Source organism: Rhinolophus sinicus, chromosome 14 (assembly GCF_057876585.1).
Source record: "Rhinolophus sinicus isolate RSI-liver-muscle chromosome 14, RSI-T2T, whole genome shotgun sequence".
Taxonomy (NCBI): Eukaryota; Metazoa; Chordata; class Mammalia; order Chiroptera; family Rhinolophidae; genus Rhinolophus; species Rhinolophus sinicus.
In genome coordinates this window covers 142755103-142827191 of record NC_142514.1, presented here as the reverse complement: position 1 = coordinate 142827191, position 72089 = coordinate 142755103, and the positions used below count along the sequence as shown (strand labels likewise).

The 72089-nt window shown below is 37.1% G+C and overlaps 4 protein-coding genes and 1 pseudogene across 4 annotated transcripts; 3 read left to right on the top strand and 2 right to left on the bottom strand.

Moving 5' to 3' along the window:
* Positions 1-13298: 13298 nt before the first annotated feature.
* Positions 13299-14252, bottom strand: LOC109436975 (olfactory receptor 51B6-like). Its single transcript, XM_019715855.3, has one exon. It carries the CDS (start codon positions 14250-14252, stop codon positions 13299-13301), a length of 954 nt encoding a protein of 317 aa, XP_019571414.3.
* A 14716-nt stretch (positions 14253-28968) lies between these two features.
* LOC109436944 (olfactory receptor 51B6) lies at positions 28969-29907 on the bottom strand. The gene has a single exon (XM_019715824.3). It carries the CDS (start codon positions 29905-29907, stop codon positions 28969-28971), a length of 939 nt encoding a protein of 312 aa, XP_019571383.1.
* Positions 29908-41899: 11992 nt separating this feature from the next.
* On the top strand, positions 41900-42826 carry LOC109436923 (olfactory receptor 51B5-like; annotated as a pseudogene).
* A 9365-nt stretch (positions 42827-52191) lies between these two features.
* Positions 52192-53124, top strand: LOC109436949 (olfactory receptor 51B2-like). Its single transcript, XM_019715829.2, has one exon. The coding sequence runs from the start codon at positions 52192-52194 to the stop codon at positions 53122-53124; it is 933 nt and encodes a 310-aa protein (XP_019571388.1).
* Positions 53125-67866: 14742 nt separating this feature from the next.
* Positions 67867-68805, top strand: LOC109436947 (olfactory receptor 51B2). Its single transcript, XM_019715827.3, has one exon. It carries the CDS (start codon positions 67867-67869, stop codon positions 68803-68805), a length of 939 nt encoding a protein of 312 aa, XP_019571386.3.
* Positions 68806-72089: the final 3284 nt, after the last annotated feature.

Genomic DNA, 72089 nt, shown 5'->3' with positions numbered 1-72089 from the left:
TGGTCATCAACTATAATTTTTATAAAAATACATTTAACAAGTAATGAGAAGGGTGCAAAATTGTTGGTATCCAGAGAACATCGAGGGTGTTGAATATCAGGAGATAGCAGAGTCCAAGGAATTAAGCAATTGTGAGAAAATGTTCCGGATTGGGTTGGGGACAGGGGAGGAGGAGATTGATCGGAAAGCTATGACTAATAGAGCTCCCAGCACAAGGTGACGAGAGAGAGTTAGCAGAAAGTAAGCATATCCAGAACCTGTGCTAAAGAAGATTTGAAATTGCTGAATTGATGAGTTAGGATTATTTGTAGATGGCTGATTTGTTGGCTAATTTTCTGACCGACAAGAGAAAAAAAATGATATGGCTTGAAAATTCACTATGACCTCTTTATAGGACTTTTTAAAATTGTTCTGAAAATACACTTTTTGTGCTGCTGGTTTAACAAGAGAGAATAAAGCTCTGTGTAACTGGTTGAGGAAATTCTTTAAATGCTAGGTTCTGTGGAGAGATCAGATCTAGATATATATAAAGTCAGGAGTGAGCTGACAGACTTGGAGTAACGGATTAAGGCATGGTTATAATTAAGTCAATTGAATTTAGTGTGAATAAAAAAATGAGGGAAATTAGGAGATAAATATCTGTGATCAGAAAATGAGCTACTAGGGGTTAACAACAGAACAGAAGTACTTCTGGCTCATGACTAGGTCTAGGATATGGCCATGTGGTGAGAGAGGCAAAGTAGAATTGAATTAAACTTCATTGGAATTGAAGATCAGAAAATATGATGTAATATCATCGACTGGATGACATATATGCTAACTGTGCTGAATTTGGAAGCTTACATATTTTTCCCAGATATCAGTGCCCATTTCAAATATTTAGCAAAATACACGCATAAAGGAGATTGTTATTTTTGATTTTAAAATGGATTGTGTTCTGAGATATCTTTAGTCAAATTTTCCTTTATAAATTTTCAGCATTCTTTTTTTAATTAAAGTTTATTGGGGTGACAATTGCTAGTAAAGTTACATAGACTTCAGGTGTACAATTTTGTATTACATCATCTATAAATCCCATTGCGTATTTACCACCCAGCGTCAGTTCTCTTTCCATCACCAAAAAATTGATCCCCTTTACCCTCATCTACCATCCTCCTCCCCTCTTACCCGCTGGTAACCACTAAACTATTGTCTGTGTCTATGAGTTTTTGTTTCTCATTTGTTCGTCTTATTCTTTTGTTGTTTTTGGTTTATATACCACATATCAGTGAAATCATATGGTTCTCTGCTTTTTCTATCTGACTTATTTTGCTTAGCATTATAATCTCAAGATCCATCCATGTTGTCACAAATGCTCCTATTTCATCTTTTCTTACTGCCAAATAGTATTCCATTGTGTATATATACCACAACTTCTTTATCCATTCATCTATCGAAGGACATTTTGATGTTTCCATGTCTTGGCCACCGTAAACAAAGCCGCAATGAACATTGGAGCACACGTGTCTTTATCTCTAAATGTTCTCAGATTTTTGGGGTAGATACCCAGGAGAGGGATTGCTGGGTCATATGGCAATTCTATTCATAATTTTTTGAGGAGCATCCACACTGCCTTCCATAGTGGCTGCACCAGTCTGCATTCCCACCAACAGTGTATGAGGGCTCCTTTTTCTCCACAGCCTCTCCAACACTTGTTACTATTTGTCTTGTTGATGATAGCCATTCTGACTGGGGTGAGGTGATATCTCATTGTGGTTTTGATTTGCATTTCTCTGATGATTAGTGATGTTGAGCATTTTTTCATATGTCCATTGGCCATTTGTATGTCCTCTTTGGAGAAATGTCTCTCCAGGTCCTCTGCCCAGTTTTCAATTGGGTTGTTTTTTTTTGTTGTTGTTGAGTTGCATGTTGTTCCTTGTATATTTTGGCTATTAGCCCCTTGGAGGCACTGTTTGCAAAAATCTTCTCCCATTCAATTGGCTGCCTCTTTATTTGTCGATGGTTCCTTTTGCTGTGGATTTTCAGCATTCTTAACACTCATTATAGATCATCTATTTCTCTCTCTCGACAAATATATGAAAATTAGAATTTGTGTTTACTATAATTTATTTTTAATTTATTATAATTGCACTTATTATAATTGCATTTATTGTAACTGTTTTTCTTTTTTTAAATTAAAGTTTATTGGGGTGACTATAAATTGGGGTTAGTAAAGTTACAAAAGTTTCAAGTGTACAATTCTGTACTACATCATCTTTATATCACATTGTGTGTTCACCACCCAGAGTCATTTCTGCTTCCATCACCATATATTTGATCCCATCTACCCTCATCTACCACCCCTTTCCCCCTTACCCTCTGGTAATAACTAAACTATTATCTATGTCTACGAGTTTTTATTTCTTTATTTGTTTGTGTTGTTCCTTTTTTGCTTTCAGTTTTATATCCCACAATCAGTGAAATCATATGGTTTTCGATTTTTTCTGTATGACTTATTTTGCTTAGTGTAATAATTTCCACATCCATCCATGTTGTCATAAATGACACTATTTCATCTTTTCTTGTGGCAGAATAGTATTCCATTGTGTATATATACCACATCCTCTTTATCCAATCATCTATCAAAGGACACTTCGATTGTTTCCATGTCTTGGCCACCGTAAAAAAAGCTGCAATAAACATTGGAGCACATATATCTTTACGGATAAATGTTTTCAGAGTTTTTGGGCAGATACCCAGGAGAGGGATTGCTGAGTCATATGGTAATTCTATTTTTAGTTTTTTGAGGAACCTCCATACTGCCTTCCATAGCAGCTGCACCAGTCTGCATTCCCACCAACAGTGTATGAGGGTTCCCTTTTCTCCACAGCCTCTCCAACACTTGTTATTATTTGTCTTGTTGATGATAGCCATTGTAATTGGTGTGAGGTGATAACTCATTGTGGTTTTTATTTGCATTTTTCTAATGATTAGTGATGTTGAACATTTTTGCATATGTCTATTGGCCATTTGTACGTCATCTTTGGAGAAATGTCTATTCAGTTCCTCTGCCCATTTTTAATTATTTTTATTTTTATTTATTTATTTTTTTATTGGGGAAAGGGAACAGGACTTTATTGGGGAACAGTGTGGGCTTCCAGGACTTTTTTCCAAGTCAAGTTGTCCTTTCAGTCTTAGTTGTGGAGGGTGCAGCTCAGCTTCCGGTCCACTTGCCGTTGCTTGTTGCAGGGAGCACAGCCCACCATTCCTTGTGGGACTTGAGGAATTGAACTGGCAACCTTGTGGTTGAGAGCCCACTGGCCCATGTGGGAATCGAACCAGCAGCCTTCGGAGTTAGGAGCATGGAGCTCCAACCGCCTGAACCACCGGGCCGGCCTCCTCTGCCCATTTTTTAATTGGGTTGTTTGTTTTACGTTGTTGAGTTGTATAGCTCCTTATATATTTTGTTGAGTACCCAGAAATAAGCCAATATAAATATGGACAAAGAATTTTTGACAAAAGGAGCCAAAAACATACAATGAAGAAAAGAAAGCCTCTTTAATAAATGGTGCTGGGAGAATTGGAAAGGCACGCGCAAAAGAATGAAACTGGACTGCTATCTGTCACCGTGTACCAAAGTTAACTCAAAATGGATCAAAGACTTAAACATAAGACCTGAAACAATAAACTGCACAGAAGAAAACATAGGTACTAAATTTATGAACCTTGGGTTCAAAGAGGATCTTATGATTTTGACCTCAAAGTCAAGGGAAGTAAAAGCTAAAATAAATGAATGGGTTTATATGAAACTTAAAAGCTTCTGCATGGCAAAAGAAACCATTGACAAAATAAAGAGGCCACCAACTGGATGGAAGAAGATATTTGCAAACACCACCTTTGATAAGGGGCTAATATCTACCTTTGATAAGGGGCTAATATCCAGTAACAATTGTGCTTATTAACATTGCAGCGTGGGTAATCAATGCTTACTGTGTGTATGGCCACAATAGGCAAGAGTGCTAGAATATGGTCCCTCGACCATGTTTCTGAAACTGCAGAAATAATGACAACAATTTTTATCCAGAATGCCCCACCTCAATAGTGCTGATGCCTTCTGGAACCCTGCCTGAGAAGGCAACCTGAATCTTTACATTATCCAGGAGAAATACATCTGTTAAGGAGAGAAGCATACCCAGAGGATGTATCTAAGAGGAAACCTCCACTCCTCAGGATGGAAGACCAAGCAAAATCTCTGTCTTAGAAAAAAATATGAGAGAGGGAAAAAAAATCTCTCTCATTAGGCAAAGAAAGCAGATCTGATTCACCACTAGAAACAAACAAAAAAATTATGACCTAGGGGAAAATGCATTGGAGGTACTGGAAAGTGGGATTACCGCTAAATCTCTGTGGACATGATTTTAAACCCTTGATTGATACTTTCTAATGAGCTATTTTTTGAGCTTGACTTTTTAAATCTGTAAAATGGAAATAATCATGTATACAATAAATATAATATTATATTAATAACATAATTGTATAAAAGAGCCTTATAAACTCTGCAATAATCACCAGCTATAAGAAGTTTAGATCTTCAGTGACGATCCACTTCTCACTAAGGGACAAACTTTAGTAATGACATAAGGGTCCCTCGATTAGGACCCATTTATGCTGCTGATACTCTGAGCTTGATCTCTTTTCTAATTAATATTTGGAGTACACTGTCCCTTTCAACTCAACCCTTCCATGCCTCAATTTATGAGACATGGAATTGAAGTCATTTGCTTTCTGTTTTTAGTGCTTAATATTTTGATATATTTTCAGCAATTTCCTTGAATTACTTAGAGAGTGTTATTCATTTATAATTGTGTACCTTGTTTATTGTTCCCAGATTTTAGGTTATGAAATGGAATCTCAGAGCACTGTGCATGAAAGGTAGAACTGCAGACTCTGGGTTTAGATGGTCACAGTTGGAATCTTGGCTCAATCATTCTCTGCCTGGTTCTCATGTCCCCGTCTGTAAAGCAGAGATAATTATAATATGTAGCCCCATAAGCTTGTTTTGAGGCTTAAACAAGTTAATGTATATAGAGCAGTTGACATACAATATACTTTCAATAAACATTACTAACATTGGTGAAATAATAATAATGATAGTAATAATAATCATCAATACAAATCAGGCACTTAATTTTTATAAAATCATTTTTCATTTAGACTTTTCTCTCCCCATCCTTACGGATAATATTTGTTTTCATCAATGAAACAATTTCTTAATTACTTAAAATTTTCTAGCTTGAAGATATCAACTTTGAATCTTTGTTCCAGCCTTATTATACTGTCATTACAAGTGTCTGAAATGTCTCTAAGAAATCATTTGACCCTGCTTTCTGATCCATGAGGGACACTGCATCTTACGCATATTTTAAAAATCTGCTATTTTCCACAAGTTCCTCTGAGCATTAAAAAAAGAAAGTTTGCATAGGAAATGAGTCACTGTGTAGAACTGCCAGTACTGAGTATCACCTGCCAGGTAGACAAAAGGAGATAAGGTTTGAGAGAGAATATGCCTATCCATGATACATGTTGTAGGGAGGGAAAAGTGGTCTGGGATCCAGCCCAGACTTTGCGTTTGTCATCTTCATTGTCTATCAGTAAGTTAAATTTGGAGACACCATATAAAAAAGTGAAAAAAACAAAAACAAAAAGCCCCCACAAAACTGATTGTAAAATGCATAATATCCCCTGGCTTTGAAAAATGGTCTAGTGGAAAAGAAGTTGGTGACATCTAAACATCACCCGTCAATTTGAATTAGTAAGGGGAACAGTGATTTTGTTCCTTGTGCTACTGTTTAAGATGAAAGGAAAATTCTTTATAACACATACACGCACCCTCTTTGAATGGCATACTTCTTTTTTTTAAAATTAAATTTATTGGGGTGACAATTTTTAGTAAAATTACATAGATTTCAGGTGTACAATTCTGTATTACATCATCTATAAATCCCATTGTGTGTTCATCACCCAGAGTCAGTTCTCCTTCCATCACCATATATTTGATTCCCCTTACCTTCATCTCCCACCCACCACCCACCACCACCCTTACCCTCTGGTAACCACTAAACTATTGTCTGTGTCTATGAGTTTCTGTTTCTCATTTGTTTGTCTTGTTCTTTTGTTGTTTTTGGTTTATATACCACATATCAGTGAAATCACATGGTTCTCTGCTTTTTCTGTCTGACTTATTTCGCTCAGCATTACACTCTCAAGATCCATCCATGTTGTCACAAATGTTCCTATATCATCTTTTCTTACCGCTGAATAGTATTCCATTGTGTATATATACCACAACTTCTTTATCCATTTATCTATCGAAGGACATTTTGGTTGTTTCCATGTCTTGGCCACCGTAAACAAAGCTGCAATGAACATTGGAGCACATGAGTCTTTATCTCTAAATGTTTTCAGATTTTTTGGGTAGATATCCAGGAGAGGGATTGCTGGGTCATATGGTAATTCTATTCGTAATTTTTTGAGGAACCTCCACACTGCCTTCCATAGCGGCTGCACCAGTCTGCATTCCCACCAACAGTGTATGAGGGTTCCTTTTTCTCCACAGCCTCTCCAACACTTGTTACTATTTGTCTTGTTGATGATAGCCTGAATGGCATATTTCTTAATGCCTTCAAGACTCCAATGTGATTTATCTTCTTAACTTGACTCCTCTATAAATCCTGACACACCTAACTTGTCTTTTCCCTCCTGGTAATTCTTGTGATTTGTTTTGTTTTGTTTTGTTTTAGTTATTGTTGTTTGCTTTGCTATTTTCCCCTTTCCTTTCATAAGCACTTTGGCATTCAATTCAATTAAAATTTATACTTTAAAACAAACACAACTTTCACCATTGTTTTATAACATCTGATTCAGATGTCAATTCTGTGATGTCTTTCCTCTTTCCTCATGCATGTGTGTAGTTAATCACTTTCCATGGCAGCCTCCCACAGCACTTCCCGTTAATCTAGTTGTTTATGTGACCTCTCCTAGTTGTCGGTAAGTTCTTCTAAAGAAGACCTACAGCCTATGTTTTGAGCACACCACCAGGACTTAATAAATGGGAAGGGAGAAAGGGGACGGGGTGGCAGGAAGAGGGTACACACTAAATATATATATAGTGTTATTATTCTAGGCTGGGAGTTCAGGGAGAAAAGCACTTTGTCTTCTTTTATCAAATGAGAGTTTCTTTGAGGACAGAAAAAAATAATGTAATATCCTTTTAATTCATCGTATATGAGCAGCTATTATTGCAGGAAGTCAGAGATTGGTGCTAATGAATACGATGTGAGGGATAAGTGGGCCATATAAGGAGAAGTTAAAGTCTGATGCTTGGTAGGGAAGAAGACAAGTAAGAATTATGAGAAAAGAAAAGAAAGTGCATTGATTTAGTACCACGGATCAGGCACTCTGGAAGGGAGCACTGTGCATGTTACCTTTGTACACGTCACCTTATTGGTCCTCAAAGTACTCAAAATGACGTAACCATACCCATTTTACAACTTGGGAGACTGAGAAGTTGGTACTTCAAATGATTGCCAAAGTCCAGTAGCAAAACTCAAGTAAAGTTGAGAGAGAAAGGAAGCATGAACACAAGCCATACAAGAAAGTCAGTGAGAACAAATGAGATGAATTAGACGAGGCTGGGCCAGCCAGAGGGAGAAATGAGAGCTGAACGAAAAGTGCAGATCATTGAGGATTTGGGTTTACGAGTGACCAGGCCCTAAGTGTTATGTAGCTCCCAGCACGGGATGGAGGGGACAAGACCTATTGGTATGGAAGGTGAAGGAGAGGAGGGTAAATAGGCCTAAGAAATGAAGATAGATTTAAAAACAGAATTAAATATCTAGTTTGAAAAGAACTAGATTTGGGGACAAAATGGAGGCTTCTCTGACTCAGATTTCCTTAATAAACAGAGGAGATGGGCAAAATAGATGCCAAGTGTTCCTCAGCCACAGTAAGCTTTCTGGACAAAAGTCTGTGTCCTCCAGGGAGAAGGAGTCTTTCATAACAAGAGAAAAGGGCAAATAAAATGTGTGCTGGAAATGAGCTGAACAAAAACCCCTGGTTCAGCTTCCCTAAACAGATTGTCCCATGCTCTTGATCCCTCTTGACTTCTGGGCTAACTGTACTCCTCTAGAAAGGCCCACCTGCCCTTCAATGCATTTGGTCTCAGGCCTGGTCTCTAGCTCACTCCGTGGAGGCAGGAGCAACCTGGTCTTATTTATTATGACTTCAGAACTAGCCCTTTCCTTCCTCCAATGTTGCCCGGGGAGACAGGCAAATCAGTCTTAGAAGAACATGCTGCCCTTGGGCCTGCAGGAATAATTGGGACCAGAGCAGAGTTTGCCAGGAGATTCTCTCTGGGGAACCATAAGTCAAATTCTGAGAAAATATAGAACAAGATGATACGTGTGTGTGTATGTATATGTCTGTGTATGTCTGTGTATATATATATATATATATATATATATATATATATATATATATGTATATGTGTATGCTTTTATGTGCACATATATGCACAGACATATGCAAGTGTGTATATTTATGTAAATGTACACATGAACACATGCATATGTATGCATGTGTGCAGGTATTTGCATAACCATGCTTCTTCATGTAGAATTTTGTTTGCAAGTTTGCACTGATCTATGAGCATGCATATCTTCCCACAAATATATTTACCATTGAATGTATATTCATGTAGGTGGTGATAATCCAAGTAATGTCCTTGAGTTGTTAGCCTAAGGAAAGAGTCCTCAAATATGAGTAAAAGATCCAACTGAGTGCACATTCACATCTGTGTATGTGCATGCATGTATTATATTTCTCTATAAGCATATGTACTTATATAACATTATATATCTGTTTGAAAATCCTTCTAAAATACTCTGATAATTGTTTTGGATCCTAAACTTTTATAGTCAGGGACATTTCTGCGTCTTATGGGCATAAGCAGAAACTGCCTTGTGCTGAAACTGGTAAAGTATGATCTAAAGGACACTTTGAATTTGTACCTTTTACTCAGATAGCAGTGTTCTTTCCTGAGGTTAGTGACTCAAGGACACACCGCTGTCATATCACCATCCACAGATTTGACACAGTTTCAATCTCAATCTAGGCTTTTATGTTTCTCCTAGCTAGCTTTTCCCTGTTGTTTGGGCTCTGAGAAAGCAGGAACCTCATTCACTGTGTCACCTTTGTTCAGAGTCCAGGTCATGTTGCCCCTTGCATTGACCTTTCCTGAATCACCCACAGAACTTAATGTCAAAGCACCTGATTTTACTAATTGTTTTCTCTCTTTAGTTTTACTTTTTAATTGTGAATGGTCTTTCAACCTGGTTTCCTCTCCTTAAAAATTGGAATGATTGTATTTGCTTCAAAAGACAAAAAAGAAAATTTAATGAGAAAATTTAGTTGGACATAAAAAAAAGTAGACATTCAAAATAATATTTGATTGTACTTCTCCATCACAAGCAGAATCCCACTGCCAAAGAAATCATTCCTAATTTCCTTTAAAATTAACCCTTGACCTTCTCAACTCTCGTTTTCCTCTTGCCCTTGTTCCTGGACCACCTCTGATACCTTGTTTTGGACCAGGCACTGACTGGGTTAATGGCCCCCTCAGCCATCAGTCTGAGATCGAGTCCTAACCCCATTCTCCATAGATGATCATCTAGCCCAGCCTCCTCTGAGCTAGAATCCCCATACCCAGACCAGGCAGGTCTTTGCAGTCAGAGTTGCCAGGGTGATTCCCTCATTTTAAGCCGCTCAGTTGCTCCTGTGTCCTGAATTATCATTAAAGCATTGAAAGCCTAGGTGTGTAAGACCCTCATGGCATTGCCCTTGATCATGTTGTGGTCTAAAGGCGCTTGAGTAGGATCCCTGACCTAGTCTGGTTGCCAGGGGAAATGCCTGTGGATTTCTCCAACTTCAACAATCTAGATTCATTTAGGTGATAGAAGTATTATACTTCTCATTACCTTTATAAACTTTGTGTCATTTGTGATTCCTTGTGTCCACATATAGAGGTGATGGGTAAGCAACTACTTCGGGATGAGGAAGTCTTTTGGCAAAATTGAATACGTGCTCAGCACTCAGGTTTTCCAACAAGCTGTTTAGAGGTAAGGTTTCCTGTTCCTCCTCCATAGCTAATTCAACTTGCACCCTGAAAAGAATTTCATTCTATTTGCCTAAAATTAAACAGAGATTAAGTGATCTCTGTTTAATAACAGCTTAGATGTGTAGAGCACTTATGTTCCAGCTGCAGCTTAAAGTCCTATTCTGAGTCTATCCTCCTACGTTATGTAAACACAATCTGTTAAACAAGAATTAGAATGTACGTTTTGTAAAGAGGAGTCAAGAGAGGGTAAATATGTCATGGACGGACAACAAGGTTAAGAGTTGAAGCAAACACATTTCATAACAGCAAGTTATTTTAACTTATTTTTTTCTCTGGCTGCTCTCCAATCACCCTATTTCAGGAGGCTGGCTGGAGGAAGCCATTGTTATTTCTATATTCTTTACAATGCTTGTTTAAGTGACAGCTCTTAGAGATATTTGCCAACTGCTATTAACTTGTTATGTGCTTTATGGACATTCTGATTTTGTGGATGAAGAACCTGGGTTTTAGGATGAGCAAATCTAAATGCATGCTAATGCATTCTTACAATGATAATCGGAATCACAATTAAACTATTGATTTATTGTTATTTCACTAATTACACTTTGAAATAAAACATTGTAGCAACTCACAGCTTTAGAGTATGTTATTCTTATTCCAAGGGTCTCTGCTTTGATAAACTGGGACTCCTTGTAGTAGCCTGTCTATCTCTCCAATCTTGGGGACAGCATTTGGCCCTCACTTATGGATACAGAAAGAAGAGTTTTTCATTTTTCAGTGTGTTTAGCTTTTCACTTGTTGTTAGGATGGAGTGACAACTTTCAAGCTCCTTACATGTAGAACAAAAGCCAGAAATCCTCTCCTCTATTTTTAAAATACTTTCCTCTCGTGGGTTTGATGACCTTGTATTGTTATGCCATTCTTATTATCTCATTAAACTTCCCTCTAGTCTCCTTTGCTAAATTGCACTCTTCTAATTGAACTATAAATTTTAGTACTCTTTTCAGGAATATCTCACTTTTCTATACTTACTTTGCCTAAATGCTATTTCCATTTTCACAAACTTAAATACTACCTATATGCTGATAACTCACAAAATTATATTTCTAAGCTCCAAACTCAAACATCCAAATAAAAATGGACCTTACCCTTTGATGTCTTACAGACATTTCAGATCTAACATGTTGATAACAATGTTCTTAATCTTATTCCCTAGTTCTTTTTTCTCCACAATGTCAAATTTTCCCAGCCCATTAAATTGTATCACCATTTGCTTACGTAAGCTGAAAGTCTGTGCATCATCTTTGATTTGTCTCTTTCCTCTCTGCTCATATTTATATCAAGTTCTATTTTTAATATTGATTTTTATTAAAGTATAGTTGATATATAATATTATGAGCTTCAGGTGTACGACATATTATTCAACATTTTTGTAACTTACAAAGTGATCACAATAAATCTCCTAACCATATGCCACCAATCAAATTTATTACAATACTATTGACTATATTGCCTATGCTGTACACTAATATCTATGTGACGTGTAACTTGTAACTTATAATGAAATTTCTACCTCTTATTCCCCTTCACCTTTTCACCTACCCTCACTCCCCTCCCCTCTGGCAACCTTCAGTTTATTCTCCATACTTATGAGTCTGTTTCTGTCTGTTCATTTGTTTTAATTTTTAGATTCCACATATAAGTGAAATCAAAGTATTTGTTCTCTTCTGTCTGACTTATTTCACATAGCATAATATCTATAGGTCCATCCATGTTGTCACAAATGACAAGATTTCACTCTTTTTTATGAACTCTGACTGAAACAGATGAACAGGGAGTAATTGTAAAAAGAAAGCAGTGGAAACGGAAGGTTTTACCAAGAAGAAGAAATAATTTAGTCAAAGGAGTAAAAATCCAGTATTTGGGTGCATAGGTGAACCTAAACAAAAGGTCACTAGGAAAGTTTTGAAGTTACAAAAATGTAATTCACCACTGCCTCACAACTTGCAATAAAAATATTTCAGTCTGTCACTGTGAAAGTCAAGGCCATCAAATGAGAACTTCATTTTCCTCCTCTGCTACCAACACATTTATATCTGAATAGCTTTTCTTCCAGGAGACATGACACCATTTCTCCTATCCAAAAATTAATCTACCATGTATTTTTATGGGAGTCGACACTCTGGCTACTTCTGTGGATATATATATATATATCCATATATATGTATATGTCTATATATATATATATATATATATGTATATATATATGTATATATATGTGTATATATATGTATATATATGTGTGTATATATATATATATATATATATATATATATACACACACACACACACATAGTGGTATTTTTTTGGTGTGTGTGTATATCTTTAAAAAAAATTAAATTAAATTTATTGGGGTGACATTGGTTAGTAAAATTATATAGGTTCAAGTGTACATTTCTATAATACATCATCTATATATTGCATTGTGTTGTCTGTGGATCTTGACTCACCAATTTCTCCTACTTTTTCCTCTTTCTCCTCTTCTTCTCTATTTGTTTTTCATTATTAGCATGTAAACACTATTAGATTAATCTCATTAATTTTTTTGCCATCATATTATTCACCATTTATCATTGTATACATTTTTCTTCTTGTTTTAAATCTAAGTTTCTTAAATGGATATTTCATATTTGTAATTATCATTTTTAAAGATAAATTAAGGTCAGTGAACATAGGAAGGGATAAATGTATATAGCAGAAATTAAGTATATTTGTACAATTGGACAGTTAAAGGAAAATGAGGAAAAATATGGTAGGGTCTCAGGACCTGTTTTTGTCCCAGACTATGATATGGACAATGGGGGTAAAAAAAAAAAAAAAGCAATTTTGGGAAGTTCCTCTTAGATCTACAGTAAAGTTAACCTTGATGGATATAATAGAAATATTATATTGTGAGGAATGGTGGTAAACTCATTATTTAACCTAATGAATATTAAGTGATGATTGAACTTTCCACATCATCAGAGTAATTAACCCTAATTAAATTGCTATAGAATTAGTGTCAAAGGTCAGTAAAGGAGAAAATACAAAAAAGGAAGCTTTCACTTATTCCTTATTTTGAGTAACATGGTCCATCCACACTATCTCATTGCATCTTCCCCAGTGAAACCACCTTGAAGATGGCCCTTCGGATTTGCTGGGTCTTGATGTTATAGATAACAGGGCTCATCAGCGGCGGGAAGAGCACAGAGACAGTGCCCATGAGGATGTGCACCAGGGATGAGGTATGGCGCCCAAATCTGTGCACAATGGACAGTCCTAGCACAGGCACACAGAAGCAGAGCACAGCCAGGATGTGGGAGATGCAGGTGTTGAGGGCCTTGAGCCTCTCCCCCGCAGAGGTGATAGCCAACATGGTATGGAGAAGGACAGTATAGGAGAGCAGGATGAAAAGGACGTCAGAGCCCATGGCCAGCATGATGATGCACAGGCCACAGAGTCTGTTGAAATGTGTGTCAGAGCAGGCTAGACGGATCGTGTCCTGGTGAAGGCAGTAAGCATGGGACAATGCCCCAGGGCAACAGTAGTCAAATTTCAACAGATGCAATGAGGGTGCAGCAGTGATGACGGCACTCTGCATGCCCAGCACAACCCCAGCCAATGCCACATGAGGACCTGTGAGCACAGATGCATAGCACAGTGGGAATTGGATGGTCACCAGGTGGTCCAGAGCCATTGCAAAGAGCACAGCTGACTCCATGAAGGAGGAGGAGGGTAGGAAGTGCTGCTGCAGAACACAGTGTACCAGGCCCACCATCCGGGCATCAAACCACAGCATACCCAGCACTGAGGGCAACATGGACATGCATAGGCCCAAGTCTGTCACAGCCAGCATGGCCAGGAAGTAGTACATGGGTTGGTAGAGAGAAGGGTCAGTTCGTACCAGATACAAGATGGTGGCATTACCCAGGAGGGCCATGAGGTACCCTACAAAAACGGGCAGTGAGACCCAGTGGTGAGCCCATTCCAGGCCAGGGAAGCCTGTCAGCAGGAAAGTAGAGAAGCTCAAGTTGGCACTTGGTAGGGTGGATATCCTCATTTTCAAGAGGCCTATTCACTCTGAGAAAGGTGGCAGTATGATTGAAGATTACTAAGCCTGTAAGCATGAGTTGTCCCACTATCACTGGGCACCAATCCCCTGCTAGATGGTCTGGCCTCTCTGCAGGCTCTGGAACTCAGTGACCTCTCAATGAACCACTGCCCTCACAAGCAGTCTGTCCTTTTCCTGCTTCCCCTCGCCCTTTCTCTATTCTCATCTAATGCTTTACTTACATCAGTGACATTAACCCACAACAAAGGTTATCTCTATTATTGTTCTTCACCAGCTAGTGAAAGGTAAGTTTTTTTTCTCTTAGAAAAACCTATATAGATCAACTTAAACAGAATGTGCAGATTCTTGAATTTCTTCCTTCCAAATTGTCTTCTTTGTATGACCTCTTCAAGCATTTTCTATAGGAAAATGCAAATCAAAATCACACTGAGATACCACCTCACATCTGTTACCCTGATAAATTTAATAAAAAATTAATTTAAAAAAAGAGGAAAAGAAAGATGAAATAGTGCCATTTGCAACAACATGGATGGTTCTTGAGATTATCATGTTAAGCAAGATAAGTCAGACAGAAAAAGTTGAGAACCATATGACTTCACTCATATGTGGGATATAAAACTGAAAGCAGCAAACAAACAAGACGAACAAAAACTCATAGACACAAGAGTTTAGTGAGTACCAGAGAGTAAGGGAGGTGGTAGAAGAGGGCAAAGGGGGTCAAATATATGATGATGGAAGGAGAACTGACTCTGGGTAGTGAACACACAATGCAATATATAGATTATGTATTATAGAAATGTACACTTGAAACCTATGTAATTTAATCGTCACCCTGATAAAAATTAAAAAGGAGAGATAAGCAATGGATAGAAACAAAACGGAATAAAAATAATAGAAATGTTGAGGAAAACCTTGTAAGGATGGTGCTATCAAAGAATATGTTTATTGGGGTGACAATGATTAGTAAAGTTACATAGGTTTCAAGTGTACAATTCTGTAATATATCATCTATATATCACATTGTGTGTTCACTACCCAGGGTCAGTTCTTCCATCACCATATATTTGACTCCGTTTACCCTCATCTACCTTACCCTCCCCCCTTACCCTCTGGTAATCACTAAACTACTGCCTGTGTCTATGAGTTTTTGTTTCTTTGTTTGTTTGTCTTGTTCCTTTGTTGCTTTTCAGTTTTACATCCTATATACCAGTGAAATCATATGGTTCTCAATTTTTTCTGTCTGACTTGTTTTGCTTAGCATCATAATCCTCAAGATCCATCTCTGTTGTCACAAATGGCAGTATTTCATCTTTTCTTATGGCAGACTGGTATTCCATTGTGTATATGTACCACATCTTCTTTATCTAGTCATCTATTGAAGGACATTTTTGTTGTTTCCATGTCTTGGCCACTATGAATAATGCTGCAATGAACATAGGGGTACATATATTTTTTCAGATAAATGTTTTCATTTTTTTTGGTAGCTATCCAGAAGAGGGATTGCTGTGTGATATGGTAATTGTATTCTTAAGCATTTGAGGAAACTTCATACTGTTTTCCATAAGGGCTGTACCAATTTACATTCCCACCAGCAGTATATGAGGGTTCCTTTTTCTCCACTCCTCTCCAACACTTCTTATTCCTTGTCTTGTTGATAATAGCCATTGTTATGAAAAAACTAATCCCAGTCACCTGCCAACTCATCTGTCTCCTCCTTTTGTTCATTATAATAGACCCATAGTTGGCCAGAGGCTGGATGTGGTATATGGAGATTATCCATGCTATCCCACATCTGCTCTAAACTGCTCACCTTCCTGGAAGCATCACAGCTCCCACTGCCCCAACGTCCTCTGACTCTTGCACTCATTTTCACACTTACTTTTGTATTTCCTTTTACAAGATTATTCATTTGCCTTTTGTCTCTGCCAGTCACGGTATCTTTAAGCCCAGAGCAAAGGTCAGCCAGATGAAAACCTTTCCTATGCCCTCCCACCCCAAATATATATCCAGGCCAGTGTCTCAGCTTTTTCAGTGTTCTCCATTCAACTTTATTTTAAAAAATTAGTTTCAGGTGTACAAAACTCTTTCAATGAGCCCTACTACAAGCCGTTCTTCCCCAACATTTCCTCTCTTCTTACCGCCTTCACTCTTCTCGTAGCAAATATTATCATCTTTTAGAAAAATCAATTTGTATTTCTTCTTCTTGTGTTACAGCCTAAGTGTGGTTAAGTTATATGCATACTTCTCTTCCCTTTCAACACACACACACACACACACACACACACACACACACAAAGTGGCATGAACAAAGCGTTATATTATATCCTTCAAATGGGATGGTTGATCAGAGTTATGTAAGGATGAACATCTCCCAAACGGGGCACATAGATCCAAAGTAAGGATAGAGGCCCATGAAACTTATGACATGCTGGTGTGATCAGAATACACACAGATAGGAAGTGGCACCATCTTAGACCACGTAAATAACTAGTGGTTATAGCCAGAGTGTACGCAGGCTGAGTGAGAGTCACAGGACAGGATGCAGACAGCAAGACATCTTATCAAATTATAGTTCATAAAGAGGTTCTGGCTCTGGTACAAAAGAAGAGAGCTGAACGTTTTCATTTTGGCCTCTAGGAGAGGAAACTCCTACCAGAAAAATTTGAGAAAATTCTCCCTTTATTTTGAGAACCTAATTTTGGCGGAGTCCTAAGGGAAACCCTGTGAGGACTAGGATAAGGATAGGATAGCAGCAACAATGCTGCTGTTATTATGATGAACAACTATTGCTATCACTTGGGAGCATCTATCATATGAGAGGATACGATAAGTATCATAAGTGCCACCAAAGAGATGGACATGAGATGTGTGGGTGATAACCACCCTGTCACGCGGGGCGGCCTGCACAGTCTCTGCTCCCACTCCCCACATAAGAACGCAGGATGTGAGTAGGCCAAAAAGGAACACCCACGGAGCCATAGGTAGGGGAGTCATACCACTATAGTCTCACTGAAGACTGGATTCACATGACGTGCGACCTGCTGTACGCTTTTCTGCCAACTGACGGACTCTCCTCGACTCCCCTAGACTCTCCTCCCGACTCCCCTCCCCAATGCAGCCATGGCAGTTATATTAGTGGCTAATGGCTAACTGGCTACAGCTGACGGCCAACTAGCCACAGCTGATGGCCATCTACTACCCGAGTCAGCATCCCCCCACGTGAGGCCGAGAGCCTGGAAACTGTTCTCTGGGGCTCTGTTCCCACACACCCTATCTGGGAGGCCCAGGGAAGGTACTCAAAACTGAGCTATGAAGACTAAGAATTAACCATAAGGTGGGGTTTTATAGAAAGTATTTCCAGGAAGAAGGAATAGTATAAGCTGGGGCATTGAGGTGAGGACAACTTTATGTGTTCTGAGAACTATATTCATAAAATTCAAAGAGAGGTAATGCTTTGGAATGAGACAGTAGAAGTACGTAGGGATAAGACTCTGTAAGGATTTATATGACATGTCAAAGATTGTATACATATTGATGATTGAGCTTAAGAAGGCAGGGAATAACTGTGTGTATGTGTGTGAGATATATATATATATATATATATATATATATATATATATACTTGTAGCGTACATTGTTAGCAATATGTAGGGAGGATTTAAAGTCTGCACTGGACACACATGTTATTTGGTATATATAGTTATGTGAGGATATTTAACTGATAGTGTTCCATAGAGTTAAACAATACTATGTAATGGATAACTTGCCATTTATATAGAGACTTGTAATCTTTGCCTTATTATATTTTTTACTAACATTTATATAACAGCTTTCTACTCTGCTTCTCTGAATTATATAATAATTGAAGGACTAGTGCTCAAGAAGTAGCCATTTATAAACAATACACTTAGCTCTTTTTGCTTTTTTATTCCCCTAATGATCTTTAGATTTATTATATCACAAAACAATCCTATTTGAAAGTGAAATTATATTAAATGTCTTTATCAATTTTCATTCATTGTGCATCTTTAAGTGTTTATTCTGAAAATCCCTGAGCAAAGCCTTACAGATATACAGGTAAACATGACATGATCTTGTCTTTATGAAGCTCACTTTTAGTAAAGAAAATAAACAGTGTGACTAGCCCAGGCTAGGAAGGCAGAATTGATTTCAGAAGGCTGGCAGAAAGGAACAATGAGGGAATGGTCTTTGACTCCATCTCTGTCCCCAAGAGTAATGTTGAAATTTTGTTGATATGAAGTGAATTGAACATGGGTATATGATAGTTAGAGAAGTTGAGTATCAATATATTGGTGTAAGTCATTCAGGCCTTAACTTTGAATGTATTACTAAATATCAAATTCATTATTAAAAGTATTTAATATCGATCCATTACTAAATATTTAAATCCATTACCAAAAGTAGTAATGCAAGAGTGTACCTATTTGTATATGTGCTACTGGTTTTTAGTGCATGTGATATTATTTGAACATGTGCCTGTGTGTATGTGTGTGTGTGTGTGTGTGTGTGTGTGAGAGAGAGAGAGAGAGAGAGAGAGAGAGACCTTGTCTCTGTCTCTGTGTGTATAAGAACATGACTGTCTTGGTTCATTCTCTCTGTCCACAAAAAGCACAATTGAGCCTATTCTGTATCAGAGATTGAAAATGCTTGTGGAACAGAGAGAGGCAGGGATACATGTGGGCCTGGAAAGCCTGGCGTGCTTTGCAGGGTTCCAGTATAAGTTATATTTAAGGGGTCCTTTACCCAGAATTGATACCTGGCCCACTTAGCCAGGCTTGGTGGGGTATGAGATTACTGTAGGAGAAGTGAAACAGCCAGGTAAATATACAAACTGTGGTTTTCCAGTGTTACCACAAGGGGGAGACTTCAGCCCAAAAGTGGGCTTAAATTCAAACCCTTCAGTCAACACTTCAAGAAAGTGGGAATATTTTTCAATTGGATTGTTTGCTTTTGTTGTTGAGTTGTATAATTAAAAAATGGGCAGAACACACATATCACTTGCTACTCTGACCAAATGATTGGAGCAGCCTCTGTTGTTACTTTCTGACCTCCAAGGACCTGTTCAGTGTCTGGATATGGACCACTACTGAAGTGTTATGTTTGGTCAAATAGCATCAAAACTTTTCCACATGGAATCAGCTTAGTAACTGCACTTCAAAATTCTCAGAATCACTATTTAAATAAGTCAAGCTCAACAATATATTGCAAAGTCCAAATGCTAAAATAACAAGTTCACGTCTCTGAATATTCTACTCTGCTGCACCTAAGTGTTGTTTCTTTTTCAACCAGAACACTATCTCACCATAAAATAAATACACAATGATTTGTGTTCAATAATCAGTCTAAGTCCAGATTATTGTATCATGTCAGCACCTTACAGATGTTACAGTGAGCAAAGGAATATAAAATACTCATGTAGTGTTCCTCTTGTATCATAAGCTATATGAGGTAGCAATTACAGCTGCTTAGGACCTAACTCTATTAAATGAATTCCTCATTTGCTTTTAAAACTGCTACAAATACCTTATGGAGAAAAGTTCAGATATAACTTTCACATACTTAATTCTCTCAGGTGGATGAGTAATTTTATACAATCACCATTTACTGCTAGTTTGAGTTTATTATTAAGGGTTTCTAATATTTATTCTTCCTAAAAGTTTGATTGTTAAGGTAAATTGCTGCAAATCTCTTGAGTTTTCTTGATGGTTCCATAGGATACCACTGAGTTTTGTGTTTTGTTTTCCTTCCATCTCATGATCAGTGGCTAACAGAAACTGATTATACCTACATAAGAAACTGCCACACTCTTTTCCAGAATGGCTATACCATTTTATATTTCCATAGCAATGCATGGACAACCTAGTTTCTCCACATCCTCACCTGCATTTGATGTTATCACTTTTTTTTTCATTGTAGCCATTCTGATAAGTGTGTGCTGATATACATTATAGTTTCAATTTGCATTTCTCTAATGGCTAATAATGCTGAACATCTTTTCATGCATTACTGTATTTACATACACAAATTCCTAAAAATGCCCCTTTAAGAGGAATTTAAATCATGCCCAGGGCCTTTCAAATTGACACTTAACTTGCATTGTCTTAAAGAAATGTTGTTAGACATGATCAAAGAATTCTGACCTGTTACATTATTGCCAAGATAGGATTTGGGTTCTTGCCAATCAATCACTGTATATAACATGAAACTATGAGAAATTCTGAGTTCCAAACAACTGTTTTGCAAATAAATACTTAGGTGGAAAAGAAAAAAAAAGAAAAAAATAACATTATAATGACTATGTACAGTGTCAGATCAGTAATAGACTATTGGGGTTATCACTTTGTGAGGTATATAAATATCTAATCACTATGTTGTTTTTGTACACCTGAAACTAATAAAATAAATTACTTTAAAAAAGAAAAAAAGAAAATAAAATAAAAAATGGGCAGAGGACCTGAATAGACATTTCTCCAAAGATGACATACAAATGGCCAATAGACATATGAAAAGATGCTCAACATCACTAATCATCAGAGAAATGCAAATAAAAAGCACAATGAGATATCACCTCACATCAGTTAGAATGGCTATCATCAACAAGACAAATAATAGTAAGAGTTGGCGAGATTGTGGAAAAAAGGGAACCCTCATACACTGTTGGTGGGAATGAAGATTGGTGCAGCCGCTATGGAAAGCAGTGTGGAGGTTCCTCAAAAAATTAAGAGCAGAATTACCACATGACTCAGCAATCCTCTCTTGGGTATCTACCCAAAAAATCTGAAACATTTATGTGAAAAGATATATGTCCTCCGATGTTCACTGCAGCATTATTTACAGTGGCAAAGACATGGAAACGACCGAAATGTCCTTTGATATTGGATAAAAATGTTGTGGTATATATACACAATGGCATACTATTCTGCCATAAGAAAAGATGAAATTGTGCCGTTTGTGACAACATGGATGGATCTTGAGATTACAATGCTAAGCGAAATAAGTCAGAAAAAGTCAAGAACCATATGACTAACTTCACTGATACGTGGTATATAAAACTGAAAGCAACAAAGAAACGAGACAAAGAAACAAAAACTCATCCATATAGACTATAGTTTAGTGGTTACAGGAGGATAAGGGAGGAGGGGGGGTGGTAGAAGAGGGTAAAGGGGGTCAAATATATGGTGATGGAGGAGAACTGATTCTGGGTGGTGAGAACACAATGTGATATATAGATGATGCATTACAGAAATGTATACTTGAAACCTATGTAATTTTACTAACCATTGTCACCCCAATACATTTTAATTAAAAAAAAAAATGCCTAGTAGCAGACAAAGAAAGAAAGACAGAAAGACACAAAGAAAGGAAGGAAGGAAGGAAGGAAGGAAGGAAGGAAGGAAGGAAGGAAGGAAGGAAGGAAGGAAGGAAGGTCTTTGCTTCCAGCACTATCTTCCCATGTCCTCTCTATCTGCCACATAGTCATAGCTCTGACAACTGCCAGCCTGTTCATTCCTCCTCTGAAGATGATCCTGTCTCATGCATACACACAACAGACATATCCACACCTACATAAACCCACATAAAACCCTGAAATTGCTGGAGGCAGATACTATTTTTTTCTCTACCTGCTCAGATTTTAAAAACAATAACCTTACAGGATGCAGATCTCCATGTGTACCTTTAGTCCTAGTCATATTGACCAAACTTTGGATCCCCAGTGTTACCAGACTCACAGACTCAACTTGGGGGTCTCTGACACAGAAAATGGCTAGAGGTTGAGCTCACTCTTCCCTTGATCCGAGGTCGAGGACTGTTGAAAAGGATTATCTCTAAAACAGATAGGAAGGTAGGGGTGAGGGACCTTTTCACTTTATATTTAAAATATAAAATATATGTAATATTTTATGTTTATATCATAAACATATATAACCTATTTCATAAAAAATTAAACTCAGTTATTTATGCGGTACGTGATCTTGAAAATTTTCTCAAATTATCAGATTATATATTTGTCAATAAAAATAAGATATAAAAAATCTGTTTCAGAGGCATTGCTGTTTGTCAGGCTATCATTCTGTGCCTACCACTTCCCACACATGTACATATATCATCTTTTGCCATGTTGGTCTCATGTAATACTAGATAATAAGTAAGTACTCAGATTATATTTGTAAATCAATGAATACCTACTTTTAAAGACTCCATCCTCCCCATATGTTTAATCTTAGATCCTAGCCATATACTCATATATTTTGATAGCCCAAGCACTCTACCACAGATTCGGCTTCAAAGGCACTTAATAAATGTTGATGAATGAATATCTAATCTCAAAAGTAGTCTAAAAAGCATGTAGTTAACATGACTGACCCACAAATTAGGTTTGTTGGAGGTCTGTGAGTTTGTTGGAATTTGTGAGTCACAGGGAAGGGAAAATGTTCTGAGTAGAGGCTTCCAGCATTCTCAGAAGAAAGTTCCTCTGAATCCTCATGAGAATGTGTAAATTCAATGTTTTACTCCCAAGAACACTGGCCTACAGAAAAAAGCCACCACTACCTCTATACATTTGGTTCCTCCAATTTCTAAGCACAGTAACTTAAGTCACTTGGTCTCTGGGAATCTCAAAATCTTCTTTTGACAAGTAGAACTAAAATCTCCATCATGTCCTGCTTTTTTGCAGGGTCCTTCTGAGAATACAATGCAAGTCTTTCCATTAGAACATATTGTATATTACCAAACATTGCACTTGTGAGGAAGTTTTCACTGAGTCCTTACTTTCTTTGACAGGCCAGACCCTTCCCACATTGAATGTCAAATAATCCCATTTTCACAAAATATCTGATAGTTATAACAACAATAAACAGTAGCAACAACTAAACATTCTGTAGTATTTGCTATGGGCTGGAAACTACCGTGTTTTCCCCCAAATAAGACCTAGCCAGACAATCAGCTCTAATGTGTCTTTTGGAGCAAAAATTAATATAAAACCTGGTTTTAATTTACTATAACATAAGACCGGGTCTTATATAATATAAGACGCGGTCTTATATTAATTTTGCTCCAAAAGACGCATTAGAGCTGATTGTCCAGCTAGGTCTTATTTTTTGGGAAACAGGGTATTAAGTGTATTATTAATATATATTAATACATTTCATCATTAAAGCAATCCAATAATGTGGATACTATTAGTATCCCCATTTAAAGTTGAACAGATTGAAGCACAGAAAGATGAAATGATTTGTTAAAAAGTACACAGACAGTAAGTGTGTACTGGTTGATCCCAAAACCACTGCACTAGATTGTGTATTGAGAAGCATGTGATGAAGGGTTTTTAGAAAGCTAAAGAGGTCATAGCTGGATTACCCACTCTGGGTCAGTTAAGTAATTGACTGAAGATGCAACAAATCTGAGTGAGCTGGGGGCTCCATAAGCGCAAAGAGCCAAGTGAAGCTTGGGTTACTGGTGAGGTATAATTGGGTAAGGAAGGGGTAGCTTTGCCTTGGTAGAAGTAAAACTTTGAGGAATGTCTGACTACTTATTAACGACTGAAAAGGCTTAAGAAATGTTTAGTCTCAGTTCCAACTTGGATATGGGACACTAGATCATAAAAATAGATATAGGCAGAATGCAAAGAATACATTTGAATACATATATGGAGCCAGTGTGTCTCCTAATATACCAGCACATCAGAAACATCATTTTTCTTTTTATTTCAAAAACCTCTGTTAGGAATGGTTTTATTCCAGTTAATGAAATAACTAAAATTTAGTGGTTAAGTGACTTTGCAATGCTATATGCCTGTATGTGGCAGAACTTCTCTTACATCTGAACCACATGAGACTTGAGAGACTGTCCTCTGCCCTGTTCCGAGAGTGCTTTATCTTGGATCATTCACTGTAGGCGGAGGCAGCAGTATTTGCAAAGCGTAGGAGGGGAATAGTTGGAGACCATAAGGCTGTGCCCAAGAGATAAGACTCCAAGTCCTGGGAGGGACTAAAAGTTTGGGCCTGTTTTCTCATGGCTCAGATAGCACACCACCTCAACCCACCCAACCCTGCATGCACAGGAACTCCTAGGGGTTAGTCACTGATGAGGAATTATTTTCCTGAATTCAATATTTTATCCCTGAGACTTTGGGTCCCAGGGAAACATCTTGATTTCTCTTCTTCCTTTGACATCCTACACATAGACAGACCTTCCCTTGGGCTCCTGTTTTGATCTTCACTCCTGTCTCCCTGGCTCTCCCTCCTTGTCTTCTATACTTCCTTCACAAATTTTCCTTCCCCTCTATTCCACTGACCTTTAACCTCCCACTTAAGGATTGTTCTGTCCTCTTCACTCACTATTTCTTGTCTTGCCCACTTGGGCTGACCACTAAGTCATCTAATCCTTAGTGCAGAGGACAAGCAGTACTTGTCCCTTAGGCACTCTTGTGTTAACATGTGGCCCACAAACATGTTGGTTGCCTAGCTTCTCCACAGGTAGGTTGATTTATACTAAGTCTCCCTCTAACTAGCACCCAGCAGTGCTTCAACTCTTGCGGTTCCCAGTGCTGGTGGTAATGCTGGGCCTCTTCTCTCCAACTTACATTCATGCCTCTATGGCCAAAACCAGGCTTCTCAGAGCTGTAGAGTGGCAGGCAGAGGCCCTTGAAGAATGGTCGGGGACATAAACCTCATCCTGCTATTCTGATGGTTTATATTGAGCATCTATGATGTTATAAAGAATGTTGATTTCAGTGAAGGTTGTACCTGACCCTTAAAGTTACATATAAAAAAAAATTAATGTGTAATTTAAATGTGTCAGATTCTGTTCAATCAAATCAGGTGTGTTTTATTGTAATGTTAAGTCTTACCAGGGCCTCAGTATACCTGGAATGGCATGAAGCCAGTAGCAGATTCACACCCAGCACCCTGTCAGGGCAACAGGATGACATGTGTGTCCCACTAATGTTTTAATATATGAATATGCTTTAAGAAAGGACTTCTTTATAGTAGTAAATCCATATCTACTTCTCTGCATACAGGAGAAAATGGGTGCTGACTGTCAGGTCAGAATACACTGGGCTGTTTGTTAATCTATTATTATCTGAATGCATCTTGTTACAGTATTTTATGCCACATAACTCTGATAGCAGATCGCCAGGCTCAAACCATGTTTTATCTTTGGCATCACTCTGTAGTCTATAATCCCATTGTTTCCAGCTGGCAAACACCACCGAGACTCACATAACACCTCTCTCAAGGTACCAAACCTGTTTCTGAGTGACTACCATTTCTTTGGATTCATTAGGTACTTCTGTGGAATTATGATATAATAAAGACTTTATTTATTTCCTGATGAATACTGAGTTTACTCCTGGAAATATGCAACAATTTAAAGCAGAGTATCAAATACCGAAGTCCTCAATGTCTGCCTCTGCTTTAATCTGAGACTGGTCTATTTGACAAGTTTTCCTCTCTGTTAGTCTATATCCTTGGTCATTATAGTGCCTCCCCTCCTCAACCCAATTTAAGCTCTTGGGGAGTAAATACCAGGTGGGTAAAGAGGAAGCTGTTTCAAACAGGTGAAGATAGCAACAAAGGAAACAGATAATCCATCCCAGAGTCCTGAATCCCACCAGATATATCTGCCTGTATTCCCATGAATCTTCAGCTTTTTACTTCCAAAATATACCTGCCTACTAGGGAGTGGAAGGCAGATTTTGGCTTTTCCCTGTTTCAAAAATCTGTAAGAGGATATTATTCAGAAGCCATGTTTTTGGGGAGACTCTGGGATGTATTCCTGTGCCCCATCGCATCTTAACTGACATATTACTGCCTTTCTCTGTGAGTTCCAATAAATCAACTCTCTATATCCCACCCTACCCTGCCATACCCTGTTACTGAGCCTTCCGGGACAAGACACACTGGAGCCATTTACTGACTTGCTTATCAATCGTTTGTTCATCAGGGCCATAGATGTGACCCTGGAATCTGAGCCTGGCCAAGTTCTTGGTTCTAACATCACCTCTTTAGATCATATCCAGAAGCCAAGCTTCAAGGGGCATTTGTTGCAGGAGGTTCTCCCCAAGGCCCATTTCTGCCTCCTCTCTCCTTTTTTGTTCTCCCAGCCTTGGGGATTTGGAGCTTTGGAATAATGGTCCTCCAAGGTCTCATCCTGAGTCCTTGTTTGGGCATTCATTTTGTCACCAGGAAGGTGATTAATTTTAAACATCATGTAGGGATAGGAACGAAGAGGTAGGGAGGATGACCTTTTTGCTCCAGTTCTTTTAGAGAACTCCCAGGACCTTGCCTCTATAGTGAAGCACATGTGAATATAAAAATCAGAGCAGAGCATTAAATTGATCTTCAACGAAAGTTTCCCTCCCTACCTCCCTTGACCCTACTCTTCAGATGTTCCGCTGGGACCATCATGATCCCAGAGCTCTGCTCTGTTTCATAGGACTAACTCCATCAAAGAGAAACTGAAGTTCCCAGTCCTTTATATCTTATAAGTTCTTTCTCTGCTCTCTCCATTCCATCTCAGTACTATAGGGAAAGATGGAAAGAGAAGAGAGAAACCTTTGACGGTGTCAATCAAATGTACCCACTTGAAGGCTTTATAAAAGATATTGTTATCCTAATACCCTTTATATTAGTCTTCTATGGTAGGTCCCAGCATTGTTGGGTATAGAGAGAAAGTAAAGGAAGATTTCCTTTGATGAAACATAGATCTCCTGAATTCATTCCCAAGACCACAAGGAAAGGATGAACTCTGACTTAAAGAATTGTGATCTTATATTTTTTAGGGAATTAGATGAGAATTCAACTTAGGATGCCCAAACATTTGAAGGCATTACAGAGAATAATAACAGAGACATAAAGAAAAGAACCAACAAACATACAGAGAGACATGGGTCTCTTTAAGTTTCATTCATTTTAATAAAAATTATATTTTATTAAAGATTATGTTACTATAATACAGTAGAGAACAACACCTGTGATATCATTATCCTCCTGGAGCACACAGTCTAGAAGCTATGAAAGGAGAAACACAAATGTCACACATAATTACAGACAGACACAAAGTTGAGCTGAGTAAAAACAAATAAGTAAACAAATAAACCAACAAACAGTCTCTTGTGTTTTGTTTTTTTTTAAGAAATATAATATATAATACCATTATTTTTTACTAGGTTATGCTTTTTGGTGTTTTTTTTTTAATTTATTGGGGTGACAATTGTTAGTAAAATTACATAGATTTCAGGTGTACAATTCTGTATTACATCATTTATAAATCCCATTGTGTGTTCACCACCCAGAGTCAGTTCTCCTTCCATCACCGTATATTTGATCCCCCTTACCCTCATCTCCCACCCCCCACCCCCCTTACCCTCTGGTAACCACTAAACTATTGTCTGTGTCTATGAGTTTCTGTTTCTCATTTGAACAAACAGTCTCTTGAACTGATCTGGTAAACATCATTTACTATCCTGGAAGCTGCTAAAGATCTGGTTTCATGTTTTCTCCATGTTACTCATAAATCCAGGGAATTCTGGGCAATTTTCACCTTCCTGTGACCAAGAGTGGGTGCAAAAGTCAGAGACTACTTTGAATGCCAGTGTGACAGAGCCCAGAGACAGGGTCCATCTATACGAAAGGAAGTGAGTAGTCACTGGATCACCTCTTGTGTAATCCTTACATTTCATATTCTATCTTCTGTTCATGAGAATGTCTTTTTGATTCACTTTAAAATTTGTCACTTGAGTCATGGGTACTGGCTCTTTGGCTGGCTGTAGAACAATGAACTTTTTCTGCCATGCCTCGACCAGGAACAAAATCAACTTTGATAGATACTTGGAGCAAGAAAAGATCCTTTTTTCTTTCTAGTCAGAAGCATTGCCGCCATCCTATCCTTTTCTCCCCACTCGCACACATGACCAATTCTTTCTCAACTCTGGTATTTTGCAAATTTCAGGAACACCCATCTAGCCTCACCTACAATGTACTTCTAATCAGGAACCATAATATCATTTTACTATCTGAACATACCTATCTCTGTTCATCAGTGTCTGGGACTAACTCATCCAGACAATAGCCATCTGGATGAGAAAATATATGTCTGTTTATTATTATATAATTATATCTCTGTTGTTGTATTATTTACATATATATTATTAATAATATTTAATAAATGTTTATCAAAAATTTAAGTGAACAGACTTAGGTATACTTTTCCTAGAGTTGGCATATTGAACTGAGGACACGGTAAGTCTCATTGCTTCACTTAGTGCAATTCTCTAGATAGCAACTAACTCCGTATCAGTGAAGAAGCTAGATGAATATCTGAGGTCAAGAATGTAATTGCTATATCAAAACCAATACATGCAGAACATATAGGAAAACAATGAGACTTGAATAAAACACTGGTGACCCATACCTTAGATCCAAGAATAATATATCAGGTGCCATAGACTCACCAAACAGGGTGAATTAGTTGGGAAAATAGTAAATGAGTTGGAAACTTGAGCTATATGCTAAGTGTTGTATGCATGTTATATCATATACAATTCAGCAATAAATAGGCAGGGTAACAGGATGTTGTAAATATCAGAGAGGCTGGTTTCTATTGAAATGCCTTTCTCTAGTTGCTCCTGTCAGCTTGTCCAGGTTCCCTGAGTTATTCCTCGAAGAGCAATAAGTCAAAGTTATGCTCTACTATGACGCACTGAGAATAAGCGAATTATTCCACTCTGGATCTGCTTGGTTTTAATGCTGTAGATAACAGGGTTCATAAAAGGGGGAAAAAGGAAGTATACATAGCTCATTGTGATGTGGACAACATGAGGAGCATGTTTTCCAAACCTATGGATAAATGTCAGACCAACTACAGTGACATAGAAGACCAGGATACAGCAGATATGGGAGATACATGTGTTGAGGGCCTTGGCCCTTTCTTCTCCAGAAGCAATTCCCATGACAGTCTTGAGGATCAAAATGTAGGAAAAAGATATGATCAAAAAGTCCAACAAGACCATTGCAAATACAACCACAACTGGATAGAGACGATTGAAGGTGATGTCAGCACAGGCTAACTTGATGATATCTTGGTGTAGACAGAAAGCATGGGAAAGTACATGGGATCGACAATAGGGAAACCAGTGAAGGCGAATAATTATTGGCATAATTGACAGACCAGCCCTTGTTAATACCCCCATCCCAATCTTCATTACCTTGGTGTTGGTCAGGATGGAAGTATATCTCAAGGGGTTGCAGATGGCAACGAAACGGTCATAGGCCATGGCAAGCAAAACACCAGACTCCACAATAGAAAGAGTATGGATAAAGTAGGCCTGAGAGAAGCAGACCCCATGGCCAATCTCTCTTTGATTTAACCACAGGACACCCAGAACTGTGGGCATCGTGGTCAATGTCACTCCAAGGTCTGTAGATGCCAACATAGCTAAGAAATAGTACATGGGCTCATGGAGGTTATGATCACCCCTGATGAGAAAGAGAAGAGTGCCATTACCAAGAAGTATGGAGATGTAAACCACTAATAATGCAATGGAGATCCAGTGATGTACCTTCTCCATGCCTGGAAAGCCAGTAAGCAGAAATGGAGAAACAGTTGTGTTGAGCCACATTGCAGAGTTTGCAAAGAGGAAAATATTCCCCTCAGGTAACACAATAGAAGCTCTAGTTCTTTAGAAGTTGCCCTGTGAGTGTACTACCTGTTCATATGATGTTTATCAGTCTTGATTTCCAGGAACAGCATGGATGGTAATTGAGTCATTCCCTAGAAGTTCCTAGATATGGGAAAATAAAATGTATAAAGGAGGACTCTACATATTATTCAGGATTGATACATAGTTTACTGAACAATATACTGGGATACAACAATGTATGCGAAATAGACCCTGTTGATATCTTATAAATTACATAACCAAGAAAAAACACAACACCAAAAAAGAAATCGCTATATTTGAATAGTGTCATAATAGCTATAGCGTTGTAACTTATAGGATGCTTTTTATGGTGCTCCTTATCCTGACTGATAGTATCAAGGGTGGATATACAGGTTTCCCACAATATATGAAACCTAGAAGATCAGTAGAAAATTGGTCCTGAGCTGTGTTGAAGGAACAAGTATTAACATCCTAAGGCAAAACAAACAAAAATACGTAAACAAGAAAATAAATAAAAGAAAATAGGCTTTGTTGATTTGAGGGAATGACAAACACTAAATATATCTGGAAGGAAAATTCGATTGATAAAGTTCTAGAGGCTTTTGTGAGACTAAAAAAAAATGATATGAGTTACTTATATGTGTTTATCTCTAAAATACATATCCATGTTGCCTTGAATCATAATACCTTAGTTATTGATATGCTATGTCTCAAGTAATTCAAAATTTCATAATATAGATACAAAAATCAGCCAATAAGTGTGGATTTTATAGAAGCATTTGAAAGCACTATTTGTTAACAAGACGAATTACTCTTGGCATACCACCTATTTAGAGATGCAAAAATAGAAATCAGTTATTTAGGCAAGTTCAAGGAAAATGGCTTTTTAAAGCTATGGAATCTTATAAAATTTAACAAAAGTGGGAAGGCTCTGTACTGTATTTGAATTTTAAGGTGTCATATGGTGCAACTAGCCAATTTCTGTGGGAAAAAAACAAAACATTCATTTGTGCCTCTGGCATCAACCAGAGAATGTGGGATCACCTTCTATTATAGTTGGTATGGACTGTACATCTCACACGCTTTGAAAAATACTGAAGGTTGCTAGATGGGAGGGCGGTGGGGATGAGGGAGAAGGTGAGGGGATTAGAAAGCACAGTTGGTAACCACAAGATTGCCATGGGAATATGAAAGTCAGTTTGGGGAATATAATCAATCATGTTGTGAAGATTTTATAGGGTATCCGATGGACACTTGTCTTATTCGGGAGACCACTTCAGGGATGGTGTAGATGCCTGATCACTGCACTGTACTCCTAAAGCTGAAGCTGAATAATAATGAATGTCAACTACAATTATACACACACACACACACACACACACACACACACACACACACACAAGAAGTGGAGTATATCATTAGGAATAGAGACAGTGGAAATGTAAGGGCTGTATGCGATGTCAGAGGCAGTAGATTGGGGGAGGGGGGTTATCACTTTGTGAGGGGTATAAATGATAAAATGTTTAACTGTTACATTGTTTTGTACACCTGAAACCAAAAAATAAATAAATAAAAAAACTTGGTATGAATTTAGTAATTCCAAGATCCCTTTTTTGCCCATGAAAAAATATTTGCAACATTACTGGGCTTTTACCTTCAGAAGATTTTGTTTCAAGTTCCAGCTCTGCAGCTTTGTAACAATAATGATATTGAACAAGTCATTTAATCTTGGGCTTTGGTTTCATTATATTTAACTGGTACTAGTAATTTCTGCTCAGTCGTGCTCTTGACACAGGGTGTGAGAATGGATTGGAGTTGTAAATGGAGAAGTGCTTTGCCAGGGATAAATTACTCTTCACTTTTGAGGGTTTTTCCTTTTTTTTGTTTTTGTTAAACTAAGAAGAGCCTCCTCCCTCTCTATCTGGTGCATATACACCAGTTTTAGTCATTGATCCTGAGATGTGTCAAATTTTCTTAAGAAACATGGGGAACAGATAAAAGATGATGGGGTTTTGAGGAGCCTAGTTTTGACTGTAACCGAAAGTATTAAACTAGAGTTCATCTGACCAGTGGATAAAAGATGTGTCTAAGCAGAAAGGGAAAGGAAAGGAGAGCGGTGAGTGAGTGTAGGGACTTGATGTCATCACTACAGATGACATCAAGCCTGCAGCACTGGAACTGGTGCAGGTTGAGGGAAAAGCAAATCTGCCTTCACAAGGTTGAAAAGAGGAGGAAAAGCTGACTCCTGCCTGTAAGTAAAACTCTCAGTAAATACTCAGCTTATTCAGGTTAAAGAGGCAGGAGTGGGGTTGGGCGCACTAGACAGGGAAGACAGTTGAAAAGCAAATGCAAGAAACAAATAATTATTAAGTTTCCATTATGTGTCAGGACACAAGGACATTAGGTGTGCCTCATTTTCCTTCCTTCTTTCCTGCCTTCTTTCCTCCCTCCCTCCCTCCCTCCCTCCCTCCCTCCCTCCCTCCCTCCCTCCCTCCCTCCCTCCCTCTCTCCCTCCTTTCTTTCTTTCTTTCTTTCTTTCTTTTCTCTCTCTCTCTCTCTCTCTCTCTCTCTCTCTCTCTCTCTCTCTCTCTCTCTCTCTCTCTTTCTTTCTTCATTTCATAGAATCCTTATAAAAGCCTATTTTCTCCACTCTATAGAGTCATATTGTTTATATGTCCAAGGTGATAAATATATTAAGCAAATGACAGAGTCCTTTTCATGCACTGTGGATTAGAAAGACTCCAGGAATGGGTGAAATCTTCGTAGTATTTAGGATTACAACCAGGGTTGCTGCTACTCTTTTCTGTTTTTGTACTAAAAAACTGAGCATTTTTTTATTTGATTGATACATGAGATTAACTGTGAGTTCTGGAGGGGTTAAAAATCTTAGGCTTTTCCTCCCTGCACCCTCCCAACATCTCCTAGTGTCTCTGTTTAAGAGTGGACTTGTTTTTTCATTGATGTTAAGCTAATTCCCAAAGTCTCAAAGTCTGCCACATAAACTGTGGGCTCCATGCAGATACCCAGACATCCTGCTTAGACTTTTACCTTTTACACATTCCCTCACCTTCCCTTGGGCACATTTCCTTTATTTTTCCTGACATTTCCTCTTCTATCTCAAATACTTAATCCATCTCTCCCTGTTTTGTTTGTTTGTTTTATCTCCTAATCTTTGTCCCTTATCATTCTTTTCTGGATAGTTCAAATTTGCAGTCCATTCTTTTGTTTATTCTATCTGTAGGGCTTCCCATGGCTCCATTCTCGATACCTAATTCTTGGCATAATGCCTAGCACATAATTCGTGTTCTTTCTCAGCCACTGAATGATTGATTTGCCTACACATTCACGTTGTTTTTTGACCATCTTACATGCCTGCTTTCGAGCAGGTTCTCAAATCATCAAAGCCCATAGATTAATGGCTATACCCTACCAAATGACTCTGAATACATAGCTGTGTATCCTCGGCACTTGGAAATGTCCTGAGGGGTGTTACTAGGGATATGGAAGGAAAACTGTACCCTATTTCCAATTCATGGGGGAACTGAATGCCTATTACACTCTGTGTACTTTTCCAGGTGCTAATGCAGCACAACTAAGTAAATCACTGCTAGTGATCTAAAGGCACACAGAGCCCACACTCCATCCAAGAGCCATTTTGACTTGGCTTATCAGTTTGGATGATGGTCAGATAGTGACTTCTCTCCAGAAAGTGTCTGAAACTCTGATGATTACAGAGCTACCCCTCCTCACAGATTCTGTCCTTGGCACTTATCTGGACTTCTAGGGGAGAAGTTCATGCAGGAAATCACAGGGTTAGAATGGGGGCAGAAGAAGTTGCAAGTTCAGACATGAGGAGAGCAAGAAGTAGAAACCCATAATTCATCCCTGAGTCTACACCCACCATCTGGTTTGCTTCCATAACTCTTCTTTGCTTCCTGTGTTCCAGAATCCACTGTGTCCTTGCTTTATACATCTGAGGAAGTAATCCTTAAAGAAACCAGGTTTTAAAGATGTTGGAAAGTCTTAAGGACCCATGTGTATTCTTTACATACTCTTGACAGATAATACTATTACTTTTATCTTGCTGGGAAAACAGATCCCTACTTCCTGCCCTTTCTATCCTGGTGCCTGTAGTGAGACATCAGAGAAAAAAGTCATTAGATGCCCTCACTGACCTGAATTTTGGTTCTCTCCGATTTATCAGTTCCATAGTCATGAGTCTGGAATCCTTAGCCTTATCAAGGATTTAGTCATGACACCATTCCTTTCATAATCTGCACGAAATCCTGGCCAGTAGGAACATTTATTTTAGAAGCTACTCTCCAGGGTCCAGTCCTGATTTAGGCCACTCATTGCCCATCCCCCACCCCCATCCTCCCTCCCTCTCTTTATGCCTCTCTGCTGCTATCTTTTTTTATCCTTATTTGCACCTCCAGCTTTGGCGATCTGGGGCTTTGAATAGCAGTCCCTAAGGTGTGTGTCTGTGTCTTAGCTTTTATTTCAGCCCTGTTGCTGGGAGAGTGATTCCTTATTTATATCTACTAGCACATGGAAGGAAACAGACTAGTTAGGGATGTGGACCTATACAGACTTCTTGAGGGATCACTTGTCCCCAGCTGTCTATGTGAACTCCCAGTTCCTGTCCCTATGATGAGGAATGTGTGCAAATTATAGGAGAGCAAGGCACTAGTTTTGGTAAAGCAAAAGCTCCTACCCACTCTCTTATCCCCAGTTTTGATGTCTGGCTACAGCCAATGGGAGCCCAGAACCCTGTCTCATGGAAAGGGAGGTTCCCCTTTACAGTCCCATATTTCTCCTTACCCCTCTCTCTACAATTCCCATCTCCATGTTCTGCATAAGAAGGGAGGACAAGATGGGAGTCTTTCTCCCTCCACAGTGGCACATGTGTCCATATATTTTTATTTTTATTTTTCAATTACACTTGACATTCAATATTATATTATATTTCATGTGTACAGCATAATGGTTAGACATTCATACAACTTATGAAGTGATCCCACTGATAAGTCTAGTATTCCCTTAACACCATACATAGTCATTACAATATTATTGACTATATTCCCTATGCTGTACTTTACATCCCCATGACTATTTGGAACTGCCAATTTGCATTTCTTAATCCCTTCACCTTTTTCATCCAGCCCCCAACCGCTCTCGTACTGACAACCATCAGTTTGTTCATGGATGGGAGTCATTTTTAATCAAGTTATGAGTAAAATATGGAGGACAGGAATCATAATGCCAATTGTCTGGAAACCAAGGGTCTTAGTCTCTCTTCTCAGAAAAATGACCATTCAGTATATGTACATGTGATTAAGAGCATGAAGGTTGGAAGTTGAGGCTTTGGTTTACATTATGACTCTGGCTTTTGCTGTGCCACTTTGGAAAGTTGTGTGTCCTCACTGTTCCGTATCTCTAAAATGCAGGTAATAATTATAATTGCATAAAGTTGTTGTGAGTTTTAAACATAAAGTACTTAAAACAGTAACTATTAGTAAGCAGTCAGTTAATGTCAGCTATTATTACCTCTGTTATAATCAATCACATTTATTTTAATTATTTGTAATTTGGACTATCTTTCCCCACTGAATATTGAAGTATTTGAGAAATAGACTCAATCTTTCACAATTTATGCCACATAGATAGCTAAATGGTTAAACTGTAGAATCAATGTAATAGTTTCCAATTTCTACTACTGGAGGTAGATGAATTCAATGATGTGTCTCTGATTGACAGAGAGTACTTTTTAATTCCAGATTAAAACCACTAACTCAAGAACACCATTCTACTTAGCAAAAAGTTTTTTAAAATCTACTGCATTAGATTTTAGACATAGATGTATGTATAGAGGATCTATAGATAAACACACTGGTATATTCCTTTATTTCATTAAGAAAATGATGAGATTCAATTTAATTACCAATTATATTAAATTGAATTAATTTTATTTAATTCATTATTAATACAATGAGGAAGAAAACAGGATTGAGAAAATGTATTGCAGATAAACCTAAATTCACAATTAGGATTGGCTTTAATGAACATTTTCTTTTAGTGAAAATTTTATTAAAGTTAATTTATATAAAAGAATGTGAACGAATCAAAAAGGTCTGGCTCATTGAATTTGTTGCAAAGTAAGTTGACCATTGTACAACATAGAAATTTACCAACCCAGCAAAAGCCCCTTCGTGTCCCTATCCAGTCCATCTCTTAGATTGGTTTTACCTAGTTGTGACCTTTATAAAGTGGAATTATACGCTATGTGTTCTTTTGTGTCTGGCATCTATCTCCATTATTAAGTTCTTGAGAAATATCCATGTGTTTGCATGTAGTAGAGTTGGTTCATTTTCATTTCTATACAGAACTCCATTGTATGACTATACCCCACCCACGGTTACTTTTCTACTCTCAAGAGTTAATATTTGCAGCTATGTCAAATAGTGTTGCTCTGATCATTTGGGTACATTATTTGTTTGATTGTTTTGTGCACATAAGGATGAATTTCTGTTAGGCCAAATAAGAATACAATTCCTTGGAAAACGTATGTTCATTTATAGTAGATGCTGTTAAATATTTCCTAAAGTGATCATATAATTTTACATTTTACTAGGAGTTCATGAGTTTCACTTGGTTCACATACTTAACAACACTACATATTTTCAGTGTTTTAAAAAAGCTGTTCTACTGAGTGTGTAGTGGTAGCTTGTGGTTTTTGAATTGCATTTCCCTGGTGACTAATAATGTTGCACATATTTTCATATCTTTATTGGTTACTTGCCTCATTTGTGAAGTACGGTACCTGTTCCAGTTTTTTGCCCATTTGAAAAAAAAAAAAAGTAGGTTGTCTGTCATTTGCTTATCGATTTTTCGGGTGTTATTTATAAATTATTGATGTGACTCTTAGGTCAGATATATGTATGACAAATATCTTTACTGCTCCATAGCTGCCTTTTTAATTTTCTTAATTTTTCACAGAAATAAGTTATTTTAATGCAGGCTTATTTATGATTCTCGTTCTTGTGAAATATTTAAGAAATCTTAAATCCAAAATCAATGAGGAAAACTCCCTCTGTTATCTTACAATAGCTTTAAACTTTAGTAACTTCACCACAAATTGAATTTTGTCTATGGTGTGAGGTTGAAATCAGGAATCATTTTTTTGTCTAGATTAATTTTGTGCCGTTGATTAGCCTACATTCTTTCCTGATCCAAGAAGGACCCTGGAGGTTATAATCACAGTTGGATGCACCCTCTTGCCCCTTTGCACATAGTTACAATGTTATCTTGTTAGCAGAAACCATCATGACATCACCTATGGAATGACAGATTTTATTCCCTACAGTAGCTCTCTATCCAGAACATTTATATTCTTATTAGGGAAGGAAATTTATACTTTCATGGATGGCCAAGCCACCTGATAACTGACTATGTTCCTATCAGAGGTTGGGCTTCCCAGAAGCAGACGCTGGGACAGAGTTTTGGGTGAAAGGTGTTTATTAACGGTTAACACATTTGAAAAAAAGAAGGAAGCAGGATTTGGCAGAGGAAGAAACCAAACCGAAGTAAAAGCTGACCAAGCCTTATCCAACCTAGCAGAAATCTCTGGAGAAGGTACACTCAATGGCATTACCCCATGCTGGGGTTGAAATGGCCAGGCTTTTAAAACTCTCTTCATTTAGTCACCTAAGAAGGAAGATCATGACCTTGGCCAAAGTGGCGCTCTGCAGCTGAGAGACATCGTATATAAACTGAGATTTACACTCCCAGAGCTGGATAGAAAGTCCTTCCTTGACGAGGATTCTGGCCTGTACATTTCCATGTCTACAACAGTTTTCTTGTTGCTATCCTATATTTGGAGGACAATTTCCAAGACTTTTCACACATATATCTCTTAATCTAATTATGATTCCCAACATTCACAGCCCTTTGGACAATTGAAGCATATTATCCAGATATTAATAGAATATCTCCAGGACTTCACTAGCTCTCAACACATGTGGTCCTCTTAAGTTTCACAGGAGCATATACTTAGAGTTTTATTACAATTTATGTATTTAAACAAGTAAACAAAAACCACTTTATATTTTAAGGGTGAGTATTTTTATTTTGAAATAGTTATAAATTCTTAAGAAGTCACAAAATATATATAGGGAGATCCTGTGGACTTTTCACCCAATTTTTGCCAGTGCTAATGTCTTGCATAACTATGGGACAGTATCCAAATAGGTGAATTAACATTGGTACAATACACAGAGATTATTCAAATTTCACCAGGTTTTCATTCACACATTTGTGTATATGTGTGTATAGTTTTATCATATGTGTAACTTAATGTAAACAGCACCACAGTCAAGATACAAAACTAATCTATCTCCACAAAACTACCTCATTCTACTCCTTTGTAGACACACCTGCCTTTCTTCTTTCCTCTTCCCTGTCATCCTTAACCTCTAGCGACTACAAATCTATGCTCCATATCTAAAATTTTGTTATTTCAAGGAAGTTACATACATGAAATCATTGGCTTTTTGTTTTTGAACTCAGCAAACTTCTCTTGAGAAGTATCCAGTTGTTCTAAATATCAATAGTTTTTATTTTTATTTTTATTTTTTTTATTGTTTTTTTATTGCTGAGTAGTAATCCATTGTATTGGATGTACCACAGTTTAACTATTCACTGATTGAAGGACATTTAGGTTTTTTCTAGTTTTGACAATTACCAATTACCAAAAAAGCTGCTATAAATATTTCTGTACAGGTTTTTGTATAAACAAAAGTTTTTGTTTCTCTGAGAAAAATGCCTAGAAGTGCAATTGCTAGGCCATAAAGTAAGTGCATGTTTAGTTTTATAAGAAACTGCAACTATTTCCCAGAGTGGCTGTACCACTTTCCATTCCCACCAGCACTGATGAATGGTCCAGATCCTCTGTATTCTTGACAGCATTTAGTGCTATCACTATTTTTTTACTTAAGCTAGTCTGAAATATCTTATGATACCTGATTGTGGTTTTAGTTTGCATTTCCCTAATGATTAATGATGTAAGGTCTTTTTGTGTATTTATATGCCATTTGTTCATTCTCTTCAGTGAGATGTTTAATCATGTCTTTGCATATTTTCTAACTTTATTGTCTGTTTTGGGGGGGCTTTGAGAGTTCTTAAAATATTCCGTATACTATTCCTTTGGATAGATTGGATAGGTTGTTTGTAAATATTTTCTCCCATTCGTACCTCTTATTATCATCCTTTTAACAGGTTTTTTGATTTTTTTTTTCTCCACCATGTCAAATCTCAGATCAAGGTGGCAGCAAAGTTAGTTTCTTCTGAGGCTTCTCTCTTTGGCTTGTAGATGGATGTCTTCTCCATGTGTCTCATGTACCTGCCACTGTGTGCTTACATTGCCAGGACTGTATAAACAGCTTGGTACGGTTTCATAACCTTGGTATATCAGTGTCTCACAGTTGTTTTCATGTGGACATGTGGCGGTGTCTTGCTGAGTAGCATTCATTATTGTTGCGTGTTTTTGTGTGCCATCGCGAGAATGTCTGAGCTTGAATTAGAGTAATGAACAAACATTAAATTTCTTGTTAAACTTGGCAAGAGTGGAAGTGAAATCAGGGACATGTTAGTCCAAGTTTATGAGGATGATGCAATGAACAAAACGGCAGTGTAAAAATGGATTAAACGTTTTTCTTTTCTTTTTTTTTTACTAAACATTTTTCTGACGGGAGAGAACGCGTCACTGATGAAGAGAGGTCAGGGCAGCCAGTAACGAGCAGAACTGATGGAAACATTGCAAAAATTCTTTGAATTGTACATCAAAATAGTTGGCTGACTGTGAGAAGCATGGCGGACCAAGTAAACATCGATAGAGAAACAGTTAGGAAAACCTTAACTGAAAATCTTGGCATGAGAAAGGTGTGTGAGCAAAAATGTTCCTGAAGGAGCTCACCAATGAACAAAAGCAAAGGAGACTCGAAGTTTGCCAAGACCTTTTGGAGAGACAAGATGATGTTTTGGTCCATGTTATCACTGGTGATGAAACATGGGTGTACCAATATGACCCTGAAACAAAGCATCAAAGTGTACAATGGAAATCAGCCAATTCGCCACGACCAAAAATGTTCCATCAGTCCAAATCAAGAGTCAAACGATGTTGCTAACCTTTTTTGAAGTCAGAGGGATTATTCATTATAAATTTGTACCAACTGGACAGTTAACCAAGTTTACTATTTGGAAGTGCTGAAAAGGCTGTGTGCAAAAGTTAGATGACTTGAACTTTTCACCCACAATTCATAGCTCTTCTATCACAACAATGCACCAGCTCACCTGGCACTGTCTGTGAGGCAGTTTTTAGCCAGCAAACAAATCACTGTATTGGAACACACTCCCTATTCACCTGATGTGGTTCCTGATGACTTCTTTCTTTAACCTGAAGATAAAGGAAATATTGAAAGGGAGACATTTTGATGACATTCAGAACATCAAGGGTAATACGATGACAGCTCTGATGGCCATTCCAGAAAAAGAGTTCCAAAATTGCTTTGAAGCGTGGACTAGGCACTGGCGTCCGTGCATAGCTTCCCAAGGGGAGTACTTCGAAGGTGACTATAGTGATATTCAGCAATGAGGTATGTAGCACTTTTTCTAAGATGAATTCTCAAACTTAATTGTCAGATCTTCTATGTATGCATGATTGCATAATGGAGAATATATATATATATATATATATATATATATATATATATATATATATATATATATATATGTAGTGTGTGTGTGTGTGTGTATACCATATATTAGGTACTTTCCTAGGTGTTGAGTTAGGCAAATAAAACGTGGTTTCTATATGCAAGAACCTCATGATCTAGTGGCAGAAGAGATGTTAAAACCTTCTTAAATTCTTATATGACTTACCTCTTTCCTCCACTGCTTAAACTTTTTGTTTAAGTAGCAACAGTAGCATTGGATAGGTTAGATTCAGAAGGCTATGGCTGGATATAAAAGAAAGGAGATCAGAAAGATAGTGGTTTAAATACAAATGGAGAACTTGAAAGGAGGAAATTGGGTTCTGGGGAGTTACTGTAGTGGGGTCTACAAAGAAAAATAATGGGGAAAGAGAAAGAAACTCCATGGAAATAAGAGAAAATACAATTTTCAAATTGAAGGAGAAACTCTATTATGAGCCATGCAATTGGCTAGCTTAAGCATTTAATCCAGTCCAAGTTTCTATGATCATTTAAATTCCAATTATTCTGGGCTATTGAAGTGAGTAATAAGTAGTTCTGTTACATCCAGGAAGAAGCTTATAAACACTTAATATAAACATTGTTTGTATTGTTTTCCCAATCCTGATCCATGGAATTGGGAAGTAAAGTGTCTCTTTCATATCTATCTTCTCCTTAGTTACAGTGGTAGTGGCAGAGTTTCTCTTCCCACACTTTCCTTTTAGACTCCTGGGTCTTTTGTTGATAATCCAGAGAAATTGTGCACATGAAGGACAACATGGGTTAGGAATCACTATTGTGAAGGCAATTAGAGCTTTGAGTAGTATATTGGAGTATGGGTTGGGTTCCATTAAATTCCTCAAGTACGGATTCTGCTGTGAAGTCTGCATAGTTATTGGCAATGGTTTCTAAGTTGTAATGTGCACCAAAAATTTCCTGGAGAGCTTGTTAAAATGCATATGACCATATGAAACTCTAAGGATTTGAGTAGGTAGGGGATTGTCTTTGGGATATGCAGTTAAGAACACAAAAGATACAGGTTGTCCTAAGAATATGTTTTGAGAAGCAATGACTTATATTGATGTCATTATTACCTTTAAGTACAAATTCTGAGATAATATAGTGGGAGTGCTTCCTTGAATGTAGAACTACATTTCAGTGGCAATGACTGAGAGAAAAGGACATTTCTTCTAGATAAACCTGACATGAATCTGAACAGTAGCTCCACTTCCTCTCTGTTGACTGGTTTTCTAGACTTGGAGGCAGCTCACCACTGGATTTTCATGCCATTCTTTTTTGTCTACATCTCTGTCCTTTTTGGCAGTGACACCCACCTCCTTCTCATTAAAGAAGAGCACAAACGTCATGAGCCTATGTACTATTTCCTGGCCATGCTGGCAGCCACAGACCTAGGGCTGACCTTGAGCGCAATGCCCATGGAGCTGGGAGTCCTCTGGTTGCACCACAGGGAGATTGGAAATCTGCTTATCTCAAGCCTACTTTATACATTCAGTTTCTTTTGTGGAGTCCGGTGTTTTTCTTGCTATGGCCTATGATAATTTTTGACATTCACAAGCCCCTTAGATATACCTCTATACTTACTAATACTCAAGTGGTGAAAATGAACTAGGAGTCCTGATGAAGATTTCTATCTGTTGTCTCCCCAATTTCACCCCTCTAATTTTTTCCTGTTGGCATTCCCATGTCCTTTCCCATGCATTCTGCCTTCATCAGGATGTCATCAAACTGGCCCTATGCTGACACCACGTGCAATTGACTGTATCCAGTTGTGCATGTAATCCTTATATTTGCGCTAGATTCTCTGATTATCTTCATCTCCTATGCATTGATACTCAAGAGTGTCCTAAGCAGTGCCTCCAGAGAGGAGAGGACCAAGGCCCTAAACACCTGTGTCTCCCATATTTGCTGTGTTCTGGTTTTCTGTGTCACAGTGATTGGATTGTCTCTGATTCATCTGTTTGGGAAGGAGGTTCTATATTGTCCACCTCATTATAAGCTATGTCTGTATTCTGTTTCCTCTAGTAATGAATCCTATAATCTATAGTGTCAAGACCAAGTGGATTCAGAGTGACATTCTTCGCCTTTTTATTACCCAAAGAATTGGAGCCTGATCTCTAATCATCATAGCCCTTCACACAGAATATGAAAACTCTGGTTTTGGCAGTGGAGCAAAGAAGTTTCATATCAACCACCCATGATCAGATGTCTTGGTAAAATAATTGTTAAAGTAGAACTGCAAATTGCTCTAGGGTGTCTCTTTGAGCCCAGGTCTTTGGCCTAATCTAGTTTGTGCAATTAAAAAAAAATTTGTACACTAAATATCTCTGTCTGTTTGCCACTTAATTCTTGCAATAATAACTTAGGTGTTTATAGGTGTGTCTATAATGTAACAAGCATATATTTATTTAGGGTTAGAAAACTGGCAGATAGGAACAGTTGTAAAAATGTAAAATTATATTTTGAAATGGAATAAAGTTGGGTTTATTTATACCCAATCCAATCTGTAACACCCATAAACTCCCTCACAGATATCTACACAAAATGTAGGGACCTATATGTTTGGTCACTGAAGCTCAGAAATTTTCCTGAAAAACGTTTGAATTGTTCCTTGAACAGTGTTATAATTACTTACTATCTCAACCGTCTCATTGGTTCCTCTCCTGTCCATCAAATGATTATGACTTTCTCTCAAGAACCATAGCTTATACATACTTATAGGCAATACATACTTATGAAAAAAATGTTTGTGATAAGAGAAACCATAAATAAATGAGAGGAAACAGATATACTCAGTACCTCCTTCCATCTTTTTTTCTAATTTTTATATACTATGCCAATCTTTAGCTCTGATGTTGGTGCCATCTCCAGAACATCTACCAGTGGCTCATTAGTTTTACTGAGTGGAAGAGGTAGTTCTCTCTTCTTCCTTTCATTATAAACAAGGGCTAAGGGACTGAAGGAATAAGTTTACATGTGTTTTTTGAAAAATAGTTGCATTCTATACATGTATCCTTACTCCATTTTATATAGTGTAAATGTCTCAAAGAATAAAATAATATTATTCTTTGATTGAAATTTTCTAATGAGTTAGGAAGGGATCTGTGCTAATGTTAGAATATCCTCAAAGAGTGGAGGCTGTGTCTTCATTACATTTCAATCAGAGCAGAGAAGTGAGCCAGGAGATGGAACTACATAGAAGATGTTATTGGTATCAACGGTGCTTGGTCACTTTACAGAACTGTACACCTACCTCTTGTTCCTGTGAATGTTGGCTGCTCATCACTCACATTGCTCTTTCTTCAAGTTATTAATTCTCAACACAATTGGAATTGCCTCACCAATAGTATGGCCCCTGGTGCCAAGGAAGCAGGCCATAGACATATACTAACTCTCTTAACTTCGGAAGTTAAACTCCAGATGGAACTATGTCCATGCTTATCTCCTTCTCCTGTATACCCTGCTTTTCCTCACTCCCTGTTTCCTGAAAGTATTCATTAATAAATTACATACATCTGAATCTGTCTCCAGCTTTGCATATCGGGAGTCCAATATAAGGAGCCTGCAAATCTCATTTCTTTCCTATTTTATCACAACATTCAATTGTGAAAAGACAAAGTTTATAAAGAGGATAAGTATATATTTTACTCATTTTTAATCCTTTAATCCTCTATGATACCCAAGTAACACAGTCTGAATACTAAATATTGAGTACGACTATGAGTGTGAAGGTAAGTTATGTCCTATTTTCAATTGTCCATGAAACAAAACATGAGTCCCTCAGCTTCTCTGACTCTATCCATAACTCATTTTATTTATAATAATATCATGAGGTAGGAATTATCACAAATTTATCCATGAGTAATCGGAAGGTAAAAAACTTAAACATCTCATTCAAGGACATAAAGTTTATAAGCAGTATAGCTGTGATTCAAATCATATCTTCTAATTCTAAGGCCAGTATAAATTGTATTGTACAAAAATAGTCTATGAGGTATGACAATTAAGTTCGCGAACTCATCCTAGAAAAAGTGCTACATACCTCATTGCTGAATATCACTACAGTCACCTTTAAAGTACTCCCCTTGGGAAGCTATGCACTGATGCCAGTACCTAATCCAACCTTCAAAGCAATTTTGGAACTCTTTTTCTGGAACAGCCATCATAGCTGTCATCATATTATCCTTGATGTCCTGAATGTCATCAAAATGTCTTCCTTTCAATATTTCTTTTATCTTCAGGTAAAGAAAGAAGTCTTCAGGAACCACATCAGGTAAATAGGGAGTGTGTTCCAATACATTTATTTGTTTACTGGCTAAAAACTCCCTCACAGACAGTGCCGTGGGAGCTGGTGCGTTGTTGTGATGCAACAGCCATGAATTGTTGGTGAAAATTTCAGATCATCTATCTTTTTCACACAGCCTTTTCAGCACTTCCAAATAGTAAACTTCATTTACTGTTTGTCCAGTTGGTACAAATTCATAATAAATAATCCCTCTGATATCAGAAAAGTTTAGCAACCTCATTGCAACAAGTTCGTGAACTTAATTGTCTCACCTCATATGTTTAATGGACTCTATTTTCTGTCCTATACTTCACTATGCATATAGAAGTAACACCTACTCTCTTCTTTTGAGAATTTCCCCTCCTTCTTCTCTAAAAATGTGGTTCCTTATAGGAGCTGATATTTTTCATTATATCTCCAACCCTCTACTCTCTGACAAATAAAGCCAGTCCAAATCTTTTTTAGGATTTTTCAAAATAAAATCATGAAAACAGTTATGCTTTCATTGTGATAGAGGTCATAAGATGAAATACTTAGAATTGTTAATAGTCATGTTTCCCAGTATACGAGTGATTTCAGGCTACAATAACCATTTACAGTGAATTATAAATAAGGTAATTCAAAGAACTATCAAGTCCCTGGTTCCATGTTTTCCTGAGGCCCAAAGGCAAAGAGGGTAATTCAACTATCTCTTTGATTCCACAACCTAATAAAAACCTTTCTTATTTTGTTTTGTTTTGTTCAAACTAGCTTCAGTTGAGTTTCAGTTACTTATAGCTAAAATACTACTAATAATTATACCATCTTAGTTACAGATATTTGAATCTGCTCCAAGTAATATTTAAAAACTACAAAGTGCTATCAGATAGCGAACTATCCGTTTTCCCAAAATACATAATATGAGAGCTAAAACATGGCAAGAAAACAGGACTGTCGGACCATTTGGTCAATGATTTATGAAGTGATTGCCATTGTTTAGGAAATCCATTTGTTATTTGAAAGTAATTGAGAAAATAAATTCATTGAGAAGAGGTTGTAGGGTGAAAATAGAAACAGGACAACTGGGGAGAAATGAAAGGAGAACCTTTATCTATACAGAAGCATGAGAAATAGGTGAAATCCACGTACACATTTATTTCTCTTCAAAATTTATTTCATCAATCAGCATAAGCACATCATTTCCTTTGGTATATGTTATTACAATCACAAAATTTAGTTTCCTGTAGACCTCATACAGTTCTTGTGGTAAAATGCTAGGTATTATTAGGAAATCTATTTGCAACAGTGTCTCCCAGGAAACATTACAGATAAGTTTTGTATTTTTAAGCAGGATGGACTTCACAATGGTCCACTGGAAAAACATACCAACACATCAGTGAATCTCCTTCATGCAGGACAGTCTGATGAAGTCTGTAATTTAACTTATAATCATTAAAGACAAAAAAATAATAAATTGCATATAGAAGGACTTCATTATGAATAAATTCAATAGTGCCTATTGAGACAAATAAACAGCATATATTTACAGGAGATTCAAGGTGTATAAGAATATATATTAGGAAAAAGTCTTTGCAAATATCAAACTCTCTCTCCAAATAATATTACAATTATATAGCAGGGGTTTGAAGGGACAATTTGCCATAAGGATATTGAGTTTAAGTCAGTTCGTTCCTGTGGATGAAAAAAAAAAAACAGTCTTAAAAATGATCATAAAAAGAGTGAGAAATATTAGAGATATACTGAAAAACCGTACTACTATCTAATAAGTCAGCAGAGTATTCCTCCTCCAGATACAAAATGAATTCGTACTAGATGAGAGACAGATGAGTTTCATTCAGTTAATTAACAAATAATTGCTTGTTCCTTCTCAGGAGAATCAGACTTTTATAAAGTAAATTAAAGGTCATGTATTTAATAATATTTGATATTATGAATATTAAATTGAGTACGCAGAGTGATTAGATATGTTTAAAGGACCCAGGGGCCTCTCTATCTAGTTAAAGAATATCAATCAATTCTTATTTTATAACCCAGCTTGTTAGACAGTATCATTGTTATGAATAAGCTCATAGACAAAATTCAATACTATAAGAAATTTAGGAGTTTATCTCCCTAGACACTAGTGCTTATCACCAAACTGACAGGTGGCAGTGGCAATGAACAGTGAAGAAACACCAAAAAAATGGATAAGGTGAGATGGACCGTCCAGAGGAAAAATTTAAAAGGTGGGTAGTGTGGAATGCTGAAGGCTGTTAAATGTCAATGCAGGCTTACTTGAAAAATTGCAAAAATCCCTAAGACAACGAATTCCATGGATCTTTAGTGAAGGTATTTAGAATGTCTGAATGTTACCTTCATCTATGTCATATATAAAACTTAGGGCAAGAACTAGATCTACATGATGTGGCACCAGAACCCAGATCTATAGCTAAGTCCTGGGGAAAATATGTTAACTCAAAAAAGTAAGATATTTTTATTGTGGCTGCCTGAATAACTTCAAAGCATATATTCTCATGAATATTGAGCTCTATGGAGACAGGCATTGACTGGATTACTCTTGTCAGGAAAAACTACATCAAAGGCTTTCATTATATAAGATCCTTCCGAATCTGAGAAGTTAAGCTGCTATGATTCTACTATTCACAGGCAGTGCAACAGGAAATATGAAGGGAATGAACAAGGTTTTGGGAAACATATGCATGGCAGAGCCATAAATAGCTACTTAAGGAAATGTTAGACACTGTTGGTGCTATGCCCTCTTCCTCCTATGGCTCCCAAACCTGGAGGCTTTGAGTGTTTGCAGGTAAGGACTAACAGCCACTCTCTTTCTCCAGAGACTTGTCCTCTGAATCACCGAGCAGTTATCCTAACCTTGGGATATCTTGGAGCAAATGACTTTCCAATTTGTTTTAGAGAAAGTGGTGTTGCCAGGAATGGTGTTATACGCAAGGGGTAGGAAAACTATGTAGACGAGAGGGTAAATCTTCCTTCTGATGAAATGGGAAAAGAGCTTAGAAATTATGTGGATTGCCTCAGGTATTCAATACTTTCACCTCATTTTGAGCTCAAAATAGGGCTCTACCAAATCAAGTCACTTCTAAAACTTTATTAGGTTGGTGCAAAAGTAATTGCGGTTTAAAAGGTTAAAAATAATTGCAAAAACCACAATTACTTTTGCACCAACCTAATATTTAATACAATGAGTTTTCAGGCACAAGTACTCCTAGACTCAAGTTGTACTCAGAGACTGACTCCTAATCATGACTTTCCAAATCCTACTGAGTTTCAGTATGACTTATGAACAGAGAAGAACTCAGGAGGAATTTAAATAATCTGATGTCAGAAGCCAAATGTTGACCACACTGTGCCCATCTTATTTTAAAGTCTCACAGTTGGGCGAGGCTCCAGGATAAATTTAGGAGACATGGCTAAGACAAGACAACAGAGCTCCTTACATTCGTATCTCTGCCAGAATATGAATATAGTCATTTCTACTTAAGTACAAATTATCAGAAAAAGTCAAAGATGATAAGAACACCTTCATCGATGTCAATGGTTTCATCTTACTATGAGATACTTAAAGTGAAAGGAGATTTTTTACTTTCTAAAAATTATTTTATTTACTGTTTTTATTAAATTTATTGGGGTGGTATTGATTAGTAGAATTATATAGATTTCAAGTGTACATTTCTATAATACATCAACTATATTGCATTTCGTGTGTACCACCCAGTTAGTTCTCCTTCCATCATCATATATTTGACCCCCTTTATCCTCATTTACCACCCCACTCCCTCTTTACCCGCTGGTAACCACTAAACTGTTGTCTGTGTCTGTGAGTTGTTGCTTGTTTGTTTGTCTTGTTCATTTGTTGATTTCAGTTTTATATGCCACATATGAGTGAAATCATATGGTTCTTGACTTTTTCTGTCTGACTCATTTCACTAAGCATGATAATGCACTATCCATCTATGTTATTGCAAATGGCAGTATTTCATCTTTTTTATGGCTGAGTAATATTCCGTTGTATATCACAAGATTTTTTACTTCACTTGAATTGTTCTAGAGGCAAAAAGTATGACCTCTGGGTGAGACTGAGACAGATAAAAATCTTTCTCTTTGAATTTATCAGCAATTGCATTCATTTATGAGAAAATATCACTTCAAGAATGCAATGTCAAATACTATAATGAGTGATCTTATTTGAAACCAAAGAAAGGTAAGTGTAAGGAAAGATCCAGCTTCATCTATGTTTAGTAAGCTTATTTGCTCCAGGACTCAGGAACTCAGGAATGACAAAATCAAATGTAGGTTTTTTGTTTGTTTGTTTTCTTTTATGTTATCTTCTCTTTTGAGGTGGGGATCAGAAAAGACAGAGGTGATCTGACAGCATGATTTCCATCGGCTGGATAAAACTACAATTCTGCTTCCTGTCTGTAGTGAAAATGTAGGATTATAGGACACAGCTCTGGGGGCTCACCTCTTTCCCCAAAAGAGGTCAGGAAAGGATATCCCAAAAGCCTAATTATCTGCAGCTGGAGGGAACCTGGAGAATCATTTTTCCACACACATTAACTTCACCAATTAATACTGTTAGCAGTCTTTAAAGACAACATTTGCACGAGGTTCTACATCAACACCCAGCAATTACTTCTCTCCTTAAATCCTGGTGTCCCAGGTAAGGCTCTGGTGACCATGGGGGAATGAAATGGAGATAATAGAGAGAAAATTAAAGATGACTGCTCTTCTCATACTACTCTTCCTTCATGTAAATATTGCAAGAAGGTAAATGGAAAATTGAGGAAAGCTATTATTTGTCTCTATGGATTCTGTCCAGTGTAATAGATTGCAATATAAAAGTTCAACTCCCTGGAAAATGCCAACTCTCAGAGATAAGCAGTGACTTTTTTTGTCATGGGTGCTTACCTGAATAATCAAGAGATTTAGGCTGCTACCAAACTTTCTTTTTAGCACAGGGCATCAAGAACATTTTTTCTACAGTAGAAGTATTCTTTGGAAAAGGCAGTAAGGGGAAGAGAGACTGATGTTGAGAGCGAAGGTGTAGGGCAGGGTCATCCTGACACCTGCAGGTCTCTATATTACACTGTCTCCTCTTGGTACTGGACTCTGTGTTCAGTGTTCTTTTGCTCACATCTCCCTATGTGACCTTTATGTCATCTCTTTCCTTTTCTTTGTGCCTTTTGCCTTTAGTGATTTAGCTAATTCTAAGTTATAGGACAAAAAACTCTGTGTGTTCTTACCCCAGTGCTATCCTTAAGTTGCTGTTCCATTAAGGCCTGGAAATGATCATTATATAAAATCTCCAGTGCGTAAGACAAAGTTAGGATTAGTTAGTCATGTCCACAATTGGAGAAAAATTGGAGTCTGGAGGAACTGATGGTACCACATCTGCAGGTAGTTGGTGAGTTATTGGTGACTCTTAAGTAGACATGACATTTGTTTGGAAAAAAGCAGTTTGTGGGTCAGTCAGCTTACACATTGGCCAATTACACATCAGTAAGTATTACTTGGAAGTCAGTGTACTTGCTTAAATTGGTTTAACCATCAGCACACCAGCCAAGCAGTGCATCAGTGTGTTAATATAATAATAAGATGTGAGATTTAGCTAGAGGGAGAGGGCAAAGTGAGAGATAAGATAATAATAACCCCAAGAAAATGTAATGGATATAAAAAGGAAGGAGCAGAAAATGATAGCATAGAGATGATATCCAGCTGAATCTTAGGTGCATGAGCAAGAGAAACAGAAATCACCAAAGGTACTCAGCCGAGGTGACCCCACATGAGCTGAACGATGCGTGAGTAGAAAATAAATGTGTAATGTTGAAAGCCATTGAAACTGTATGGGGCTTTGTCATGTAGCAATTTTGTGGCAATAGCTAATTGACATAATAACTAACTTATATAAACTCTCTAAATATTTGTTTATTATTATTAGTAGTAAGATATGGATAATAGCAATCCTTACTGCATTAGTTTTCTATTACTGTGTAACAAATGACCACAAACTGTGTTGCTTAAATCACCTCTTTTATAATAGCACACAGAATATGTAAATATCTGCTTTTTTACTACTATATTCACTGCATTTGGTACAAAGTGAGATTTAAAGAAGCAAGACATACCAAATCACAGAGATAAATATAATTGCTTTTAGTTAAAATTCAGGAATTGAAAAAAAAAGTGTCACTTCCAAGTTTTCATCTTCTGTCTTCTGGAGTCAAATGCAATACTTCTTGAAGCAAAAAGTTGTAAACTCCATAAAGTTTAGTAATATAACATTTCCATGAGTTTAGAAGGACCAGGACAGACTTTAGGCGCCCCTCTTTAGGGCTCCTTGAATGGGTTGGTCTTGTGGGGTTGCATAATAATTTATCCATACAAATTATAATTTGAGCTTCAATTCAAGTAAGGATGGCATAACCCAAAGACAGCTTATTTTGTTTCTCACAAGATCATGAGATTTGTGTCCTTAAATATCAGTCTAGTTTCTCATTTATGTAGGTATCAGTTCCTATTTGTTGAATCAATAAACACATAATATGAATTGTGAATTCAAAATTAAAGTAATGAGTTCTTCCCTACAATGTAAAATATGTTCACAATAGAGATGAGAAGAAACTAGAAGGCAAAACTAGAAAGGGTCTTGGATTTCAAATGAGATCAGGTCAGACATTCAGGCAAGTTTTAGCAGAGGATTATGACCAAGAAAATGAGGGAGTAGAAAATATTCTAATTAGAGAAATGGGTGATAAATTTATGAAGGAAGGATACAAGTTGAGCACAATTTTATACAAAGACTGATTTCTTATTTTTGAAATGATATGGCAAAAATAATTTTATAGTTTTGAGATGTACTGTTCAATACACTTGTGGTTAGCTTGAGTTAGAATTTTCTGTTAGTATGAACTACATACTGGATTTTGAAGGAGTATATAATAAAATGTAAAGTATCTCATGTATGGATTTTATACTGATTACATTTTGAAATGGTAATATTTTGAATATAGCAGATTAAATAAAATACATTATTAAAATTATTTCTAACTCTTTCCTTTTTATTCTTTTACTGTGGCTATTAGAAAAGTTAAAATCACGTATGTGGCTTAAATTATGTTTCTACTGGACAGGGCTAATTTAGAAAGACCATTTTCTGTTTCAACTCAGGGATCCACCATGTGGTCTAACATCAGTGCTGCCCCTTTTCTACTGACTGGCTTCCCAGGTCTGGAAATACTTCATCCTTGGATTTCCCTAGGCTTCTTTATCATCTATGTGTTCATACTCCTCGGCAATGGCACGCTCCTCTTCCTTATCAGAGAAGACCACACTCTTCATGAGCCTATGTACTACTTTCTGGCTATACTGGCAGCCACAGACCTTGGAGTGACTTTGACAACGATGCCCACCGTGCTTGGTGTCCTGTGGCTGGATCACAGAGAGATCAGCCAGGGAGCCTGCTACTTCCAGGCCTATCTAATCCACTCACTCTCTATTGTGGAGTCTGGAGTCTTACTCGTCATGGCTTATGATCGTTTTATTGCCATCCGCAATCCCCTGAGATACACCTCCATTCTCACCAATGCAAAGGTGGTAAAGTTAGGTCTAGGGGTTCTAATGAGAGGATTTACACTTATTGTGCCCATAATCATCACCCTCTCTGGATTCCCCTACTGCAGATCCCATGTCCTCTCCCATGCCTTCTGTCTGCACCAGGATGTGATCAAACTGGCCTGTGCTGACACCACTTTCAATAGACTCTATCCTATAGCCCTGGTCTCATTAACTGGTTTCTTAGACTCTATGCTTATCCTTATCTCTTATATCCTAATCCTTAAGACTGTCATGGGAATCGCTTCAGGTAAGGAGCAGGCTAAGGCCTTAAATACTTGTGTTTCCCATATTAGCTCTGCTCTGGTTTTTTATGTCACTGTCATTGGGCTCACCCTCATTCACAGATTTGGGAAATATGTGCCACAGGTAGCTCATGTTATTATGAGCTATGTCTACTTCCTTTTCCCCCCATTTGTGAATCCAATAACCTACAGTGTTAAGACCAAGCAGATACAGAATGCTATTAATCGCTTTTTCTCTTTCCATAGAATTTGAACCTGAACTATGTACTTAGGGAGTTATACCTTCGGCTATAGTAACTTTACTTGTGTCAATTATTCTTAGGAATTAAAGAAAATTTGTTTAAAAATGGCATAGTGTGTTTTAGCTTTTACTTCCATTTACTTTGGAGTCAAATTCATAAAGTGTTCTTTGAACCCAAGGTCCATAAGTTTAGTACCTATGTTTTCTTCTATGCAGTTTATTGTGTCAGGTCTTATGCTTAAGTCTTTGATCCATTTTGAATTAATTTTGGTACATGGTGACAGATAGCAGTCCAGTTTCATTCTTTTGCACATGGTTATCCAATTCTCCCAGCACCATTTATTGAAGAGGCTGTCTTTCCTCCATGGTATGTTTTGAGCTTCTTTGTCAAAAATTATCTGTCCTTATTTATGTGGTTTTATTTCTGGGTTCTGAATTCTATTCCATTTGTCTATGTGTCTGTTTTTCTGCCAATACCGTGCTGTTTCAATTATTGTAGCCCTGAAGTACAAGCTAAAGTCAGGGAGTGTGATACCTCCAGTATTGTTCTTTTTTCTTAAGATTGCTTTGGCTATTTGGGGTCTTTCGTGGTTCCAAATAAATCTGATGACTTTTTGTTCTATTACTTCAAAAAATGCCATTGGGATTTTGATGGGGATTGCGTTAAATCTGTATATTGCTTTGGGTAATATGGACATTTTAACTATGTAAAAACAAACAACCTAATTGAAAAATGGGCAGAGGACCTGAAGAGACATTTCTCCAAAGAGGACAAACAAATGGCAAATAGACATATGAAAAAATGCTCAACATCACTAATCATCAGAGAAATGCAAATAAAAACCACAATGAGATATCACCTCACCCCAGTCAGAATGGCTATCATCAACAAGACAAATAGTAACAAGTGTTGGAGAGGCTGTGGAGAAAAAGGAACCCTCATACACTGTTGGTGGGAATGCCGACTGGTGCAGTCATTATGGAAGGTAGTGTGGAGGTTCCTCAAAAAATTACGAATAGAATTGCCATATGACCCAGCAATCCCTCTCCTGGGTATCTACCCAAAAAATCTGAAAACATTTATCCGTAAAGACATGTGTGCTCCAATGTTCATTACAGATTTGTTTATGGTGGCCAAGACATGGAAACAACCAAAATGTCCTTCGATAGATGAATGGATAAAGAAGTTGTGGTATATATACACAATGGAATACTATTCGGTGGTAAGAAAAGATTATATAGAAACATTCGTGACAACATGGGTGGATCTTGAGAGTATGATGCTAAGCGAAATAAGTCAGACAGAAAAAGCAGAGAACCATATGATTTCACTGATATGTGGTATATAAACCAAAAGCAACAAAAGAACAAGACAAACAAATGAGAAACAAAAACTCATAGACACAGGCAATAGTTTAGTGGTTACCAAAGGGTAAGGGGGGCGGGGGGTGGGAGATGATGGTAAGGGAGATCAAATATATGGTGATGGAAGGAAAACTGACTCTGGGTGGTGAACACACAATGAGATTTATAGATGATGTAATACAGAATTGTACACCTGAAATCTATGTAATTTTGCTAACAATTGTCACCCCAATAAATTAAAAAAAAAAAAGAAAATGGCATAGTGGGGCAGAAAGAATGTTGCCTTTGAAAAAAAAGTACTTCTACTCTTATCTCCTTCACTTGTAACCTTTGTGTTCTTGAACCAGTCATTTAACTTCTGAGCTTTGGTTATCTCATCTATCAATTAAAAGTGTACACATGAAAGTAACATAATATTGTATGTGAACAGTAATTGAAAAAATAAATTTTTAAAAATTAAAAAAAGAATAATAAAATGTATCTTGTAAGAGTTTTTCTCTGAGTAGTTGAGAAAATATTAATACATATTGCTACTAGCGATATGTATTGTGCTATTAATTATATTTATTTATATACTTATATATTTATGTATTTATAAATATATACTTATATATTTATATTAATTATGTAATATGTTCTATTAATTATATTATGACCATATCATTGGCAAAAACAAACATCTGAAGATTTTGACCTGTCAAAACAGTTAGGAGGGAAGACAGTTCAGCTAGTAGGAAATTATTAAATCTATGATGATTCTTTCATATGATGAAATATATAGCTAATAAGAATAATATTATGAGAAGTTTTAAATATCCTTTGAATATGAGTATGCTCCTTCTCATTGTCTCCTTCACTTACTCTCAGCATGGAATTTTCCTACAACACCTGGGCCTCCAGTCCATTGACACTTTTATTTCTGATCTTCTTGTCTTCATTTACTATTACATGCTAGGTAAGATATTATTGTTCAGATATTATTGTTTAGAAACTCTCATGTCAACATCTTTTTTTTTTTCTTATTGTAAACCCATCATAGACATTTCCCTCTTCTATACTCTTCTCAGAAAACATAACAAAACAGAGCAAAATTTCCGTTTATTGAACTCTTAACATTTTCTAGACCTGGGACCAACATTTGTGTAAGTTAATATATACAATTTTTTATCATTATTCTTAGGAGTATTTATTTAATTCTTACAACAATTGTTTCAGCACTTTTATCATCTCCATTTTACAGATGAGGAAGCTAAAATGCTGAATATGTAAAGACAAAGAATCTGTAAGAAGTAGAGTTAGGGTTCACACCCAAGTGCAATGGCTCCAGGGCCGATGCTCTTAACAACTAATTCTAATAGATGGAAGCAAAGTTTCTAATCTAACCTAATCTAAGTTGGATTATTGATCATTCTCAAATATCTTCTGCTCTCATATTTGCTTTCTAAACCCAAGTCATACATAACTACTTAGAAGATATTTCTACCTGACTACTCACAGAGAATGCCCTAAACTGAATGGGTTCTGTTTATTCTTTTTTTGAAATCTGGCATGTAAAACAATGTTTAGTGCAAAAGAGTCAAATAACAAGTAATCATTGATTACTTAATAGAGTCATTCTCTTCCTGTGTTCCCTATCTTAATAAAATCAGAAATGCAGATATCATCTTTCACTATTCTGTCTCTTCAACCTATCACCCTCAGTCACCAGCTTCTCTTCTTTCTAAGTCATAGAATCTCCCTTATCTAATTTTATCCAACCCTACTGACAAAGTCTCATCACAGCCACATCAACACTATTTATTTTCTGGATTATTACAATTGTATTGTATACTCTCCTCACTCACTCTTCCACTTTTCCAATGTGTTCCTCATACTTTCACCAAAGTAAACTTATAACAATGATTATCTAATGGTGGCCCTCTACCTCCTACTTCATACTCATTTTTCTTAAAGTCCAACTCCTTACATGTTTTGTGGAAACCCTACATGATGAGAACCTGCTAATATACATTCATTTTGTGTTTTGTTTTAGCTATACTAATTTTTTTAAAAATTCATCATATTTGTTCATGCCTTTGGCTTATGCATCATTTTCTCTGCTTGGAACTAAATTCTATCCCACTTACAAATATCACATTTCTTACATTCTCATTTTTCAAGTCTCAGCTTAAATAACATTTCCTCTAGAAAGTTTTCCCTGACCTCAAAATTATTTTTATGTGCTCACCTTAGCCGGCTACCATCCAGCAGTAATAACAGTGCTATGAAAATTTATGGTAAATGTTTTCTTTCTAGTATCTATTATAGTATTACACTCTTTGAATAAAAAGACCATGTTCCTCATCATGAACCTGAAACAAACTGGTCAGTGATATAAATATAATGTAATTTTCAGACACACAAAAAAGACTATCATACACATGACCATTAAGAAATCTATTGATGGGTGGAGATCCAAAATTGCAGAGTAGATGAATGCTGTGCTTGCCTCATCTTGTGAACATATCAAAATTGCAATTAAATTACAGAGTAATCAACCTGGAGAACCATCTGAAGTACAGCTGAACAGAAGTTTTATAGCTAAGGATATAAAGTAGAAGCCACATCCAGACTGATAAGAAGGATGGAGACACAAAACAGGCCAGCCCCAAACCTCCATGTGGTGTATGAAAGTTGGGAAGGATATCTTGGACACAGAGGTATCCCACAGAGGAGTAAGGGACCCCAGCCCCACATCAGGCTCACCAGCCCATAGTACCAGGCTGAGGTACCAGGAATAGGAGCCCCCACAGCATCTGGCTGTGAAAAACAGGAGATTCCAACCATCTGGGTGGGAGGAAAATCTTTGAGAAACCCAGACATCCTCTTAAAGGGCCTGCACAGACACTCTCACAGGCACTCATCCTGGGCTCTGGTGGAGGCACAGTGACTCTGGGATTTTCAGAGACATATGGGCGGGGGGGGGGGGAGGCTCAACTGAGGTGTGTGGCTGTGGAGTGAGGGCTGAAAGATAGATGCCATTTTCCCTGTGTGAGGTCCTTCTCCCATGCAGATGGCAGGTGGGGGCCATCTTTCTTGTGTTGAGCCCTCCCCCATGCCCATGGCCAAATCTGAATCTGAATTGGTCTGAAGAGCTCTTCTTGCTCCACCCTCATTATTCACTGAGACCCCACCACACTCAGCAATGTGCCGCACAAGGATTTACCAATAGCTGAACTTTATAGGAGCTGCCAACCAGAATCAAGCCTCTATGTGTCCTGGCTTTTTGTGGAGATATTGTAGACCCAGTATTTGTGGCAGACATTGTCATTTCATAGTGTGGCTTCTCCCATGTGCCTCCAGGTCCAGCAGAAGCAGCGATAAAGTGTGGATCACTTTGTAGCTCCTACCAGGGAGACCCCAATGAGTCATATAGACAGTGGCTGACCTGCCCCAGAGCCCCTCCCAAAAGGCCCCAGAACCAACATACTTGGAGGTCAGCTTCAGACTACAGCAGATCACCACCCAATTAGCCTCACAAGTGGCACACCAAAAGGGCAGTCTCAGCAGGCACCAGAGCCCACTGGGGTGAATCCCACTACACATGGGAAGCCCCCTGCAGAGCAGCCCGTAAGTGGTGGATGTGGCCAAACACCACAGATAGTCAACCAAATGGTCAATCCCACCCACTGATATGCCAGTAGCAATCAAAGCTCAAATATAATAGAAGAGCACACACAACTGATACAAGGGATTAGGGAGACTGTGCCACTGGACTCCACAGGGCACCTTACTATATAAGGCCACTTGGCAAGGCTGGGAGATGTAGCAGATCTACCTAATACACAGAAACAAACACAGAGAGGCAGCCATAATGAGGAAACAAAGAAATATGCCCCAAATGAAAGAATGGGAGAGAACTCCAGAAAAAGAACTAAGCAAAATGGAGGCAAGTAACTACCAGAGACAGAGTTCAAAACACTGGTAATAAGAATGCTCAAGGAACTTAGTGAGAACTTAAACAAAGAGGTAGCAAGTATTTAAAAAGACATAGAAACCATAAAAAAAAGAACCAGTCAGAAATGAAGAATAAAATAACTAAAATGAAGAATGCACTACAAAGAATCACCAGCAGACTAGATAAAGCAGAAGACTGAATCAGCTATTTGGAAGACAAGGTAGCAGAAAACAGCCAATCAGAACAGCAAGAGGAAAAAAAATCCAAAGAAATAAGGACAGGGACAACATCAAGAGTAACAACATCAAGAGTAGCATCATAGGGTTACCAGAAGGAGAAGAGAGAAAGCAAGGGATTAAGAACATATTTGAAGAAATAATGAAAGAAAACCTTCCTAACCTGGTGAAGGAAATAGACATACAAGCCCAGAAAGTGCAGAGTCTCAAACAAGATTAACCTAAACAGACCCACAACAAGACACATTATAATTAAAATGCAAAGTTTAAAGACAAAAGAGAGAATTCTAAAAGCAGCTTATTGGAGAAAGGGAGCTCCAATAAGATTGTCAGATGATTTCTCAATAGGAACTTTGCAGGCCAGAAGGGATTGGCATGTAATAGTCAAAGTGATGAAAAGCAAGGATCTCCAACCAAGACTACTCTACCCATTAAGGCTATCATTTAAAATTGAAGGACAGTTAAAGAGATTCCCAAACAAGAAGAAGCTAAAGGAGTTATCACCACCAAACTGGTATTACAAGGAATCTTAGAGGGACTTCTTTAAGATGAAAAAATAAAAATAACATACCTGAATAATAAATGGCAATAATTACATATCTATCAACAATTGCTTTCCATGTAAATGGATTAAATGCTTCAATCAAAAACATAGGGTGGCTGAATGGATAAGATAAAACCTTTACATATGCTGCTTACAAGAGACTCACTTCAAATTGAAAGATACACACAGACTGAAAGTAAAGGGATGGAAAACGTTTTTTTTTGTTTTTTTGTTTTTTGTTTTTTTTCTTCATGAAAATGAACATAGAAAAAAAAGCTGAGGTAGCAATACTTATACCAGACAAAATAGACTTTAAAACAAGGGCTCTAACAAGAGACAAAGAATGACTCAGTAATCCAACTTCTGGGTATTTATCTCTGAAGAAACCCAAAATGCTACTTTGAGGGACTCTGTGCATCCATATGTTCATTGCAACATTATTTACAACAGCCAAGATGTGGAAGCATCTTGGATGTCTGTTGATGGATGAAAGGATAAGGAGTAGATGGCACATATATACAATGGAATATTGCTCAGCCATGGAAGAGTTTTTACCATCTGCAGTGGTGTGAATGGACGTGGAGGATACTATACTGAGTGGAATATGTCAGACAGAGAAAGACAGCTGCAATGTGATTTCACTTATGTGTGGAATCTAAAAAAACAAAATAAATAAACAAACTAAACACAAACACACTCATAGATACAGAGACCATTTTGATGGTTGCCAGGTGAGAGGGGGTTTAAAGAGGTGGGTGAAAAATGGGAAGGAATTAAGAAGTACAAATTGGTTGTTAAAAAGTAGTCATGGGGATGTAGGGTACAGTCTAAGGAATATAGTCAATAATATTGTAGTAACTATGAATGGTGTCAGGTGGGTACTAGGTTTGTTAGGGTGATAGATGGGAGGGGGTTGGAGGCAGGGTAAAAAAGGGAAAGGGATTAAAAAATACAAATTGGTGGTTACAAAATAGTCATGGGGATGTAAAGTAAAGCATAGGGAATATAGTCAATAATATAGTAATAACTACATATAGTGCCAGGTCGGTATCAGACTAGTCAGGGGATCACTTCTTAAATTATACAAATGTCTAACAACTATGCTGTACACCTGAAATTAATATAAAATAATATTGAATGTCGACTATAATTGAAAAATTTAAAAAGGTGGGGAAAGATAAAGGGGAATAAGAGGTTCAAATTTCCATGTATAAAACAAATAAGTCATGGGGATGGAACATAGCATGGGGAATATAGTCAATAATATTGTGATAGTGTGGTACGGTGTCAGACAGTTGCTGGACATATGGTGATCACTTCTTTAGGTATATAAATGTTGAACAATGATGTACACCTGAAACTGATAAAATGTCGTATGTTAGCTATATTTTTAAATAAAAATCTTAAAAAAATAAACCTACTTCTCAACACCCCATCCCCGCCAAAAAGAGAAATCCACTGCTGTTCTTCTGTATCAGAACTTATATCCCCCCCAAAACATGAAAGACAAGAATACAATTGGAATTCATGATCTCTAGGATCAACAATGATACAAGTGATCACTTGAATAAGCTAGAACGTGTTTGGCATTTGAAGGAGACAATAGTTAAAACATGCAAGGATTTTTTTACATGCTGATGCCCAGGATTTGGGGGGTGAGGGAGATGTCACACAACCAAGTCCTGACATCTGGACTCTGCTGGCATTTGAGTTCCCTGTTTTCTTCACACATCTTTTGGGAAACAGCCAAAAGTTCCAAGGACATTGATTACTGGCCCAGCTTCTCAGAGAGAGAGAGGAGATCAAGGAGTCTCCTGAGTGGCTGTAAACCTGAAACCCTGGGGAAGTGATTTCTACATACATAGTTTATTGATGGGACCTCTAGAGGAGGATATACAAGAGAATTGTCTGGACTAGGTCTTCAAATAGGGTAGCAACAGGTCTGCATTCCAGCAACAAGACCTGAGTGGGTGAGTGCCAGGGACAGAAACATGAAATAACTCCTCTCCCTTCTGATATTAGAAGCAATCAAAGAAAAAATTTAGGAAGATTTTCCAGAGGCCTGCATAAAGGGAACATTCCAGCTGACTTAAGAAACTACAGCCCAGACTTTTTCCTTCCTTTAAAAAAGTGTATTCAAGAAACTGCTAGATTTGGCATTTCTAATCTGGACACTTGGATTGGCATCAGGATAACTGTGAATGCCCTAAATTAAATGTGACATTATGTGCACTTACCTCTTTGCTTGGTAGAGGTTTATAGTTTTTATTAGATCCTAGCAGCAGACTGTGTTTACTTTAGGAACTGCTCTCTTAGAAAAAGCATGGCTAATTATCAGTGAGACTCAGGCAGAAAAATCCTGACACCGTGGCCCGGGCCCATCACCCTAGTGTCTATGGGGGTCTATTCCCCATCTCATATAGGAGGAATGGAGTATATGTAAAGAGCAGACAAGGGGGAGGAGGAATCACATTGTCTTCTATGTTCACTTGTTTATCTGGACTTTGCGATGGATTCAAAATTCACTATTGTCTTTTGAGGTCCATTACTTTAAGCCTAAAGAAGCTTTCAGGAACAGAACAATATTTGCATAATATTAATAATTATGATTTAAACATCTATGACTTACATGTGCTTTAATTTTAGGGAATTCTGAGTGTTGGAATTTAATTTTTTTAATTAAATTTATTGGAGTGACATTGCTTAGTAAAATTATATAGGTTTCAAGTGCACAATTTATAATACATCATCTATAGATTGTATTTTGTGTTTATCACCCAGAGTCAGTTATTCTTTTGTTACCTTATATTTGACCCCCTTTACTCTTTTCTACCTCCCCCTCCCTCTTTCTCTCTGGTAACCACTAACTCTTCTCTGTCTATGAGCTTTTGTCTTGTTCATTTGTTGCTTTCAGTTTTATACCCCACATATGAGTGAAATCATATGGTTCTCAAATTTATTTGTGTGACTTATTTCGCTTAGCATGTTAATCTCAAGAACCATCCATACTATTGCAAACGGCAGTATTTCATGTTCTCTTATTACTGAGTAATATTCCATTGTATATATGTATGACATCTTCTTTATCCAATTATCTATTGAAGGACACTTTGGTTGTTTACATGTCTTGGCCACTGTGCATAATGCTGCAATGAACATAGCGGTACATATATCTTTACGGATAAATGTTTTCAGATTTTTTGAGTAGATACACAGAAGGCTGATTGCTGGGTGGTATGGTAATTCTATTCTTAATTTTTTGAGGACCCTCCATACTGTTTTCCATACTGGCTGTACAAATTTACATTCTCACTAGTAATGTATGTGGATTCCTTTTCCTCCATAGCCTCTCTAACACTTGTTATTACTTGTCTTATTGATGATATCCATTCTAACAGGTGTAAGGTGGTACCTCATTGAGGTTTTGATTTGCATTTCCCTAATAGCTAGTGAAGTTGAGCATGTTATCATATATCTGTTGGCCGTTTGTATGTCTTCTTGGGAAAAGTGTCTGTTCAGGTCCTCAGCCCATTTTTCAGTTGGATTGTTTGTTTATTTGTTGTTGAGTTGTATGGGTTCTTTATATAATTTGGATATTAGCCCCTTATCAGAGGTGGTGTTTGTAAATACCTTCTCCTATTCAGTTGGTTGTCTATTTGTTTTGTTGGTTTTGTTTGTTGTTCAGCAGCTTTTTAGTTTGATATAGTGCCATTCATTCATTTTTGCTTTTACTTCCCTTGGCTTTGAATTCAAATTCATAAAATCCTTTCTAAGACCAAGGTTCATAAGTTTAGTTCCTATGTTTTCTTCTATGCAACTTATTGTTTCAGGCCTTATATTTAGGAATTTCATCCATTTTGAATTAATTTTGATGTACGGTGACAGATAGGAGTCTAGTTTCATTCTTTGCATGTGCCTTCCAATTTTCCCAGCACCATTTATTGAAAACAATTTTCTCCGGTTTATATTTTTAACTCCTTTGTCAAAAATTATTTGCCTATATATGCATAGGTTTATTTCTGGGTTCTCAATTCAGTTCCATTGGTCTGAGTATCTGTTTTTCTGTCAATACTATGCTGTTTTGATTATTGTTGCTTTGTAGTATAATTTGAAGTCAAGGAGTGTGTTACCTCCAGCCTTGTTTTTTGTTTTCTCAGGATTGCTTTGGCTATTTGGGGTCTTTTGTGAGTCCATACAAATCTGATAGTTTTTTGTTCTATTATTTTTGAAAAATGCCATTGGGATTTTAATGGGAATTGCATTAAATCTGTATATTGCTTTGGGTAATATGGCCATTTAAACTATGTTGATTCTTTCAATCCATGAACACGAAATATCTTTCCATTTCTTTCTGTCTTCAATTTCTTTTAATACTGTCTTGTAGTTTTCAGTGTAGATCATTCACATCCTTTGTTAAGTTTGTTCCTAGATATTTTATTCTTTTGGTTCTAATTGCAAAAGGAATTGCTTTTTCATTTCTTTTTCTGAAATTTTATTGTTAGTATATATGAATTTAATGAATCTTTGTACATTGATTTTGTATCCTGCAACTTTACTGTATTTGTTTATAGTAGTTTTTTGGTTAAGTCTTTAGAGTTTTCTATATAAAGAATCATGTCACAAAGAATCACTGCAAAAAGTGACTATTTGACTTCTTCATTTCCAATTTGGATGCCTTTTGTTTCTTTCACTTGTCTGATAGTTCTGGCTAGGACTTCCAATGCTATGTTGAATAATAATGGTGAGAGAGGGCAACATAGTCATATTCCTGATCTTAGAGGGAAAGCTTTCAGCTTTTTGCCATTATGTGTGATATTAGCTGATGGTTTGTCATACATGGCCTTTATTATGTTGAGGTACTTTACTTCTATGTGCATTTCATTAAGCATTTTAATCGTGAATGGATCCTGCATCTTGTCAAATGTTTTTTCTGCATCTATTGATATGATCATATGATTTTTATCCTTTATTTTTTTATGGTGTATCACATTGATTGACATTTTGCATAATGTCAATTACGCCTGTTTTGTCATTTAAGGCTGATATGTCCTTATTGATTTTCTGTTTGAATGATCTATCCATAGCTGTCAATGGGGTACTTAGGTCCCCTACTATAATTGTGTTTTTTTGTCAGTTTTTCCCTTAAGTTCTGTTAGTAGTTGTTTTATATATTTTGGTGCTCCCTGATTGGGAGCATACATATTGATAAGTGTTATGTCTTCTTGATGTATTGTCCCTTTATCATGAAATGTCCATCTTTGTCTCTTGTTACCTTTTTTTAATTTGAAGTCTATTTTGTCAGATATAAGTACAGCTATACACAGTACTCTCTGGATGTCATTTGCTTGCAGTATCATTTTCCACTCTTTTACTTTGAGTCTATATTTATCCTTGCAGCTGAGATGTGTCTCTTGAAGGCAGCATATGGTTTTGTTTTTTGATCCAATCTGCCTTATTATTCATGAATTCAGTCCCCTTACATTTAGGGTTATTTCTCTTTTTCAGTAGTTTGAATATTTGAATTCACTCTGTCCTAGCTGGTAGGGTTTCTACTGAAAAATCTGATGATTATCTAATGGGTTTTCCTTTATAGCTTATGATCTTCTTTTCCCTGGCTGCCTTGAGAATTCCTTCTTTGTCATTATTTTTTTGACAGTTTTAATATAACGTGCCTTGGAAAAGACCTTTTGGATTGAGATAACTAAGTGTTCTGTTTGCTTCTTTGATTTAAGGATCCAGTTCTTTTCACAGATTTGGGAAATTCTCACTGCCTATTTGTTTGAATAGGCTCTTTGTTCTCCTTATGAGAATAATCTTCTCATTACTCTTATATTGTTCTTTCTGATAGAGTCAGATAATTCTTGTAGAGTTCTTTCATTTTGCTCTCTCTCTCAAGTCTCTCTCTTCTTTCATCAGTGTCATTTCCAGATTTTATCTTTGATATCACTCATTCTTTCCTCCATCTGGTCAGCTATATTTCCTAATCTTGCTATTTCATTCTTCATCTCTTTTATTGAGTTCTTTACCTCCAGAATTTCTATTTGGTTCTTTTATAATTTCAATCTCTTTGAAAAATTATTCCTTTTGTTTGTTGATTTTATTTCTGAGTTAATTAAACTGCCTATCTGAGTTTTCTTGCATCTCATTCAGTTTTTTCAAAACTGCAATCTTGAATTCTCTATCATTTAAATCATATATTTCCATGTCTTTAAGTTTATTTTCTGGCAATTTTAATTTTCTTTCTGAGCTGCCTTGTTATCTTGGTTGTTCATGGTATTTGATGAATTATTTCTCTGTCTAGGAATTTACGGGAATGAACTCTGCTTGCTTTTTTTTTTTGGTGATTCTTTTTTAGAAGTTTTATAAGAGGAGGTTTTCTTTTGTTTTTCCAATAGGTGGTGGTACACCACAAATGTTTTATTTTCTCTTTCACTGCCCTGGCTTGTTGGATCTTTGCTGAGTGGTGGAAAGTGTCTTGTAGTTCCTGGGGAGGTGGGCAGCTCCTCTGCAATCTGGTCGCCTTGGTCTCAGGGCACCACCCCCATGGGAGAATGTGGTGGCTGATGGTGTTCTGAACCTGTGAAATCCTGGCACTGCCCCAGCAGCCAGATGCAGGATTGTACTTCCTGATGTGTCCCAGGTTCCCTGGCTCAGATCAGCTGGTGATAAGTGGGGACAAGGCAGGCTGGGAAAAGCCACTGGCATGTTTGTTGTTTTGTTCTCCCAGTAATGGGAATCACCAGACCTTAGCTGCCTTGCCTCTGTATCTCCACCTCTATCCATGGGATTAGCTGCAGTGTGCGTCTTCCACTCAGGAACTATCTTTCCAGCTCTCGGGGCTGTAGATATTCTGCTTTGTAACCCAACATTTACTGCTACAGTTTCTTCTGGGGTCTGCTGCTAGCTCTGGGAGGGTGCAGGGCAGAGAACTCTGGGATGGTGGGGAGAGGTAGCCAGGCTCCATGACTTTATTTACTGCCTGGTGACAGCTGCTGCATTTGTATATTTGGTCTCTGCCCCAATCACTGGGTTCAGCTGTAATATATGCTGATCACTCAGGCAGGAATACTTGGGGCTATAGAGAATGCCCCTGCAACCTGAATCCTCCCCTCTCTCAAGACCTGCAGTGAGCTCCGGGTTACGTCCACGGCATCTGTCTCTGCTTTTCTCCCTCTCCTCTGCTCCCATTCACTCCAATTCACCGACCTTCAGATTTGGATCTCACAGATGTGTTTGTGTGTTAGGCAGGGAATCCTTTGTTGAATTATAGCTGTTCAATGTCTTTTAACATCAAGGGGAGAAATAAGGAACACCTCTCATGCTACCATGCTTCTGACATCTGGTGTTGGTGATTTCTATCTTAATGGTACCATGCTCATGTAGATGTAACTTCGGAGTATTTTGTTACACAAAAGTTAGATTATTTCTGATTTGTCCTGGCTCTGGTCTACTTCTAATATTAATGACATTTTATGAAGAAGGGAAGTATTCCACTGCTCAGTATGGAGGTATATCTTGATGTTCTGAATGCAGGATGAAATAATACTTCAGCATAAAATGTAGTAGATCCTTTATTTTTGTTTGTGGCAACCAATAAAATAGAAATAGTGGAGATGACTGACATTTTAGGCTATGGGAATATTATAATGTGACTAGTCACGTGAACAATATCTTATCAGGAGTTGAGTATTGGAGGAATAAGAGATAGAAATAAAAGAAAACATTAAGAAAGAATATGAATATTCAATTATGTCAAGTGATTTGGAAAGGACAAGGGGCAGAAAGAGAACCAGTGAATGGTAAAAGAAGAATGGAAAAAAATTATATGAGAATATTTAGAAGGAATGAAGAAATCAACCAGGTGAAAGAATAAGAACAAATTCTATCTCCAAAGATGGAATAGATATGACATGTTGGAGCAGTGCTTCTCATATATTACCATGTACTTGAATCACCTGGAAATTGTGATAAAATACAAATTTTGATTCAGTGCATTGGATGTGGAGTCAAAGGCTACATGTCTAACAAGTTTCCAAACTTGTCAGTTTTGGCTGGTCTGTGGTCCACACTTCTGCTAGCCAATCTCTAGAAAAGTGTAATGTTGGAGCAAGAAAGCAACCGGAAGTGATGGTGATACTTGTGTTTAATAAAACACTGTCATTTAATTTCAAAAACAAAGAAAAATGCTTCTAATTGAAAGAAAAAATATGTATTCAGCATGATTGTGAAAGATAAAGTCAAAATCAAAATTAAATGTGTCCAAAAGTTATCAATCACAGCAAAAAAGTAGCCAACTATTATTCTTCATTAGTATGTAATTATCTTGATTGTTATCACTGTTGCTACAAAAAATTTTAAGTATGCAAACAATAGGAGGGCCTGATGTTTTAAGAGAAATTAATAAAAATGTTTTTTTTATTTGAGAATAATTTAACCATTAACCTAATATTTTCTTCTAATTAGGGAAAGATCAACATTCTTCATCTCAAGTATAATATTACCTGTAAATCTCTACTCTTCTTCAGGCAAATACTCTCAGAATTACATTTATACCAATTAATTAGCCCCAAGTGTGAAGACTGGTTGAGTCTGGTGTGTTACATTACTACTAAAAAGTATGGGTTCCTAGAATAAAGATTTCTAGAAACCTGCTCTCCACCTGTAGACATACTATGTGGCACAATATTAGTGCTGCCCCCTTTTTGCTGACTGGATTCCCAGGCCTAGAGGCAGCTCATCGCTGGATTTCCGTCCCCTTCTTTGCAGTCTACATCTTCATGCTTCTTGGCAATGGTACTCTCCTCTACCTCATTAAGAATGACCACAGTCTCCATGAACCCATGTACTATTTCCTTTCCATGTTGGCAGGTACAGATCTGATGGTGACATTGACCACGATGCCAACTGTAATGGGTATCTTATGGGTGAATCATCGGGAGATGAGCCACGGAGCCTGCTTCCTGCAGGCCTACTTCATTCACTCCCTTTCCATTGTGGAATCTGGTATCTTACTTGCCATGGCCTATGACCGTTTTATTGCCATCTACAATCCCTTGCAATACGCTTCTCTTCTCACCAATACTCGAGTGATAAAGTTAGGGGTGGGAGCTTTTATGAGGGGTTTTATATCCATCATGCCTGTAATCTTGCGTCTTTTTTCATTTCCATATTGCCACTCTCATGTTCTCTCCCATGCTTTCTGTCTTCACCAAGAAATAATGAAACTGGCCTGTGCTGACATAACTTTCAATACACTTTATCCTGTAATTCTTATTTCTTTGACAATCTTCTTAGACTCTATGATCATCTTTTTTTCCTATATCTTAATTCTGAAGACTGTTAGGGGCATAGCCTCTGGTGAAGAGAAAGCCAAAGCTCTTAATACCTGCATCTCCCACATCGGTTGTGTCCTCATCTTCTATGTCACTGTGATCAGTTTGTCATTCATCCACAGGTTTGGGAAGAATGTGCCACATGTGGTCCATATTATAATGAGCTATGTCTACTTCCTGTTTCCTCCTTTAATGAATCCTATCATTTATAGCATCAAGAACAAGCAGATTCAATATGGCATTCTCCGCCTTGTATCTAAACATAGATTTGGAAGTTAAACTCTGATGTGGGTGATTGCTCAGGGATGATGGTGGGCATCTGTGATTTCTCTGAATTGAGAGCAAAGAAATTCCACTGAGTCTCAAAACTTCCTGTGGCAGACTCCACTTCTCCAAATGATACAATACTATTTATAAGTCTTATCCAGGGTCTGCCCTTGACTTCATAGATTTGCTATTTGTTAAGTTCATGAATTGATTTTTTTTGTCATTATCCTGTGTTCATCTCTCTAACTACTAAGTAGTGGATAAAAATATTTCTTATACATCTGGAAGATTTAGTATAATTTTATATTGTGATTTTTTTGGTGTATTCAATTAATTTTTATTGCTAAAATGTATAGATAATTTTCAGTTTGTAGCATCCATTTACATGTCTGTCTTTGGATTTCTCTGCTCATATCATTTGCTCATTTTCATATCAGTGTGTCCATGCTTTCCTAACTTATTTGTGGGAGTGCTTTAATGATAAATGAACCCTAGTGAGCCACTGATATTGCAAACATTTCCAATTTTTGACTTCTTATATGCAAAATTTAAAATTTTACATATAACTATATTTATATATACTTTATTAAGCTTTCGGGGGCATTTGATATAGGCCTCCCTGATTTCAGGTTTATTTCTTTATTTTCTTATTTTTTGCAGAACTTTCTTTTACGTATTCTATTTTATAATAGATTAATATTTGAAGAAAAGTAAATCAGTCCTCACTGTAACTATTTTCAAGGTAGTAGCACTAATATTAATTCATTTGGCTGATATTTTAAGGTATGAGACAGAAATAATGCTAAACAACAATGATCTAGCTGTAAGCAAACAGACATAAAATATTGACTGTGCAGATCACAACCCACTGGGGAGTCAAAGATCAAATAAACCTAAATTTAAAATAATCCTTGTGACTAGTGACAAAATGTAAAGAACAAGCTGCTTTGAGGATGTTGGTCTCAAAAAGGATTGCATCAAGAGTGAAGTAAGGGAAAGATTCCCTGAGGAGTGTCCTTGAACTGAGATCTGAGGGTAAATTAGACATTAATTGGTGAAAATAAGGATAAGAATATTTTAAGCTGAAAGCAGTCTGTGAAGAGGTTGAAGCTGGGGCAGATCATGGCACATTCTGGGAATATGGCTGATATGAAGAGGGTGATGGGTCTAAGGAGAAGTTGGGGAGAGAAAAGGAGGTCAAATCAATAATATCCTGTGTCTATAGCAAGCGTTTGTATACTTACCCAGTTGTGGGAAGCTACTGAATAGTTCTAAGTAAGGGAGTGACGTGATTTCAGTGTTGTTTATAAATTGTAAGTTCAGATATGTGTGGATTTGAATGAGGCAAAAGAGGAACAAAGAAATCTGAAAGAAAATAGTGTACCAGTTCCAGAAAGAGATACAAGTAGCTAAAATTATTAAAGTGAAAATGAATGTAGTAGACAGATATGAGATATATTTAGGATCTAAAAAGATTTGTGGTTATTTTAGAAGAGTATATGAAAAGAGTTTGGGAGGAAACAAATATAATATTAAATTTCTGAATTATTTTAAGAACATTAATGCTATCAAACTCAAAAAAATTATTGATTATATATTAAATTCATCAATGAGAAGAATTTTAATATTTTATGAAAAATATTTTTAAAATTTGAGGATGGATAAAAATCCAAGTGATGAAGCTGTGACCTATTAATATGACCAAAGGAAATAGGCTATACTGCAGCACTGAGCTTTTAGAAGACAATAACATAGTCATTAGTCATACGTATATTATAATAATCTTTAGTATGTGTAGCTTTTTGCCTGATTATTAACAACCATAGTAAAATCTAGGTCTATGTCAAGTATGTCTATGTCAAGAAAGGTTAGGGGTACAAGACAATAGAAAAAACTGAAGCTGTTGACCCTAAAAGCAGCTTATGGAGCACATGGGTCTTTGCATTGCTATCCAGGGAGAGAGAGTTTCTACTGAGTTATTTTCACTCGAATGTGTCCAAGAAAAAAAAATATAAGCTAGTTCTAAATCAATAGCCTGAACAAAAATGCTCAAGATAATACATAAATTATGATAAGAAGCAATGGGTTAGTGATGGGAAATTAGATTCAGACACAAATATGAATGTAGAATAAAGAACACCTAGATTCCTCTCTGAGTAAAGAGCAGTGGAAAATGATATATTGGAAAATGAGGTTTTCTTTTCTCCCCTAGCCCCACAAGGACTTAAATAAGTTACCATAGGGCTGGGGCTTATCCTCACAGATGCCTGGTCACAGATTTCTGAGAAGCAACACATGGAACTGAAAACGTTCATACTTAATTTCCTCCTTCAAATGCACCTGGAGATTAACCACCCTAATCAAATTCTAAGAACAAGTCCAATAAATCATCTCTAAGAAAGACAAAGCTTTTTTTAAAATTTGTTTTTTTTATTATTAGTTTCAGGTATACAAAACAACAATCAGACATTTACACATCTCACAAAGTGAAAACCCCAACAAGTCTACTACCCATCTGACATGGGACATAGCTATTACAATACCATTGACTATATTCCCTATGCTGCACTTTACATCCTGTGACTATATATTTTTATATTATAGTTGCCATTCAATATGTGTGCATGTATGTATGTGTACATGTGTTAACAATAAACAAAAATAATTTTGTGATAAATATTCTCTACAAATAAAATTGTAATTTTAAAACCTTTCATTACTCTCATAATAAATTTAATGAAGAAAAATGAGTTTAGTTTTAAATCGGCATGTCTTAATGTCTAGCCTGAGTTAGGAGACTCTCGGAAGCCATGATTTGCATCTAATGAAGGCACAAATCACTTACCAATAGAGAATTTCAAGAGTTTTGCATTTTTCAATGCATTAATCTCAGGATGCCTAGATACTACATGAATATATCTGTCCGCCTTCTTCTCACTTTGAATATTTTGTTGCCCAAATTAAACTCTTCAAGGAGAAAACTAGAGAAGCTTCCTGGAGGAAGAAAGTTTTCTGCTTAAATGATTTAAATAAACTTTGCCCTTGTCTTACTGACAGGAAAGAATGCCAGGACTATATAGAGAAAAAATATATAATCATTTCAGAACTAAAAATATGAGAAATCTAAACTTTTTAGGTTCATCCCCAGGTAGAAAGATTAGAACTGGTGATTTCTCTGCATGATATATTGTCTCTGGCATCCTCTATTCAGTGATCTATATTGGGAAGACAGACAGTACAAAGAGAAATGGAATCCAGTCCTTGCAATGCTTAAAAAATTGGGATTGGGGTAAGTT

What these genes read in the sequence shown, in the direction of transcription:
- LOC109436944 (XM_019715824.3), bottom strand. Translation starts at nt 29,907, where the DNA reads ATGTGGCTCAACACAACTGTTTCTCCATTTCTGCTTACTGGCTTTCCA.
- LOC109436975 (XM_019715855.3), bottom strand. Translation starts at nt 14,252, where the DNA reads ATGAGGATATCCACCCTACCAAGTGCCAACTTGAGCTTCTCTACTTTC.
- LOC109436949 (XM_019715829.2), top strand. Translation starts at nt 52,192, where the DNA reads ATGTGGTCTAACATCAGTGCTGCCCCTTTTCTACTGACTGGCTTCCCA.
- LOC109436947 (XM_019715827.3), top strand. Translation starts at nt 67,867, where the DNA reads ATGTGGCACAATATTAGTGCTGCCCCCTTTTTGCTGACTGGATTCCCA.